The 69,571-nt window shown below is 41.6% G+C and overlaps 5 protein-coding genes and 1 non-coding gene across 12 annotated transcripts; 4 read left to right on the top strand and 2 right to left on the bottom strand.

The window, feature by feature from the left end:
* Positions 1-8,114: 8,114 nt before the first annotated feature.
* Positions 8,115-33,806, top strand: zhx2a (zinc fingers and homeoboxes 2a). 3 transcript variants are annotated; one of them, XM_040012843.1, is made up of 14 exons: positions 8,116-8,534; positions 10,124-10,176; positions 22,412-22,894; positions 23,106-23,822; positions 24,415-24,627; positions 24,790-25,053; positions 25,189-25,404; positions 25,796-25,880; positions 26,740-26,925; positions 29,501-29,904; positions 31,464-31,710; positions 31,844-32,009; positions 32,363-32,482; positions 33,079-33,806. In XM_040012843.1, the coding sequence occupies exons 3-13, from the start codon at positions 22,796-22,798 to the stop codon at positions 32,478-32,480; spliced, it is 2,715 nt and encodes a 904-aa protein (XP_039868777.1). In that variant the 5' UTR covers positions 8,116-8,534; positions 10,124-10,176; positions 22,412-22,795; the 3' UTR covers positions 32,481-32,482; positions 33,079-33,806. The 3 variants fall into 3 exon arrangements, with proteins under 3 accessions (XP_039868778.1, XP_039868777.1, XP_039868776.1); XM_040012842.1 differs by lacking the exon at positions 10,124-10,176; XM_040012844.1 differs by lacking the exons at positions 10,124-10,176; positions 26,740-26,925 and having other exon boundaries at positions 8,115-8,534.
* Positions 33,807-36,050: 2,244 nt separating this feature from the next.
* derl1 (derlin 1) lies at positions 36,051-41,983 on the bottom strand. Its single transcript, XM_040012845.1, has 8 exons — positions 41,645-41,983; positions 40,096-40,207; positions 39,919-39,983; positions 39,251-39,277; positions 38,623-38,718; positions 38,392-38,444; positions 38,164-38,274; positions 36,051-37,047 (listed from the first exon to the last, which is right to left on the bottom strand). Exons 1-8 carry the CDS (start codon positions 41,795-41,797, stop codon positions 36,906-36,908), a joined length of 759 nt encoding a protein of 252 aa, XP_039868779.1. The 5' UTR covers positions 41,798-41,983; the 3' UTR covers positions 36,051-36,905.
* Positions 41,984-43,132: 1,149 nt separating this feature from the next.
* tbc1d31 (TBC1 domain family, member 31) lies at positions 43,133-53,672 on the top strand. 3 transcript variants are annotated; one of them, XM_040013128.1, is made up of 23 exons: positions 43,133-43,544; positions 45,475-45,615; positions 45,840-45,955; positions 46,273-46,451; positions 46,631-46,782; positions 46,865-47,024; positions 47,263-47,463; positions 47,580-47,753; positions 47,826-47,920; positions 47,999-48,145; positions 48,620-48,753; positions 49,002-49,135; positions 49,254-49,433; positions 49,527-49,759; positions 49,876-49,948; positions 50,089-50,168; positions 50,260-50,395; positions 50,987-51,079; positions 51,453-51,563; positions 51,675-51,830; positions 52,493-52,562; positions 52,646-52,816; positions 53,072-53,672. In XM_040013128.1, exons 1-23 carry the CDS (start codon positions 43,474-43,476, stop codon positions 53,224-53,226), a joined length of 3,162 nt encoding a protein of 1,053 aa, XP_039869062.1. In that variant the 5' UTR covers positions 43,133-43,473; the 3' UTR covers positions 53,227-53,672. The 3 variants fall into 3 exon arrangements, with proteins under 3 accessions (XP_039869062.1, XP_039869059.1, XP_039869060.1); XM_040013125.1 differs by having other exon boundaries at positions 43,135-43,544; positions 51,435-51,563; XM_040013126.1 differs by having other exon boundaries at positions 43,136-43,544; positions 47,841-47,920; positions 51,435-51,563.
* A 119-nt stretch (positions 53,673-53,791) lies between these two features.
* LOC120722228 (protein FAM83A-like) lies at positions 53,792-58,002 on the top strand. Of its 2 annotated transcripts, none has more exons than XM_040013130.1 (6): positions 53,792-54,906; positions 54,998-55,117; positions 55,335-55,393; positions 55,587-55,754; positions 56,367-56,491; positions 56,650-58,002. In XM_040013130.1, exons 1-6 carry the CDS (start codon positions 54,615-54,617, stop codon positions 57,980-57,982), a joined length of 2,097 nt encoding a protein of 698 aa, XP_039869064.1. In that variant the 5' UTR covers positions 53,792-54,614; the 3' UTR covers positions 57,983-58,002. The 2 variants fall into 2 exon arrangements, with proteins under 2 accessions (XP_039869064.1, XP_039869063.1); XM_040013129.1 differs by having other exon boundaries at positions 55,275-55,393.
* A 2,376-nt stretch (positions 58,003-60,378) lies between these two features.
* On the bottom strand, positions 60,379-63,578 carry LOC120722229 (fucolectin-1-like). 2 transcript variants are annotated; one of them, XM_040013132.1, is made up of 5 exons: positions 63,237-63,578; positions 63,100-63,123; positions 61,842-62,136; positions 60,977-61,125; positions 60,382-60,799 (listed from the first exon to the last, which is right to left on the bottom strand). In XM_040013132.1, exons 1-5 carry the CDS (start codon positions 63,268-63,270, stop codon positions 60,453-60,455), a joined length of 849 nt encoding a protein of 282 aa, XP_039869066.1. In that variant the 5' UTR covers positions 63,271-63,578; the 3' UTR covers positions 60,382-60,452. The 2 variants fall into 2 exon arrangements, with proteins under 2 accessions (XP_039869065.1, XP_039869066.1); XM_040013131.1 differs by lacking the exons at positions 63,100-63,123; positions 63,237-63,578 and having other exon boundaries at positions 60,379-60,799; positions 61,842-62,449.
* A 5,501-nt stretch (positions 63,579-69,079) lies between these two features.
* Positions 69,080-69,190, top strand: LOC120722389. The gene has a single exon (XR_005693415.1). It is a non-coding gene; the product is annotated as a U6 spliceosomal RNA (small nuclear RNA).
* Positions 69,191-69,571: the final 381 nt, after the last annotated feature.

Genomic DNA, 69,571 nt, shown 5'->3' with positions numbered 1-69,571 from the left:
GACAGTTTGTTGCTCACACCCTAAAATAAATAAGTGGATTTAAGTTTCTTGGAGCCACTCTTTCATTGTGTGCTCCCTTGCTTTGTTTTTTGCTTTCTAAAAAAATAATTTTTCTCATTATTGTCTCCACTGTCTTCATCTTTTGCCCATCATCTTCTCTTGTTTCCCTGCGTCACGCTTTCTGCTTACCTATCCCTGTGATTTCAGCTAATCGGCTTTGCCTCTGCTATCTCTCCCTCTGCTCCCACCCCCAACCCCAACCCCTCCCCTTCGGATACTCAAAGCCATATCTAATTGTAACCATCTGTGTGTTTGATGATTACAGTGGTAGCTCTGTCAGACTCTGAGAAACGCAAGTATAGCACATAGAGGCGGCACCTACACATGCACGTGTGTGCAGATAAACACACACATACAGACACACACACACATCTGTGCCATTGATGACTCCAGAGAAGAAGGGAAAAAAACGCATAGGAAGCAATTTCAAAGTGTCTCCTCCCAATTCATGTCACTGTGGTAAATATTTTCATATCATGGTTTTGTGAAGTGACAGTGGTCCAAACCGCAAGGATAAGGATTTCACAGAAATGGAAATGGGGGTGACAAATCGTTGGATAAATGGTCCTCTTCCTCTTTTCTGTATGCCCTGGGAAAATATAATAGTGCCAGGCTTTGTGCATTGTGCTGCTGATTTTCTCAATTAGAAAGAATGCTGTTTTTGTCCTCCAAAACAAAAGAATTACATGGATTTGAAATTAAAGAAAGCTGGGGCAAAGAGGGAAGAGAGGCAGGAGCAGAGGGCATGAGAGAAGAGGAAGAGCGGCGATCTGGTTTCCTGCTTGTTAAGAGGAGAAGAGTAAGGGTTTGGGCTTTTTTCCTCATCAAGTTAGTAGAAGCAGATGGGAATCTCAAAAACACATTTGAGAAAATGCCGTTGTATATTCTCACTTATAATCACTTATTGAAACCCAAAGAAATCTGAGACTCTCTGTTCCTCTGAAAGATGTAGTAGAAAGAAGGATCCAGGTTTCTCGCATTTTCTTTCTACTGCCATTTAAAAGTAAATCCACTTAAGTTTATTACTCTGGTATAAATGCCCTGTCCTCCAAAGCACATTGTTATAAACACATTAAGTAGTTCCTTTAAAAAAATTAAAAATGCTTGATAAATATTTTGACCTACGAAGGCCAAGTTATAGGTTGTATGTGCAGTCCGTTCTGGGTCACTCCAGTGGCACTCCAGCACGACCATTAGAAAGCTGGATTTTCTTACAGCGCTGTGCTACTTTGGATTGTGCTCTCAAGTCGAGCGAAATGAGCAAGTAGTCGTTACGGTTTTGCTGTCAATAAGAATTCAATTCAATTCAATTTTATTTATATAGTGCCAAATCATAACAACAGTCACCTCAAGGCACTTTATATTGTAAGATAAAGCCCGTACAATAATAAAAAAAACCCGACAATCATATGACTCTGTATGAGGAATCACTTTTGCGACAGTGGTAAGGAAAAACTCCCTTTTAAAAGGAAGAAACCCATGGTAGACCCCGGCTCAGGGAGGGGCAGCCATCTGCTGGGACCATTAAGAGGTGAGGGGAGGAAGACAGGACAAAGACACGCTGTGGAAAAGAGCTAGAGATTAATAATAACTAAGAACATGTGAAAGGAGTAAGGAAAACATTTGTGGAGGAAGACAACTTTCAAAAGACCTGTAGCTAAGAGTATATTAATGGCTCTGCTTATAAGCTATGACTAAAAGTGAATGCAGTATGTACAATTTTCTCCAATAAGGAGTCTAAATTCTTTCAGCTTGTTACTGAAAATTGGTGTAAAAAACATGAAAGACAGGAAATATTAGTCGCTCTCCCGCCAGGCAGTGAGCCCTCTGCTACTGCCAGTTTGGTCCGCTCACCAGTTTATAAGCGTTTAGTGTTCTCCAGTTAAGAACTATGCAGCCACTCTTAAAAATGCAGACACACAGATGCTAAGGTAGTAAGCAGATGTGCACGAGCTGGTAATTCTGGACCATGATCAGCATGTGAACAAGCACTTGTAGTGGATGCAGTGGATTCTAGTTTATGAAAATGCTTTCTGTTGAATATGTTGCATCATTAAGATGACAGAAAGTGAAGCTCTTTACAAGAAAGAACTAGATCTTGGCAGTAGGCTAAACAAGGGGATCCTAAGATTCTCCGGAGACTGAGACAGGACCATCTGATACTACAATCCAGGATGCATTCCTACCTAAAACAAGCTTACACAATCTAAGACATCTGCAGTTTTGTTTAGTTGGTTTTTTTTTATATCAAATTCAAATTATTGATGTTAATGTTAATAAAATAAGCTATGCATGAGGCCCTGATCCCTGTAAACCTAGCCCTCAGTATTTCTGTGTATTTATTCAATCTAATAAAATCACCATAAACAAAATTGACCTCCTGATCCTTCTGAATTAACTAAGCATTTCTCTCCTGACACCGACAGAGGATTTATGCATAGCTCTTATTCCAAAAATGTTATCTGTTCCACTTTTTAGCTGCTCAACTCTGCATCCTGTTTCTCATTTCTTCTTGTGATATTTTACCAAGCTGCTTTGCCAGAACGCGCTGTGGGAGCGCAGCTGTAAGAACATGTTCTCTTTAGCCACCTGGCCATCCCTTCCTCTTCCTTGTATCTTTCTGCCATTCCTTCTCATCTCCCTCTCCCTCTTCATAGTATCCCCACTCTTCATTTGCTGTATCATGGTTGTATCGGGATGTGTGTGTGTAATGTGGGAAGAGCCTTGACAGGATTTATAAACTCCCAATGGGTCAGCTGTCTGTGAATGTATTGTTACCAAAGCAGCTTCTTGATAATATTCCAGCTGTCTAATGTGTGAATGGGCCAAAACTTCTCACAGGGGAAGAACATGCACAACTTGGAGACAACATCTAAACACATTCACATCATTCACTAACTACATCCTCCACAGAGCTCATTACAAATGAAGGCTCTCCAGTCTCACCTTTTGAGACTTTTAAACAAGTCAGCATGCTTTTGAATGTTTTCTGTCATATTTATGTACACTGTTATGGTCATGCTCATACTCCAGGCCTAAATTTGAAATAATGGGGTTAGTGTCTGTGCAAGTCCCTGAGAGCCAAAAGCTCCTCTAAACACTTTAAGATTTTCTTTTTCCCTTTTCTTGGCTCTGTATGATGTCACTGTGAGCCAGTATCCCAAGCACACAGCTCAAGCTGCGATCATAGAACAGCCACCCAGCTGCTGTTTATACCTTGTGTTTATAAGAGACAGCCAATCAGAAGAAGGTTTGCTTAAAGGGAGGAGCAGAGTTGTTTAGGACAGCTGATGAACTCTGGGGCAGCACTGCAGTCTAAGATAAGATAAATAAGGGTTATTTTGAGCCGTGGATCATGTAAAGCTTCTCTTGTAGTCAAGAATAAAAAAAGTTGAGAAAGAACTTAGCATAACGGGTCCAAAAGGCCAAGCTTATATTATTTCTGGAAGCCAAAAGAACCCAAGCACTTATTGGTAATAACAAATTAATTAATAATAAAGATAAAAACATTAGTGAGGTGGCACTGGTGGTGCTGTTGTGAATGGATCGCATATTTGAGGGGATAACAGAGTGGGAAAACTGAGACTTACCACGTGTGTTAGAAGTGGTCAAAATTGTATGTGTCCTGGCATGAGGATGGTAAAATGGTATGCCATATGACAATCTGCAGCCTTCTATATTACGTTTCACTTGGACCGGAGGCAAACTCAGAGAAAATAACCATTTTTAAACTTAATTGTTGTTTCAGCACAGTTTTTCCAACATGCTAAGCTGGAGAATCCACCAAAGCAAGTTCAATCTGTGTCAATTTTAAGGTCTTAAGACCTATGTGATATAGATTTTTAATGCTTAGGCGTCTGGGTCTGAACACGTCATCTTGTCACTCCATGCACTAGCCCTAGGCTGTGTAAGAGGAAGCTACCAATAGCTGGTCAGGAAACATTTGTGTGTTTTTTTAGCAAAGCCTGAAGACTGACAAATGTTTCTGTTCTGATGATGTGTTCTTTTTAGTAAGCCTGTTGGTTACAAAGGAAAAATTAACTTGGAAAACTCACACAGGCGGCTTTATTATTATTTGTATTAGTCAAAAATCAAATGTCTAACAAATTAAAATCCAATAGATAAACACTGTTTGAAACTTAAGCATCACTCTACATATATGAATCTACACAAGAGAGATTTTTCCATGTTACATAATCACTATGAGCAAGCTTCCGTGCACATACCACATGCTGACACTTTCATTTCAACAAACCACCCTGTCAGAATACTATATCATTATTAAATCACCTTTCCTTGAATGCATCTCCCTCTTTCTTTCTCAGTCTTTTAACCTCTCCCAGCTCTTTTCAACTCTATAGTTCCTGCAGTGATATTAATCTTGTCAGAATCAGGAATAAGTAAAGGAATAAGTAATAAGTTAAAAATGTTCGTCATATTTGGAGTTGTCTTTGAGGCCGCAAATATACTGGCTGACTAACATGTTAAAGACATCTTTATTTAAAAATATAAATGACAGTTAACGTCACTGTTTAGCTGGCAGCACCTCCAGTCTTCACAGTGTGCACATCCAAACACAACAGTCAGGCGTGATGATACAGTTATTTGGCACCATCTAGTGACCATTTTTATCTATCACGATTATCTTGGGAAGAGTAATGATTTTCTGATCTGCACACAAGTCCTGATGCACATCTGTTTCTGCCATTAAAAACACTGAAAAAATGAAGATGAAAATATTTCTAACAAGTTTCTTGTAGTAAAGTTTGTCATACCTGATTCCCTTTCATACAGCTGCCAGTGTGCATTAGCATAAAAAAAGATCTTTTGGATGAAATAATAAAAATAATAATATATATGCCTAAAATTTTGATTTTAAGCAGTCTGATCACTTGAAATATTTCCATGTAAATTTGTTCCCTAAGCACAATGTAAAACATTAAATCTCATCAAATCTGGTCAAATGAAATTTACTCAGCTGGTATACAGTGCCAAGCATATTTTCCTTAATGATCAATTATTTTAATAAATAAACCTCTATTTTATATACTTAAAATGCATTTAACTTGCACAGAATTATAACTGTTCTGCTTGACAGATATCATGCTGGAAGGCTTAAAATGTAATCACAAATATGCATCTCAGCTAGCATTTTACAGCAAAGAAGGAAGTGAGGTCTTCAAATGAAAGTGCAGCAAACTCAGTGTAGTTAGAGACGCACATTTTACCCACACTTTTAAAGGGAACTTATCTAAAGTGTTGAATACACAAAGGTTTCTAGGAAAACTTTGCCACTGGCTCAGCATGCAAGAGAACTTCATGTAATTGCGTTTTTTTTTTTTGTTTTTTTTTGTTACACAACACATCTTGTGAGTTAACTCTCATTTTATGTGCATGAGCTTTCTTCTTAGCAAAGAAACAGATGTCTTCTAATTCAATTACTTATCCTTTGTGCTAAGTCATTTATCAAAAAGAGTTTAAGGCCCACTCAAGCCTTGGCGAGTGTTTCAGCAGACATTATCTACAATAAAAACGCACAAGACTTCACCCTCCTCAAAGTAAGTAGCTCTTATCTCTGTATTTCTTAACAATGAGCGTAGATGGTTGTGTACAACTGAAGCTTTAATGAACTTGTGGGCTTGTCCTAGTCAATGGCTGTTCTGTTCTTGTTTAATTTTATAAAGAAAAACGTCCGTGATGAACTAAAACTAAAACCTTAAGACTGCACTGCATATATTTGACCCCAAAACACTTGTTTGCTAAATGAAACATTTTTAAATATTCAAAGAGTGTGTGAAATGCCCCCAACAGAAATGCGACTGGTTGAAGATCTGACTGACCTGTTCTAAGAAAATGCTGACAGGTAGGCAAGAAAACCTCTCCCTGTTATATTTTGATAACATGGTGCTTTACAGTATTTCTCCAAGGGCCACATGAGATCAAGACATATTGTGACAGGTCAATTAATTTCATCTATTTCAGCAGAAAATCCTTAATGATATCAAGGCTCAACTAAACCGCTGTAGGTACGGATTAGGCAGGAAAGACACCGGTGGGGCTGTTTTGTGGCAAAGGATCTGTGCGGACAGTTTGATCACTAAACTCAAGTCTTTATTTTTTTAAGTTTTTTAGTCATATCTGAAACCTTGATATTAACGATTGTGAACTTCCTCTGGAGGTGTCAGTACCAGCGCTGTAATCTTGAATCAACACGACGGCCCTTCAGATTAAATATTTGCGTTCATTTAGCCAGATGAGTTTGTAGATTATCTGCTCTAAATGCAAATAACAAGCTGCTGATCAAGTTTTTCCTCTTTATGACTTGACTAATCAGGAAATCAGGGACTGAAAAAAATTATATCGGACATATACTGGCCTAAATTATATAATCCAATGCATGCCATTTCTGCATAAACAACAATTTATCTATTTTTCAGTGATGACTGTATCACTCTTTATATTTAGCTGGTATTTCTGACCTTAATATTTAAGATGATTTGTGGCTGAAATCTGAATAGGAGCCATTAGCTTATCAGCATACCACACCATCAATCAAATAAGTAGCCACAGACAAGTAGCTCTCCTGCGACAAGTTAATTAATATGCCCAATGTGCACAGAGCTAAGGAAACCAGATCAAACATCACTGGATTAACCAAGACAACAAAAAAGAGGTAGCATTGTATGCAACACACTGATACTTTTAGTGACCTTTTGCAGTTGTCTTCTAAATTGCTAACTGTTTTTCTACACTGTTATTAATTTTTTTTTTTAAATATTTGTATTTAGTGTGGGGCAGCATGGTGGCACAACAAAAATGTCCTGGGTTCAAATCCACCCTGGGGTCGGGGTCTTTAAGTGTAGAGTTTGGACGTTCTCCGGGTTCCTCCCACAGTCCAAACACATGCATTCAGTGGGGTTACGTTAACTGGTGATTCTAAATTGGGCCATAGGTATGAATCTAAGTATGAATGGTTGTCTGTCTCTATGTGTTAGCTCTGCCACAGACTGGCGACCTGTCCAGGGTGTACCCTGCCTCTCGTCCTATGGCAGCTGGGATTAATGAATTGATGACTGATGGATGGGATGAATTCAGTGTCCTCCTGCATTTACAGATCCCAAATCTATAAATATTTTTGTTACTTTTTTAAAATCCCAGACACTTTCCTATTCAGACCAAGTCTTTATCTTTGCACTACTTCCAAGCACTTTGCAACTTGTTCTCTAATGTGTGCATTTCTATTGTTTTTGTATATATTTCTCTTGTTTTGTATATATTTGTATTGTTTGCTATTAATTCCTGCTGTCTACTACTATTTATATTTTATTCCGGCACAGTTGGTGTGAAGCAACCACAATTTTGTTGTACATGTACAATGACAATAAAGGCCTATTCTATTCTATTCTATTCTATTCTTCATCAATCTCTTCAGTGTCTCCACATCAACAACAAGCTTCGCAGTGGCTTAATCCTGCTCATGTGTCTAAGCCAAACAATGAAAACTCCAGGGTCATTGCTCTGTAACCACCAACCCTGGCCTATCTAACCTCCACTGATCTCTGATTGTCGAACATTTCTTGACACTGACTTTTGTGAATACCAGAGAGAATCAGAGCTTCTTAATATTTCTCCTGAATCCATCAGTATGCAGTTAGAAAACATGAATGACACATGCATGGATAATCCAAGGTCAATATCAGTTCTAAAGTGAATCCAGTGGAGGTCACTGTTGTGTGGGAGCTGGTCCTCATGTGTCACCTCAGGGCAGAATTTTACCAACACAAACTCCTGAGTATGAGCTGACCTCAGAGTAACCTTCTTGGATCCAGATGTAAGCGTGTTGCAGAGGCAGAGGTGAATACAGGATTCCCGTCTGCATAATGCAGGACAGCCTCCAGCTGAGAAGGCACTGCAGCAGCCCCACACCTCACATCACATGCACGTTGCATACAGGGAGATACTGGAGTGGGCGTGGTAACAGGCGGGGGGCGGGACTTTAAGGGCCGCAAAAGCCCACCCCCTGAGCTTCTTAAATATTCAATTAGCTCCGAGCAGAGAGGCAGGCATCAGCACGGGGGGCAACTTGACGGGAAGAAGACGCGGTTCATTCATTTTTGGAGCAGCGGGACTGCTTCATGGAGACACTAGCACTCCTGTTGTGTTCCCGGAGAGTAGTTTCACTTTCTCCGGCCTGCCGTTAAACTTTTCACGGCCGTAACACCATGGACCCGCTGTGGACGGGCACCGGCGCTTCGGTACGGCATGCAAATACGTACTCTGACGTCGGCGATCATGTGGCTTTTGGCGTAGATCCTCCTTGTGATCGCCAATTTTTTCTTTCCTGTCGCCTGTTGTCTGCTCGGTTATCGAGCCGCCGAGAGAGTGTTTGAAACAGATTCGGCGTGTTTGTCGGCTCTCCAGCGGCTCTGGGATTGTACCGCACTACCTGAGCGTCGCGCCAAAACGGTGGGCAGGTAAGAAATGGAGAAACTCTTCTTCGTGTTTTTTTTTCTCCCTCATCTCCCTCCTTCTCCCCACGGCTCCCCCCTCGAAAAGTCTCTCAAGTTAAAACTGCGTGTAGTTGTTTGTTTGCGCCCCTCTCACGGCTCGTTCGGGCTTAGCGTGGTTCCCAAAACACCCACGCGCCTCTGGATAAATATTTTAACTTGTCTGGCCGCGTGAACTTTGTCTGCCCCTGCCGTTTCCACCTGCGTGCTCTCGTAACGTTTCCCGACAACTTCTTAATTGGACGTTTTCGCCTCCTCCGCGTTTCAAGTTGTGTGTTCGGTGTGTTGTGTGACCGTGGCGGGGGAAGGCAGACGGGAGGAACATCGTGCCTACTTTTCCTCCTCCCCGTGTCGACATAACCAGCAAAACATGGCCGTCCTTTGCCGACATGTTGTTACGTCGATGGCGAGAGGGGGAACATTTGGGGAGAGTATTTTTTTTCCCTCCCTGCGCCCCTCTGTCACGTTTTCGGGCTGGCCAGGGGAAACAACCGTTGGGACTCCTTACCAGCGGCGTGCACCAGCTCGCATTCAGGCGTGCTGAGGTTTGAGTGTAACTTTTGGAGTCCGACGTTGTTTATAGACTTTGATTCGTGCGTCTCTGCGATGTAGGCGTAACGTTACCCCTGGTGATGCCTCCTCCCCTCCCGAGACCGCGGTTCTTACTGCAGGCAGGCAGTGCTGTTGCAGTGGGTCTGAAACTGCTGTAAAAGCCAGGCGTGGTTCTCTTTTATTAATAATATGAAGTTTGGTCATGAGGCCCGTGGCCCAAACTGTGAGCAGCCTCTGTAGCACTCAGCTGGGGTCAGTGCTCTCCGTCCACCAGTACGTTTTTGGAAGTAACCTGCGTGTACACACTGTGACACAATGCCCAAACACAAATGTTAACACATTGCCCAGTTATACATTCAGGATGTTTCCTTTAATAATTGTTTATTTATTTTTACACATAACAGTGCATACAGATCTGGCTCTGTCATCTTTATTACTGGATAAATGCTCATTATGAACATTTGAGGTGCTTCAGGAGAGCTATACTCAGTCTAAAGACAGTTGGGTGATACCTCAGTCTGGCACTAAGTTTCTTTACCAGCTATGCAGTAAAATGCAGCACCGTTGGTTCTGTTAGTGCTTCATTCATGTGGGCAGTCATCATTATTATTTTCCATGCAGCACATGGGAAAAATCATTAATGTGGGTGACTGTTAAATGTTCTTATTTACCAAATAACAGACAGAGGTGTTTGTGTGAGTAATAAGGAAAATTAATGGTGACATTCAGTTACAGCAGTCTGCAGCAACTGCCAGTGGCACTTGTGGTTTGATTATCAGTGCGCAGATTAAATATAAAGCCACACTGCAAATACTGTCTATAATAATTAAAAGTGCACGTACAGTACTGTACAGTCGGCATGGTCACTCCCTACAAGTGAAAAAAACTAGTTGGTTAAAAAAGAAAACATTCCCGCAATTGTCTGTCTGGTGTAAATTTTTAAAATGTGTTCATTTCACGCTGTTCCCTCAGCTCTACGATGACCTGATGTTTTGTGTTTCTAGGCTTTCTCTGATCAACAGCGATTCCTCCCCTCCCACCCTCTTCTGTTAAAGATGTAAGTGATTTTGATCACAGTGCAGTTAACCCTCCTGTCAGCCGCGTTACCAGCAATTCCTCTGGGTATAAACTTGGGCTCCGCTCACTAAGCCACGCACCCTTGCTCTTTCTGTGTGAAGAGACATTTGGCTCGTGTTTTTGTTCTTCGCGTGGTTTTCCACTTGTGATCTGCCAAAATCAGAGAAGATGTTATATAATTTGGAATGACAGCCGGATCGTTTTCATTGGTAGCTGAACAATCAGAGCGGATACCTTCTTTTCTGGATTAGAAGTACACAATCACATTTCGTTTTTTCTCTTTTCTTTTTTTTTTTAATCGTAATTGCTGTGCTTTATTGCAGAATGGTGTAGGGAGCATTGCTGCCAAAATTAATAAGAAACCAGAAAATTTGCTCAACAAACAGACTGTTACAAGCCAGTAAAATCCCTATTGCCATCTGAAGTCAGGTATATGGGACAACATTACTGATTTGTTTTTACAGTTTGGCAGATGTGTTTAATCCCATGAGAAACACAGTTTAATTTATTTATTTATTTATTTTTAAGGGATGTATTCTCGGTATAGCTCTAGGGATTAGCGAAATGCACAGATGTCTGTGTCCTACCTTGTCCGATGCATCAGCCATCGGTCCACCATCACAACACTGTGGAGAATTTTAGCAAACAGACAATCATTAGGTTTATTTATTAAAGCGTTATGCTGCTATAGTTTTTAAAGAACTGGCATAAAAACAAATCTGCTCTTGTTTAAAAGCTGATTTTATTTATTCTCTCCTTCCTAGCTTCCTCAACAGTCTTTCTCAATGTACTGTGACCCCTTCGAATGTCATAGCCAAAACATCCAGCTGGGAAGTGAGCCGCTCTATTTGTTCCTAGAGGCGTTTTATTCGTTTGCTCTAGTCAGATGGTGGAAAATGAACAAGACTCAGTCTGTCACAGTTATTCAAATAACGAGGGGGAAAAAAATCAGAGCATCAAGAATTGGTGTCAAATTATAACCGAGGAACTGAATGAAAACAAAAAGATCTTTCTGTTTGATTCACTCCCGACAGCCTGTACACAAGCTGTTCCAAATCAAAGCAAAGCCAAAAGGTGCGTTAACAGCGGGAAAAGTCAAGGTGTTAAAGCCTGATGTTTTGTTTATTTAAAATTAAAAAAAAAAATTACACACACGCTGCAACCAAACTAGCTTTTAATCTTTCAACATTGCTTTTGTATTCTGACAATGAATTGAGCGCAGTCTAGTCAAATGTGACTTGTAGAGAGGACGTGTGATATCTCATTGTTGACAGTCATCAGGATTGGCACAGATGTTGTACGTGCCAATCATGCTAGCAATCTTGTGAGATTGTCAGAGTGCAAATAAGCTAATATGGAGCAGAAGACTAGCAGTTCAGGGTTTTTTTGTTGTTGTTTTTGTAATAGAGAAATTCTGTTTGTTTTGGGTTTTTTTCGATAAATGAAAGTGGACAGGCAGCTTGAGGGTTTTTTTTTTTTGTTTTGTTTTTTTTAGGGGTCTAAGCTTCCTTGAAGGCAGAGAATGACATTAGGATTAGATAACATATTTGATCAGATTGAACTGTTCTTGGTTTTCGGATTGCTTTTCTCTTCCCAGTCCAGCTCTTGTGTAATTTGTCATACCTTCCCTTCCTCAAGTATGGTTTCTTGACAGCCACCCTTTCACTAAGACCATTCCTGATGAGACTTTAGTAAACAGTAGATTGCTCAACTGAAGCGTCAGATGCATCTGTGCATTTCATTACGTATTACATTTGCTGGCCTGGATGTTAGGCCTGCCATTTCTTTTATCCTCCAACAGAACACTACACGCCATGGAGAGACATGCAGGTTTTTGGCTAATAGCTCTTTGGGAATCACCTTGTTGGTGGAAAAATGTTATTTTACACCTCTCAGACTTCTATCTTTGGCATATTTTAAAAAAAAAAGAAAAAAGAAAAAAAGTTGTAAATTCAACTAAAGAAAGGACAGAATGATGTTTTTGTGACAGGCTGCTAGTAACAAAAGAAACCTATTAAAATTGGTTATTTGATAAGTCGTCTGTTATGTTTGCACACAATAGTTCATATCTTGAGTTGGATGCCTACTGGAATTCATAGATCAGTGTTAAATCTCTTAACAAACAAAATATCCTCTGAAGCAAATGTGGTGAATCAAGACTTTTACACAGTACTATATATAATGTGTACTTTTAAAATATACTTTCTTTTCTGCTGTTGTTAGCATTTGAAGTAAGCAACAGGTTTCCACATTAACCCCGGGCAGATTGTTGTAGTTTGTTTAACTCAAACAATAATCTGAAGCACGATAACATCAGAGCCTGTTCAATTTACAGTGACAGTTTGGAGGGTGTAATGATGGGAAATTTGTGTTAAAAGGGGTCATTGCCATAATGTACGCTTAGTAGCTCGATGGGCGTCTGCTTGATTTTTTTATTTTTATTTTTTTACAGCCGTATGTTAACAGTGAACCATCAACCCACGTTGCTTGTTTTTGTTTTTTCCCCTCCAGGTTTATGCATCCGGATAGAAATAATATAAACTGCATGTGAGTGCACAAGCATCAATTTATGGTCACACATTTTTGTGTTTGTCTTTAGCTCACGCTTGTATTCCACAATATATGGCTGCTGTTTTTTTAGAGACTAGCAGACCTGTCGTGGGTTTTTAACACAGACTTTTTTTTCTTTTATACTAATTGGGAATGCATTTCCTGACCACACATCACATTTCCACATCAAACTGAGTCCTATAATGGCTGTCCATTCTCTTGGTGAAACACTGGAATGAGTCATCACGGGTTGGAGGATGGAGGTTGTTGCTGTCATCACGGCCTGTCGTGCTCAGCTTGGCACAGTACTGACATCACCAGCATCTACGCTGTGCTTTGTTCCAGTGTTTTCTCAGTTCAGGTCCTCCTCTCCGCTGTGCTTCCGCCGGCTTCTCAGACGTGTTGTTAGGTGACTAAGGCAACCACAGAGATGAGCTCATCACCTGTAGGTGGGGCTGAGAGGGAGGATGTGAGGAGACAACTTAGGGAAAACAAGAACTCAACACTTGTATTAGAGACTACTTGTGATGTCTGAGCTTGGTACACAAGAAGACGTTGGTTAGCACTTACCGTACTGAAAGTGATGCAGATGGACAACTGGAGCCAATGGAGACTTGAGCCTCACACGCATTTTAACCTGTAAAAGTAATTCTCCATGTTAGCATCAGGTCGATATTTCAGCTTAAAAGAGTTGCCATTCGTCAGCTCAGGGCCTAGCTGAATTCCTTGAAATATTCCCCCACAGCAGAAACATTTCCAGGTAAAGCACACAAAAGGTCGCAGCGTTCTTAACCGCTGACAGTTTTACGTTTCCACTAAGGCAATCCCCATCTCTTAATGGATCACTTGATATGGTGTCGCCCGCTAGTTCTCTTGAAAATCTTATCGCCGAATAGGGGGCGTGTCACGGATAAGGAACTGAATGTACGTTTACAATGCTGGAAATTCAAACTGAATGAAGGGTGTCGAGGAGAAAACTGGTGACACGGAGAGAAAGAAGGGGTGACAAAGAAAAGAAAGGAGACACTAGAGTCAGAATGTCTAAGCAGTGTGAGAGAGAGAGAGAGAAACAAGAGACAGTCTAGCATTGAGACTGCAAGATAGGTGGGTGTGTGTGGGAGAAAACTGTGTACACTGGAACCCACCATTAATATCTGCAGTCAGTCATTTTATAAGCAGTGGATCATTGTATTTTATTAAAGTGCTCACTGCTTAATTGCCACATTGCTATTCACCAATAGGCTTAAATAATTCTTTTTTTACCCTTGTGTAAGGATTTTACCCTCCTGTGTACATCATCCATCAGCCAGTGGTCTTGTTTCTCACAGCTTCTGCAGCAGGGTCAAACTTAAAATAAGTTGTGCTGAACAAATCCACTGGTGAAATCTGAACTTAACAACCACCACATGGAAGTTAAAAAAAAAAAAAAAAAAAGTTGGGTTTTATCTTCCTGCACACAGTCATGTAGACCATTTGTGCCTGAGGATGTGTACACACTGGCTTCCCTGCTACCATCAGGCTGTGTCCTCAAGAATTTCAAGTTTAAGGGAAAGGGAGAGGGTGCTTGGAGAAGAGGGAGCTTGCTAAAAGGCTTTCTGCACTGCACCACGTCAACCAGTGGAAACGCTCAGACACACCCCTTCTGCACAGCCGAGTCCAATGGGGAAAGGCTGGAGATCGTTCACAACATAAGCCACACCCACTGCAGGGAAGGCAGAGATTGACAGGTGGGAAATCCATCCGCACAGAGCATTGACTGCTCACCGAGGCTCGTGGCAAACACGAAACACTCCATTGCAAGGTAGTTTAGAGAAATGTGGAGGCAGTGTGTCCTCTGCATATTGAGGACATACTATATGCAAACATCACACCGCATTACGCTACAGTGCAATTTAACTTGGGGCAAACTTTGGACTAAAGCTTTAAAAATCCCTCTCATGTTCTGTTGTTGGCCTGATTTGACCTTTGCCCTACTTAATTTGTGCCCTAAATATAACCGAATAATCACATTTTGCCCTTCCCAGAGGGATCGAAAAAAGCCTAATATAGTAAGGTTTGGCAAGTCATTTAAGCTTTTAAGTGTGTGGAGTACAAGAGTTTTATCTGACAGGAGAGTGAAAAAAGAGTGCACAGCTGGGGTGGGTGAGGTTGCAGTGGATGAGTAGTGTGCAAAGAGGAACACAGAACCAATTCGCCTAAACAAAAAAAAATGTTAATGAGAGATATATTTTTAAACTTTTTTTTTTCCATTTGTGGTTACCCAACACCACATGTGCTATCAATTCCTTACTTCTTGTAGTTGCTGTATCAAATGAGTGCTCAATGACATTTTGGCCCTCATCATTTGGGTCGCCAGGGGAACCTCATCGAGTGTTCATCACAATTGTTATAACATATGTTATAATAACAACAGTCCTATAAAATGACAGGTAAAAGGTTACTCTAGAAATGGCAGAGACCAAGTTTGTTTGTGTAACAATGCCCAAGACTGAGCTGATGGTTATGAAGTATAAATACTGTAACTAGCTTCTACACTCTTTCAGCCTGCAGTTAACTGCTGGTATCCCAAGTCTGACTCGCAGCTGTACGCACACGTCTCGGTCATGTCAGCAAAGCTTAAGCACCAGGCTGCTCTGCTAGTAAAGTTAGCTAATGGCAAATATGATGCTAGTGGAATTTACATTATTCAAGTGTTTCCTTGCCACACTTTACACTAGCTTAGCAGGCCTCAGGGACTGTCCCCTGGACTAGGGTCCCAAGTAGATCCTAGTGGCAATAGCTGCCCACATGTAAGTTGTGACTGTGGACGTGTTGCACAATAGTGTTGGCTACAAGTCAGTTTCTGTCACACTTCAGGCAACACAAAATCTAAGATAGCCCACCATAGTGTGACTCATATGTTTAAGATGCATCCCATAAGAGTCCAGTAATGTGGGATCCAATGCCATACAAATATATTTATTTTTTTAGGATCTAGCCCCCCCCCCCCTTTTTTTTTTTTTTTTTTTTTTCAAAGACTAAACTCTTCTTTAAAAAAATATATATATATATCAATGTTGAGTTGGATTATTCACATCGCAGCTGTCGTGACACTGATTGACCTCTGCAGCATCTCTGCTCTTGGATGCAAGCACACACTCGCGCACATTTTCTGTTGGTTACAGTGTTACCATAGTAACACAACCATCGGGTGCAGAGTGGGTGACACTTGGATATTTTTATAGCCTGCCCTTTTGTGTGTGTGAGAGACGGTGCTCTTGTGTGTGTTCAATGAAGAGACAGGTGTGTGTGCCCGCGCAGTTTTAATGTGTGAACAAGATTAAATGGAGGACTGGATTCATGATCAAATGCAGTGTAGCCTGCTGGACGGCGTTTCCTGTGTACTGCATGGGGAACTTGTAATGAGGTCACCACAGGGATGATGAGCCTAGTTTCCTGGAGGTGTCATATCAGGATTTGGTGAATTGATCTAGTAAAGAAAACTCCTGCTCAGTCCCATCAACTTTAGTAGCTTAGAGAGTACAGTAGGGCAGGTAGATTTGGAAAAAAGTAGTCCTTGTTCCACTATTTTAATCACGACTCCAAGATGGCACATGTAACAATAAAATGCCATTTAAGAAGCATAGGATGGGCCACATTCCCTTTTGGCAGAATCACCATTTTCATCATTAGTCTTCATACCAGCCCAGCAAAAGTAGCACTGCTCTGTTGCTATGCAGAACATACCAAGCCCTCAAACACAGTGCAGTACTTCGCTTTGCTCTAGAGGAGCCGCGTGATGAGATTTAAATTAATTCTGCGACGGTCCGAAATTCTGCTCTTCTCCCCTCCCCACATGTACACGCGCACACACCCCCCCCAACTGGGACACGTTGTATTAATGGCGACGGTGCTTCTCCTCAACCACACAAGTGAGACGTACGCATTGTCCTCCTCACTGCAGTGGCTGACTCTTGGAACAAGCAGTCAGGAGGGAAAACTCTCAAAACAAGACGGGGAGAGAGGAGCACGCCCCATACAGCAAAGCCAAAAGAGCAGTGCGTGCAATACGTTTTAGTGATAGAAGATGTGTGACTGAGCCCTGGAGTCTTTTTTTTTTTTTTTTTTTTTTCCCTTTGTTAAAGTATCAGTAAAGTCGTGTCACTCTTATAGTCGGTGCAGTTGCAGTTTTTTGGTTTCTCTGCCGCCTTCTTGTCCTCTGCTTGTTATTTTAGAGCTTCAGTGTGCCCAGTTGGATTGTACTTCATGCATGGCTTCAAGTGCGGTAACCGCAGAGGTTGCCATTCATGTGCCTTTGTGACTGGATGCCTGAAAACTCTGGTACTATGTATGTGTTACAACATCAATTTCCTCAGTCTTATTTGCTCCTCTGCTAACAATGAAATCCACCAGCTGTTTAGCTCAATCTTAGTTCAGGTTGTATAGAGCAATGAGTCAACGCTAACCATTTCACATTTCAGACCCAGTGTGGTCTTGCAAAAGACACCTGATCAGTTTTTGCTTTATAACTTTGATTCATTGCAGTTTTTTTAAGTTATCCATTAAAAAATGCTAACTTCTAGAAAAATAAAGCATTGCTATGAATTATTAGCAGTTTAATAGGTAGTGACAAGCTGGCACGTGGGCTTTATACTCCTGATAGGTGTTTTTGTGCGACAGAAGGTTGCCCTGCTTGACCAAAAGTCCAGCCTTTGAGACACTTTTATCCTTTACCCCACTTTGAGATTATGTTAATGACGTCCAGAAATAGGAGTTGAGTTGAGAGAGCTGCTGTGACTCATCTGCTCACTGTCGTTTCCTTCTCGCTACCGCTTGGATAGATGTCCCGCCTTATACCACTGTTATGTTTCTGTCATATTAAATCATGATGTCTGTCTTCATACATTAGACAGGCGCAGTGGTATGCAGGGTTTGTATTGATTTCCCCTGTGTCCTCCTCAGTATGTATGCCAGTGTGTATCTTACGCTGATTACTGCCTGGGATGATAAATGTATTCGCTGCCTGGCAGCATTAAAATGTTGCTTCTTCAGAAAGACTGCTCCACTAATATAATGCACCAAGCAGACAGACAGCTAGACAACGGGAAAGTACAGACAGACAGACGGCAGCCAGGCAGGCAGGCAAGGGGGCTGCCAGGCTGAGTATTCATACAAGTTTAATGAGCATCCAGACAGTCGGGAGTTTGACTCCAGCTCGGAGCTCACTCTGCACACAGACGCTGACTGGCTGATGAGGTTAGACACACTAACAAACAGGTGGGAGACTGAAGGTTTCACCTGGGTTGTGGCCGTAGCCAAGTTTGAGTACGGAGTGATTAACATTTTTGGTATTTGGTATGAAGTGAAAGTTGCCATGGCGAAAGCTCAGACAGCCAACTAGTTCACATTTCGTTCAGCTCTGCAGCTGAGGTGTTTAGAGCCAAGTAATCATTCTGGAAAGGCCTCATATTCTTTTCAAGGACACCTGATAATATATACATATACTTTTTTTTTTTTTTTTTTTTTTTTTTTTTACGCGTGAGACTTTAGAGTATCCATTAAAAAGTTTATTAAGGTATCTAGATAAACCTAGACAGTTTTTCAGCACTGTGGCTGTTAATCGTACTTCTCTTTTCCATCATTGGATTTGGGGCTCCCAAGCAGCCAGCGGGAGTGCAACCCCTCCCTCCTCTGCTGAAAATGACAGAGTAGAGAAAGGAAGAGGCTGTCTGTGCCAGTGTTTCCTCAGTGTTCACCAGTATTTACACAGGCTTTTCTCTTTGTTTGAGACAGTCCACGCACATGTTTAACTTGACTGCAACAAATCAGACTGCAGTGCGCTCTGTGTTTATGTTGTGTAATATGATGGACTTCTATCAGATTCTGAGCAGTGTCTGAGTCAAACTTGTTCTCGGCGTGTTTTTTGTTTTTGTTTTTTTTAATAAAAACGGTGACTCAGTAGTACTGACTTATGAAGCAAACTCCTCTTGATGTCATTCAGTGACTTGGAGAACATTTTTGAGAAGCTTGGAGCAGCGAGTTGAAAGCACTGAGTCATTGTTGAGGCGCGTAGAAATTGCTATAGCATACAAATACAGATGTTGCGTAAAGGAAAGCGTTTAACTTGCCTCCACCCTGCTTGTGTGGGTTAAGCTCAGTGCTCCCTCTGCCCTGTTGTGCCTCAATCACCTAACTGCAGAAATCCAAAAAATGCATTCAAGGCCGGTGAGGCGGCACTGGTTCAGTGGGTCATATGAAGTGGCTCTTCAGATGCAGCTGACAGATGCATCTCCCATTCTGCCCTACCAGATGTGTGCTACAGTGCTGGATTTTGGGCAAGGCCAGTGAGAGACACTGATGGTAAGTGGTGCTCTTGAGGGCTCAAATGTTTTTTTTTTTCCACATAAAAAGCATCCCAAGGAGGTTGTAAACTGAGCCAAAAACAGCACTGCAGTACCATTTTTATATCCGTTTTGTTAAATGAGCTCAGCCATAGTATTTCTCTTTGTTAAATGGCCAGAAATAACATGGCATACAATAGCTCCATATTTACATAGTAGTGTAAAGACCGTCTGCCATACTGTAAGTTTGCTCACTTTGCTTTTGGATGTTGAAAAGACTGAGAACTCTCTTCAAAGTGCTGCTCATGCCTTGAAGTCAATATTCTGGAAAGTGGGTTTTCTTTTTTCTTTTTTTTTTCCTTCCCACTGACTGTACCTTGACCTTCCACAATGGCTCAGAAAAATACAAGAAATGTGCCAGTGTATGGATCCAGCAGGATTGCAAATTCCCAGACTGTCAAAACACTGAGCCTGAAATTTATTTTAGTTTTTGTCTCTAAAAGCACCAAACACAGGTGTGTGTGTGTGTGTGTGTGTGTGTGTGTGTGTGTGTGTGTGTGTGTGTGTGTGTGTGTGTGTGTGTGTATACAGCCTCCGTCAGGATGTAGCAGCCACTTGACTACAGCTCCACAGTTGCTATAGCGACACCATGGTAATGAGTCTGCATTTTAATGATGCCTCAGTGGGTCGTTTTAGGGGATGAGATATCTCGGGACAATGAGTGGACTTGCGAATGATGGCGTGTTGAAGGGGAATCGCGCCTTTTGATTAATGTGTAGCTGATGGAGAGATCCAGGAAAAGTATGTGAGACTCTCGCATGATCGAAGTTCAGGCCTAATATTTGCAGCTGATGGATTACCCTGAAGTCACATTGTTGCTCTTGCTCTGCCTTGCATCGTACAATCATATTACTTATCGTTCTTCTGTCCAGATTAAATTGCCATGTGATGCTTCTGAGTAAATAGAAGTATGAAATATTTAAATGGTGTTGTATACGTGGGATTCATATTTGGAAGAGGTTTTCTCGTCCTCTGTGCTTACGCGGGTTGATAGAAGAGCACCGCTGCTGCATCGACTCATTTGATTTTTACTCATGTGGATATGAGTATGAAGCTTCAGCGTGAGGCCTCCAGAATATCAATAGACTTTTTCAGTCAGATAAGCTTTTCTTTTTCCTCTCTCTTCCTACTCAGTACAATATTACCCAAGAAAAGTTTCCTATTCTCTCAGTCCTTCAGCTTTTTGTAACTGCTGCTACTTTATGAAGTTCTCATTTCCACTAAAACTCAAATAAAGAAGCTCGCAGCTTTAAAAGATTTGGATCAGAAGCTGCTTTATCTCTGGTTTCTCACTCTGTTCACGCTTGGCAGCACAATCTGATTTATGAATGATTAGTCAATATTTCTCGGGACAACTTGTCTTACAGCAGCAGACCTGTCAGCTGCATATATTTGCATACCGGCCGTGTTGCCGAGTCACAGTGATGAAAGTGTGATGATTAAAAGTTTTACTCTACATAAATAGACAACACTGGAGCACTGTTGTGGAACTTAAAATAAAAATCATCTCATCTAGTTGAATATATCTGCCACTTATGAAGGCCAAGTGAAACTGACAGACTGGAACAATAGCAGGTTTGTGTGATTTAAATAAATGTTGCTTGAGTGACAGATTGGAGAACTGGACTCGTGAGCTCCTTTAGTGAGGGGATCCAGTCATACTGTTATGGGTGGCATTATACTGGCGTTGTTTGGGTCCACTGGTCTCAAACTGTCCAGAGTCTTGAGGCAGAATCGATGCTGGGACAACACCTGACAAGACCAGGTTTGTGCTCTGTTGTAGACTAAACACAGGGAGCTACAAACCCCATGGACAGAGAGCCCTCATATGACAAAATTTACTTCCCTTGAACCAAATGAGACCGTTGCAGGGAATAAAACACAGGTGTAATGTATAATATCTCGGATTTTCTTTTAATTTGTCACATATTTGTATTTATTCAGTTGCCATTTCAGAGAATTGCTGTTTGATCCAATATTCATTTTTCATTAGCCACACACAGGAAGATGTGTCTGATCAGTGAATAATTAATCCAAATTGCAGTATAGACAACTCACCCACAGGAGGTCACGAGCCAGTGTACTGCTGGTAAATTAGAGGGTTGCATCAGGTACAAAACATTTGCCAAATCAAATATGCAGATCAGAAATAATAAGATTTTCATCCTCTGTGGCAACTTTAAAAGGAAGCAGTTGAAAGAAGAAAAAATGATTATGCTGCTCAAAAAATTATAAGTAAAGGATTTCAACTTGAATATTTCATTCATCAAGACTTAATGTGGGATTTAAATATCCCTTGATCCCTTAACCCCCATACCGGTTGCAGCTGCGCCCCTCTGAATGGTATCTTCCTGATAAATAGACGTCCTCTTTCTCTCCACCATTGCCATGTTTGCTCATAGGTGATCATCTGATTCTTTGTTTGAGGTTTTTTTTAATTTTTATTATTTTTTTTTATGTAACATGCATGTCGAGTTCCCAGCGGCTGTTGAACTTGGCAGTATATGAATTAAAATGAAGAAGTACAGAGTTATGCATCAGTCTTCCCGTGTATAGTGTTGTTTGCTCCTCTAGTTTACTTCACCTAGCTTCTAAAAGGTAGTTGGCCAGAAAAGTCCAAAGCACTGTTGGACTTTTTCTGTTTCCCAGTCTTTTGAGGGCCAGCTTTGTACTGCTCTGACCACCTGTAAGCTTTCTGCTGTGCTTATGTATCAGCCACCTTTTTTACTTTGAGCCATTTTTGCTCACTGCCCAGCAGTTGGCTTTACCTCCTTTGGACAGTGGTGTGCTGCACCTCTACATGGGACTCCCTTAAATGGGTCAGTTTGGTGCCAACTCAAGAATATTCATGTTTCTTCTTTCCCATGTTGTTTTTTTGTGTGTGTGTCTGTTAAAAGGGAAGTGATGTTGTGAGAATGTTTATGGTTCTTACTTTGTGGTGCATTGCGTATATTGTACATTATAGAAAAAACATTTTTTTAATTTTATTTTAGAGCCCAACATTTTATTTATTGGTGTAATTCTTTAAAATCATTCCTGTGAAAAGCTGGTATGACTCATGTTATTCATATATTCCTGCGTCTTATGTAGACACATTAGGCCACACATGCCTTGCTGATATAACTGTAACATGCTGCTATCTGCATACAAATATGTCATTCTAGCTCAGCTTTGATTTTCATAGATGTGTTTTAGGAAGTAGAGTACATGCAAAGAAAAGGGAAATATATGTTTTTAAACATATATAAAAATTACACTGCTTTTTCTCTACTTTCTGCCATCTAGGTAGCGTCCTATCATGCAGTCCGAGGAGATCAGCCAGCACTGGAGCTGACACTGTCAGTGAGCCCAGCCTACATGACACTACAGGAGTCCCATCTCTGCCAGACTTTCACCGCCTACTGTCCTCCTCCTGCCTCCAGCCAATAATTTTACTCTGGGGGGGGGGGTGAGTGTTCCTCAGACTCTGATCCCAGTCTCACAAGTTGTCCGGTGCTTGCTACCTCGGGATCTATATCTGTATTCCTCTAGTAGGCAGTCCTCCTGACTGCACTTCAGCACCTTAAGAAGGTCTTTGCATACAAGTCCTGCATCCTGGAACTTCAGCCATAGCCTCCTTTATAGCATCCCTGGCCAAACACGAGCACCGGGACAAACCCATCCACCAACATGTCCAGTCGACGTAAGGCCTCCACTCCCTGTATGATCCGACCAGAGCAGACAATGGTGGAGCTGGATGATGAAGCGGAGGACTCTCAGAACATGGAGGTAGGCTCTGCCAACAGCATGTGGGTTTTCAGTATTGTTTTATTTATTTTTTTTAATGGTGTGCTTAGTTGAATTACTTTTAGTAATCCATATTTGAATAATTGTTGGGAGGAAGAATTGTATTTGTTTGGAGTTCAGTGGGCATGATTCAGATGATAAATTGATATATCCAGATTTAAAAATGTAATTCTGTTGTACCTTCTCCTGCCAGACAACAACAGAGAACCATACCCAAGGGGTGCCTATGGATAGCAGTTCAACACAACCCGAGCAATCCATGGACTTGGATGTAATGGAAAAGGCCTCTGACCCTCCTTTGGCTCCTGACAAACCAGCAGCTGAGCCACCAGACGTTTCTAAGCCTCAGCGCAGACAGCAGGGGGGATATGAGTGCAAATACTGCCCCTTTTCTACCCAGAATTTGAATACTTTCAAAGAACACGTAGACGCAAACCACCCAAATGTCATCCTTAACCCCCTGTACCTGTGTGCTGTCTGTAACTTCAACACAAAAAAGTTTGACACTCTGACAGAACACAACGAGAGGTGCCACCCAGGGGAGAGCAACTTTAAATTTAAACGCATAAAAATGAACAACCAGACAATCTTAGAACAGACGATAGAGGGGTGCAGCAACAACGCTGTCATTTACAACACTTCTGGTGCCATTTCCGGCAAAGGGGACGAACTCGGCACTGTGCCACTGAGCAAACCCACCACAGTCAAAATCGGTAAACCAAAAATAATGACATCGGATAACAAACGGACAGACTCCCAGTTGGGAAAAATAACTGCAGATCTCACCAAGAAACCAATCACAGCTGTCAATGTGAATGGTACGGTCATCATCCCGGAGTCGACTCTCCTTAAAGCAGACGGCCTTTCTCACATCATGCCTTCCCTGCAGCGGCCTCTAAACTATACCCAGGTAGGAAAAAGTGGAGGAACAGTAAGCAGGAATTAGCTTAGCTTAGCTGGACATGAGTGGAAACAACTAACTTCATTCTGTTCACATTTAAAACCTTTATTTTGAAGCAATTTTTTTTTTTAAATAAAGTCATTGTTTTAAATTATACAAGATGTAACATAATTATTAGTTAGCTTAGTAGCCTGGCTAGCTTTTTCTCCTGAAGAATTTGTGCTAACTATGCTAACTCTAATTCTTGGGCTTAGCTCCATATTTAGTAGATAGTAGTTAGAGTGATATCGCTAGAACCATACAAAAGTTGGAAGATTTTGCTGTTAATGCTTTGTTACAACCATGCACTCAATAACCCAGTTAGTTTTGTGATATTTGGATAAGTGTTTATTTTGTGCAGTTTATCATTGCATGCAAAAAAAACACGATCTTCATCTGCAGTCCATAAAAGTAGAATAGCTTACATGGCGAATTAAGTTTTCTGCAGGTTTCTTCCTGTTAAAATAGAGTTTTTTTTCCTTCCCACTGTCACAAAGTGCTTACTCTTAGGAGGGCATCTCATTGTTGCATTGCACTTTTTTTTTCTTTCTTTTTTTTTTAGGTGCCGAAGATTGCAGTGCCCCTCAACACAACCAAATACAACCCCACATTGGACGACAACCTGACGCTGATCTCGTCCTTCAACAAGTTCCCCTACCCAACACAGGCTGAGCTCTCGTGGCTCACCGCAGCATCAAAACATCCAGAGGAGCAGATCAAAGTCTGGTTCACCACACAGCGGCTCAAACAGGGTATCAGCTGGTCACCTGAGGAGGTAGGAGAATTGTGTTTATTTTTTTAACTGTGGCCTGGTTTTTCACAATAAACATAAAAACAAAACATAGTAATATAAATGATAACTGTATTTAATTTACAGTCACTAAATGTACCAATCAGGTTGTGGGACATGTATAACATGTCTGTTTTTCAATGACAGGTGGAAGAAGCGAGGAAGAAAATGTTCAATGGTACAATATCCTCCGTGCCTCAGACTTTCACCGTGGTTACTCCTCAGCTCAACTCCCAATCATCTACCAACCAGTCCACCTCAAGCACGCCCTCCAAACCCATGCAGCCAGCAGCCTCTGTCCTGCAGTCCCTGCCCTGTCAGCTCCTGGGACAGACCAGCCTTGTGCTGACTCCTGTAGCCAATGGCTCTACTGTTACTTGTGCACCACTGGCACTCACAGTGGCTAACCAGGTACAAAACTCTAGGTGGAAAATGGCAGTCTTTAAGGCAGCAGAAGCAGGGGAGGGGTAAAGTTTGCCTTTGACCAAACTGTTTTAACTTGCCTTAGCTTTGAGCATGGAAAATGTTCTTTCATGATTACTGCAGGTGGCGCAGTCGCTCAAACGACCCTTAGCCTCTCCTTCGGTTGCTACAGAGAGTAAACGGCCCTCCATCATTCAGACCATCTCTGCCCCGATGGCCACATCCAAGCTGGCATCATCTAAAGTGCTGAGTTTCACCGTTGACCCCAATAAAACATCAGAGCAGCTGTCTGTGCTGAGGTCCAGCTACACACAGTGCCCTTTCCCTGAGGAAGATGAGGTAAGAATAAGCGAGTGAGAAAAGTTTTTTGTGCTACCATGATAGGTATCACTGCTTGTATTTTCTAGTTGTTGATTTTTCCCAAACACCCAGGTGGTTCTTTTGTTTTTTGTTTTTTTTTCTTCTTCTTTTGGCTGCTCCTTTTAGTTGTTGCCACAGTGGATCTATCTGACTTATCCATAGCATCCTGATCAGTCACACCAACCCTCCATGTCCTCCTTCACTACAACCATGAATCTTTTCTGGGAAGATTCATGGATGTGGGGAAGAGGTAGTCCTCTTTGGTCTTTCCATATTCTATATCCCTGCTGTGTACATGTCCATTTCCAAACACGCAGTTGAGGGGAAAATTACTGTAGTTATTACTTTGATGTATCTTGTCATGTGGTAGATTTACAGGCTCATAGAGACCACCGGGTTATCCAGAGGAGAGATAAAGAAGTGGTTCAGTGAGCAAAGACTCCTCAATCTCAAAGGTACGTGACGTATTTAATGCTGCAATAAGGAAACATGTGAAAAACAAGAGCACTGAAGGGCAAGTGCTATACTAAAACTTGTGTTTTATGATGTTTTTATTACAACATACTGACGTCAGTCTGTTTTTTGGGAATCCCTAATATTGACCTCTGTATTGTTTCCATAGATTATTTGTGCTCATGTCAACATTTAAATTTAGTGTAATATTTTAATCTTTTTCATTCATTGTGAAGTCAGAATATTGTACAGGGGGGATGTTTTAAAGAGCTCAAACAGAGTGCTTATGTCCTCCAGTGACTAATACATTGCTTTAAAGTTTGGAGATGATCCAGTGGAAACTAATTCTTTTTCCTAATTCATATGACCCGTCATGAGCTTGAAGCATTGCCTACTCAAATAGTGTATTTTATTATCTTTATAAGCAATAAAAAATACAAGATTATATCTTTATTTTGCAGTGTCTGATTTCATTTTTCGCATTTGGTGTGACTGTGACCTGATTTTCACCTAAACTAAATTAGCTTGAGTTTCTGTTATTATCTAATATTCTACAGAATTTGAAAATGATATCTTTGAAGACTGGATACTAATCTGCTAACGGACAAGTCATTACAAACTGCCTCTTTTTGGCAAGAGAACTACATTTTTCTCTATGTGCAACAAGTACATTTAGTACTAAAAGGTGGATTTCAATGGCTACATCACCATAATTAGAAAATTATACTCTAAAGCTGGCCTTTAAGGATAGTTTCTAGGCATTGTGCTGTATCATCCAGAAATAATACTCACATGTGTTGTGTTAGAAGAATATCCTAGCATGTTTTGGTCTGTAAATATTTCTTTCTGTCGTACTTGAAGGTGTTCCTCCTCCACCTGTGCTGGTCAAAGCAGAGGTAACACCACTTCCTAAAGATGCCCCAGTAAAGAAAGCGGTCCCCAGCCAGTTTCCACTGTTAGAGAGGGTGAAGGGGAAGTCGTCGGAGCAGCTGAAGGCGCTGGAGGAGAGTTTCCAGAAAAGTAGCTCTCCAACAGAGGCAGAGCTAGGTAAAGCCTGCAGCAAAGTCTCTCTCACAGGGGGGAATAGTTGTGTGCATGATAGGGAAAAGTATTTAAAAAATAAAAAACAAGGCTGTGGGTCAAGTTGGAGTGTTTTACATTAGCCTTGTCGTTTAAATTTTGCCGGGCAGTACTGCACAAACATCAATGGCGTATATCACAATAAGCCCAAACCCAGAAAGCCCACTGCCTTGCAACACCCCTAGTTTGTGATGATGAACTCCAGTGGTTGCACAGAAAAGCTGGATGTAGCAGAAATGATACAAATGTGTTTCTTCAGGAAAGTGTTGGCAAGTGTCCTGCTCATGTATATGAAACAGGAAGCAAACTGTCATGTTATACGTAACACCAGCTACAGGTGGAGACATCTGTCATAGGGCTGTGCGATATGACCAAAATCTCATATCCCGATATAAGAATTCTGTCGTCCGATAACGATATAAATCACAAAAATGTAACATTTTCTGTAAATTCTGTGAATCTCGGGCAGCTCGACTTGCGGGAAGTGTTTCCAGCTGGCCGTCGCATACCTGGAGTCGAGTGTTTTAACCGATGCATGAAACGATACATTTTTAGACATAAGTTGTAACGGCCGCCGTTTTCTTTGTGAGTATTTATTACACAGCGTGCTGCGGGGAAAAGCCTGTTCTACCATTTGAGTCTAAGGTTTATTTTTTAGCACCTGACGGCTCTTTTTTGCTTCTCATTCGTAAATAATCTGCTCTTTCACGTGATTCAGTTTATTTTGAAAAGTCTCAACAGGATCTTGAGCTTTATTGTGAAAGGTTTATGTGGTACATAAACAAGCGGACACGTGATTGTGTTACCGTCGTTGTTGCTAACCACAACGCATAAAAACAGGCGCTTGTCCGTCCGTAGTGTGGTTATATTAAATATAAGAGAAAGAGAGAACCTTAAGAAATTAATATAGCCACTACAGTGACATCAAAACGATGAAAAAATATTGCCGTAAACAGTTTATTTTGCGACACCACGAAACAAACGATAGCGTAAAATGAAACGATTGACGTTTTTATATCGTCATCCGCTATATATCATTATATCGAACAGCCCTAACCTGTCACCTTGTGTTCTTCTGATACCTCATTAGGCCTTTTTGAGCTTCACCAGGCTTTGTTGAAAGATTAACCTACATTTTAGTTAGCTAGCATCTTTTATGACAAATCAGTGAAACCCAGGAACAAAACTTTCAAGCAGAGATGAAGAAACAAGAAGAAACATTAATGGGTGGAGTAGGGATTTATGTTATGAAGATCAAGGTCACCAGAGTTTAAATGTTTCAACTGAAAGTGGTAATGAGGACCTGACCAAGTGGTCAAAATCAACAGTGAAAATTAGTCCATAGTTGATATTGGCATGTTGGTGTGGTGAGCTAGAAACATGCAGGAAGCTCTCCACCACTGTTTGGTGCTCCTGTTGAGCGCAGCAAAGGCCAGATAACATGCCCCATTTCCACCCAGGAAAAGGGTCGCATGAGCCAAGGGAAAGTGAACAGACACAGAGCCCAGTAAAGGAAGGACACCAGCCAGCACAACCAGGGTGCTGGGACATAACCGCGGTGGCACAATATGACCCAGCCCCACAAGGTACCCACCTGATCTCCACCACCCCCATGACTGAGGGGGGCAGACCAGTGGAAAGAAAAAGGAGAGGCCCCTATAGATCCACGTCCCACAACAACCCATACCACCCAAGGTAGAGAGGGAGAGCCGCAGCTCTTAGATAGGGCCTGAAAAGAAAAATGCTTTTCCATACGTCTACCTGCTGCAGGTCACCCAGTCCAAAGCCAACCTGGCAGAACCCATTGGATGCCATCCTTGGGGTGGATCCATCCCCCATCCAGCACCAAACCCGCTCTGGCCAGTGCCAGGAGATGACCTTCAACCTTCCCACCACAGCAAGACACCAGGCCAGCCCCAGCACATCACAGATCTTGCAGTGGACAGAGACATTTGAGCACTGAAGGCTTCAGCCGAAGAAGTTATCTGCAAACTTTCTAAATTTGCTGAGAAACTGATGTCATGTAATGAATGTAATTTTTCTTTTATTTCTTGGTGGTTAAACCAGCTGACTCCACATTTTTGATGTGTGCAGATCAAAGACATAGGACAGTCGCCTTGGAGATCAGGAGTTAATTATGCACAGAGCGCTGTGTGTGAGTCAGTCAGAAAATGTTGTGAATTACAGAACTTTTAATGTACTCGTTAAAAAGTGAAGTGGTATTAGCCCTAGTTAGTTATGTTCTATATCATGGTCCTAAATTTAGGATGTAAATGTTAAAATTTCTTTAAGAAAAAAGTAATATTTTCTTCAGTCTTTACTAGTTCACAGCATACGACTTAATTCCCTTCCGCCCCAGAGGAGCTACGGGCTCGTCCCTGGTGGGTGCCTGGTTGGCAGGAATAGCAGGAATATTTTTAATGAGGCCATTTTTTAAGACCCCCAGAGACAGACCAAATTCCAAGGTTTTTTTTAAAAAAAAAAAAAGAACTTAAATAAATAAAACTGTGTGAGCTATTGAACTCCTATTGTTCTCCTGCAGATCAGCTGGCCCAGGAGACCAGGCTGTCCAAGACAGAGGTTGACTGCTGGTTTTCGGAGCGCAGGGCACTGAGGGACAACATGGAGAAGACTTTACTCACGATGGCTTCTAAGAACACGGAGGACAGAATAGAGCGGCCGGGTGCGCTGCTTAATGGGGCTTCTCATCGAGAGCAGGACGGGAAGCCTCTCCGCTCCTCTCCGCATCCGCCTGTCCTTTCCTCCTCCTCGTCTTCCTCCCCCCCTGTGCTTGCCGCTTCCTCCCCTCGGCCTCCGACCCAACCCTCATCTGCATCGCCTCCCATCCTCACGTCATCCTGCTCCTCTTCTCCACATCCTCCCATCCTGTCAGCCTCCACGAGCCCAGCTCCCATCAGCAGCCGCTCCCTCGCCCTCCTCAGGGAGGTAAGAGTTGATAAAGACACGTTTCCATTTATGCTGATTACATAGCAGAGTGTTAGAATATGCAACAGAGTATAAACATGAACTAATGTAAACCTAATTTTAGGAAAAGGTATTTTAAGTTAGTTGGTGAGATGTTAAAGAAGTGAAACATTGTGGACGGTTATCATATAGAAAAAATCTACATGATTGACTCTGTAACACACAGCAAGATAATAGATGAGTTTCACGTACTCTGCAAATTTGGAACAGAAAGATTTTCACACATAACATGCGTATATTTTTAGCACTTTGTTCACATATAATCTTCCACATGAAAACACCTAATAACATGTTGCATAACCATTAACACACACTGCACATGCCTGCTGTAAATGCTGGCAGTTGCAATAATAAAAATAAATGATAATAAATTTTATTTGTGGGCACCTTTCGAAACACTCGGTCAACTTACAACACAAAGCAACGAGAACAGTATTGAAAGGTCAGGATAACAAAAATATTAAACGTAGAACATCTAAAACAGGATCATATGTAAATGAACCAAATGGGATTTCAGCTGATATTTGAACTCTGTCAAGGAGTCAAGCTGACGAAGGTGCTATCGTAACAAGTTCCAAGAAATGGGGAGCGAGTGAGCTGGGTGGACGTAATATGGTCCGTAGACTTGTTGCAGAGATCTCTACCATCCGGAGCCAATTGGTGTCCCAGAAAAGAACTCCTCAGAAAGAATGCAGTTAGAATAATCCAAATGAGGTGACTGGACTATGAACCAAGGCTGGTATGCTGTGTTGAGAAAGAAAGAAAAGGGCGAAGTCTAGAAATGTTACAAAGGTGGAAGTAAGCTGAGCACGAGACGTTACTCATGTGGGATTAGAGTGACAATCATCCACTAGAGATAACAAAAGGTTTTATTCTGGAAAGTGAGGCTTTTTGATCTTTTGATAAGAATAACTTTACTTTTATTGCCACTGATGCTGAGATGATTGACTGTCATCCAAGTGGTGATGTCCTGTAGAGGAGGTGAGGAGTACAAAAGAGCTCCTTGCACATGTAACCCACTGATTTCACCGCTGCTTGTCAAGGCTGCTGTCTTTTTCTGCTGGAAAAGGTCATGTGACTAATCGGCAAAGGACATACTGTGATTGATATTGACATCATTTCCTGTGTGCCAGCACTGCATGTGTTATCCAGGGTGGAACAAATACATTGTCATTTTGAACGCTTTATTTTGGATAATGTTATAAAATACATAAAATATATTTATGTGTTCCTTTCAGTTGAGCATTTTTAAGTTGGCTTTTGTAGTTAGTTTTGGTTGGTTATTGGTACTCTTTACAAATTTTTACATGTCATTTGTCTGTCATTTAATGTATAACACTGCATTCCAGATTTTAATAATCCATGAGCCAATTGTTAATATTTGTATGACAATTTTTTTTAAAGTTATTTAGTTGCTAATTGTTTAACTTGAAGCAAGAGCACAGAGGCCCAACAAAACATGTTGTTTTTGCTTTGTAATTTTTGAATTCCACGTATATCTTTGTTGCTTGCCATGACAGACGTTTTGCCGGACCCAGTGGCCATCTCCTGAGGAGTACAGTCAGCTGGAGGTGCAAACAAGTCTTGGACGCACTGACATTGTACGCTGGTTCAAGGACCACCGCTCTGCACTGAAGAACGGCGAAACTCTCAACTGGATGGAAGGTTTCCAAGGCGTTGCAGAGAAGCAGAAAGCAAGCCAGGAACAGAACGGTCAGAGTTCTGAGAAGAACAAGTGCATTTCCTTGGAAATCAAGGCTGTAAAAGGTAAGTTTTGGAGGAGAACATAGAGTAGTGTCATTTTTTTTCTTTTCTTTACTTTTTTGTAGAGTCTGAAACTCTTTGGCTTGTTTTGGTGCTTCTTTTGCTCATTTTCCAAATTCTACATCTCGGTGTTCAGTGGACGAGGCTGTTGAGAAAGTATCTACTCCAGAACAGTCCAAACAGCCAGAGCAGGACAAAGTCCAGCGGTTGACAGACAGACTGGCAGATGGTGTGACCGACCTGAGCCGGACCAGGCCGGACCAGAACAGCTCGAACAGCTCAAACGCCACTGAAAAAGGAAGGTGAGTGAAGAAGAGGCAAAGAAAGTCTTTTATCTTCTATTGTCAGAGTCATGTTAGGCAGAACAAAAAAAAAAAGAAGAAACTTGCTGCCAATATTTGATTTTTATTTATGTATTTATTTTAAACTCCTATCTGAGGAGTTATTTTAAGATACCTTTCCAAGAGCAGTCCAGAAGTACCGCATCATATGGACACTCTAAGCTGTGGGTGCTGAGCTACTGATTTTCATGAAGGGTTTATGCTGCATTTCTTAGAAACATCAGTGCAAAGCTCAAAGAGAAAGTCTTTTCTTTATTTCCAGTTCCCAGAAGCAGTCTGTTTGTGTTCAAACTTTCAGTCTGCTTTCTTGCCAGGTGGGTAAAGGTGACCTTGGCTGTGGGGGAGGATGGTGAAGGAGGAGCGGAAAGACAAAGGTTGGCAACTGACACGGACATTCTGACCTTGGAGCAACCGGGGAGGGTCACTGGTTGATGGTGAGTTGAACTGGGTGAAACGGCCCTTTTTATTTGTTAGCAGTGTGAGCTTAAATCTGTTGCAGTAAAAACAGAAGACTGATGTGTGAAAGCATTGCACCTTCAAAGTCTGCCACAAAGGTTTCATGGTGTCTCGCTGCCTCTCACTCATGCTGGGATATGTTCCAGTCCTCTGAAACCATCCTATAGGAAACATGGATCGTGCTAAGAGATTTATTCATGCCAAGTGAAGCTTGGCTTAAATAAATGGTGAACTGCTCCTTTTTTAAGATGCCACAGCTGCAGCCTCCGGCTATCCAGGAAGTTATTAGTGTGCAATTACCTCTGATTGGTCCTTCACAAAGATAGCAGACACCATCAATTAGCATGGAGATGGACTACATGTTCACACACAAATCATTACAGTCACAAGAAGGCAGAGCAAAGGGAGCAGATGACAATAGATTTCTGTTTCTACTGTATGTCCACAACAGCAAACTGTCATAAAAATATTGAATTCTAATCTGGGGAAGCAGATGAAACAGATTTAATTTGAACACGAAAGGAAGAACTGTAACACAAGTATTGATTCAGGCTTTGTCTCTGGTTCTGTACAGTACATCACTGACTGCTGAGTCACCGACGACCTGAGATGACCAAACATGGAAGCAGTGATGTCATTGTCTGCCTGTGATGTCATCCCAACATCCTGGGGGACTGTGGAGTTGCACCATTAAAGCACTTGATGGAAGCGTAGACCCTGACATTTAGAGGAGTGCCAAAGCTGGACTTGATGCATTGCTCTTACTACAGTGCTCGCTCTCTTTGTTTTTTGTTTGTTTTGTTTTTTAAGAAAAAAAAGAGCCCTGTAAATATTTTCTGTATTACTAGAGTTTGTACAGTTTTCCTGAGAAAACTTTTTTTTTTTTTTTTTTTTTTAAAGAAAAAGGCTGACTGTTGTCCCAAAAACCTGGAATGTTCGGTTTGGTTTTGTTCTTTGAGATCAAACTGTATGATATAGTCTGTCATTTGCTGAAGATCAGACGTATTTTTTGAAAATCACTACTCATTATGAGTAGACTTTGATGGCACTTGCATATTTCCCTGTGGTAGTGATAGATATTGTCATGACCGCCTGAATGAAAACTGTTAGGAACTTTTGTAACTTTTTGCTTGTCTTCTGCACCTTAACCCGCCCTCTGTAGAATTACAGTAGAGAAGATGGGAATCACTCAGAAGTGTCAGAGCAAAGGAAGTAGAAGGAGTGATGGTATTTTTTTGTTTTTTCTTTTGGGCAAACTGAACACAGCTACAGCTTCACCGCTGAGAGACCAGAGAATGAACACAAACAGCCACAGACCAAGACTAACCGCATTAGGGTGGATGCATGAACGCTCCGTACATCCTAAACTCTGTTATCTTTCCTCATCGGCTCGCTCCTGCGTCAGAACCCGAGGCATGTCCAAGACACTGAAACAGTACAGAATGTTCACGTTCCTGATTAACTCCACCGAGCGGAGGGCGGAGTGTCTGTTCGATCGCACCGTGCTGCCTTTTCAGCTCTCTTATCAGACGTTTCCCGTCGGCCTCAGAAGTGGGCAGAGCACAGCCGGGCTGAGGATTTCAGCTTAGCGGTCCAGTGTTTTTAAAAACTTGCCTGAAAACGCCAAAAGCATATTTTTGAAAAACCTTTTAATGCATGGCACACAATAATCAAAGCTCCTTTACTTGAGCCGCGTCAGGTATCCACTTTGCTCAGCTGTGATCTGTGAGCACACCGCTGGTGATTACGTAGGTTCTTCTGATCAAAGCCAGATCGGGTTCAGCTGATTTCTGTACAGACAGACATTTGGAATGTCACAGCACCCAAAGCTGTCATGAAATACTTGCATGTACTTCAACTTTTTTTTTCATACTCATTTTCAAGAATGATTAAAAGAAATAAATATTTAATAATAAATATTAAATATTTGTGCAGTCAAAGAAAGTTCAGTTAACCCTCGGTTTAACAGCAGGTGTATGGCTGTGCGCTGGCTGAATGTCTGTTGCTGCTGCTACTGCTTTAGTTTCACTTTCAGTTATGTATCTGGGATACTGTAATTTTGTTTTGTTTTTTTCTTTTTTGCTAGTATGAAATACAGCTTGTATTTTCATTTTCTACTTACAGTCTGCTGTAACTCAATAAAAACACAACCAACTGTAAAGCCTTCCCTTGGTCTTCCGGTGTAAATGACACACACCAAATTTAAAAGCCTTTTGTGAAGGTTTGGCATTAACAGAATTTCTGCATTCAGTGCTCATAAAATGTGGTCTAATCTTCATCTAAGTCACAATTGCAAACACAGCCTGACTGTAGGGGGTTTGCATTGAAATGAACTGGGCTATCACTGTGTGGGCTGGGGAAAAAGGATATCTGTAGCTGTAGTTTGTGTACAAAGATGCGAAGGAATTTAGAAGAACCCCACCCCACCCACACCTGTTTCACTTCAATATTTCTGGAGTGTTTTGACTGAAGAACCCTCATCAAGTCATACCACAGAATTTAAATCAAGATCAGGTTTTTTCCCCCTCTTTAACCATTCTGTTGTACCTTCAGTTGACTGACTGCTGCTCTGATAGTCTTCTGTAACATTTCCTGGCAAAATTTAGAATTGTTTCACTTGGCGATCGCAAATGTTCCAGGCCAGCAGCCACAAAATGTACTCTCTCCACCATGCTACAGAGTTGGGATGAGGTTTTGGTGCTGGTCCTAGCACCACGTATTCACCATGCTTCAGTTGATCGATCTACTGTTCACTGAAACCTCATCAGAAATGTTCTCCGTGGAAGGATGGCTGTCAAAAAGCCATTTATAGGGAAGGGAAACAAACGAGGTAGAGACATGCAGAATTACGCAAAAAATGAACTGAAAATCTGGCGACGGTTCCTATGGAGAGATGAATCCAAATTTGAAATGAATTGCTGGTTCAAACTGTTCATTGCCATGATGGAGAGAGGTAAAACAGTGAGTGTGTACAGCCATCTGTAAAGGACGGTGGAGGCTCTGTCACGGGGTGCAGCTGCACATCAGCCAGTGGTTTTGGAGAGATTGTCAGAATTGATGGACACAGAAACGTACGTTGATCCTCATGTAACAGAATATGGAAAGCATCTGATTGGCAATCACTCCATTTTCAGCATAATGATCACAAAAACACTTACAATTGCAGTAAAATCATACCTGGATAAAAAAAACCACACAATGGAACACCATCAGTTATGGACTGGCCTCCCCAGAGCCCGCACCTCAACATCCTTTCAAGAAGTCTGGAGAACCATCCCTGAAGTCTATTCTGTACAACTACTCTCTTTTTTTTGGCCTTAAATACAGCATGTCCATGTATGTTTGCACATTGTAATAAATCACTGCACCCACTTTCCTAGCAAAATATAAAGAAATCAGGAATTCAAGACTTTTGCACAAAGAGTTTTGACTTTACTACTTGTGGCTGTTGTAAACGTTACTTTGCTTTCCCCCGACTATTTCCTGATATTTAGGGAACAAATGATTTCCAAGTTAATATCCATATGGATAAATATTGACAATGAGTGCTAAATGTGTGTTTTATTATATTAAGGTGATTTCCAATATGTCTTGTTGGCACCTGATTGGCTGAATGGTTGTCTCCTGTATAAGTAAGACAATGACACACTGACTCACTCAACCTTTCAATAAACAATTGTTATATTTACAAAAAAAGAGCAGGATCCTATCTTTACCTCATTTTTTTTTTCCAGATGAAATCAGTAAAAGATCCAGGTCTGTGCCACAGAGGCTCACAAACATTTCACACCAATGTAGAATCAGACCTGGAGACAGTGCTCTCTAAATAGCTTTGCCCATGTTCTGCTGAGGGGACTGCTGGGAGCACGCTCCCAGTGCATTGGTAATTACAATGTAATCTGATATGGCATCACAGAGAGTGAGAGGAGGAGGGGGAGGAACACAACAGTTGAAATCCACAGCGTGCTGGTGTGCAGCTGCAACATCTCTCATCTTGACAGTCCAATGGCAGGGTGGGTTAGAAAGGCGGAAGAGGGATGGTAAGAAGAAGATGAGAAAGAAAGAAGAAAATAGACGTGGCAGTCAAGAATAAATCACAAAAACAAAAAAAAAAGAGAACAATTTAATTTTCTATCTTCCTAACATGGACACATTTCCAGTAGTAAAAGTAGAGCCGACTTTACTTAGTGAACAGAGCCTACAGCCAGAGTCCGGATCCTGCTGTGCAGGGCAGTGAAATGCGTGCTTTCTCAAATTTGATCCTGTTGCATCTTCTAAAGTTAACCATGAATTAAATTTAAAGTCTCAAGATTCAACAAGAACAAATTCAATGGAAAAAAGCATTTAAATCTGAGAACAGCTGCCCAGCTCTTCTGGCAGCTGAGAGAGTGCAGTTCTCTCTCATTCGCCCCCAAGTCGGAAACCTTGCCCCCAGTTGTGACGTCCTCCGAGTCCCCCTGCATTGTCCTGGGGAGCTTGCCTCCTGGTCGGAGGGACTCCAAATCCGGACACCCCTCCCCTCCTGTTAGGAAAGAACCGGTACCTGCAGAGAGATGTTAAAATGTGATCTCTGAACTCAATCAAGCAACAAAATCTGTTTGGTTTTGGTTTTTGTGAGAAGAATTAGCATTATAAATTTTAAATGTGACAAAAGCACCCATAGCTACACCACACAAACATATCTGTGTTATCGTTTTTTTGATAATTTGTTGTCTGCCTTGACTTTGTTGTTACATGATTCTGTGGCAGACCCTCAGCCCCTCCACTGGGAAATTAATTTTCAAATATTTGACTCAAATAAGTGATTGGACAGGAAATCAGAGGTAAAAATCAACACCTTTAAAAGACACTTTAGATATCAGTTTGTGTTTGAAATTTTAACCGAGCAACAGAGGGCTTCATAATTGTGGAAATACAACCCTATCATTAAAAATAAACAGTACCCAATTTAAACAGGACCACTCTCCCCTTCGTGGTAACTCCTCAGGCAGTGCAGCAATGTTTCCAACACCACTGCTGCATTTGAATCATTCTGTGACAGTCTGGCCATTTCCATGTGTGCATGACTGAATCTCCTTCAGCGTCTCTGAGTCATGCTCACTTGCACATGGTCCGATTAGGACCTTCAGAGAGTGATCTAAATATGGGAGCCTTGCTAGAAGCAGTGCAGCTCTTCTAAAGAGCCAAAACCACAGATGACTTCATGATTGCACCTTGCAAGGACGAGCAACAAACACTTTCAAACCCCATGTCATTACAGTTGTGGTTACCCCTTGTGCTGCTGGTTTGAAAAGACTATATAACTTTGCCTGCTAGTTATCAGTGTGGCCACCAGTGACAATTACAACATGACATTAACTGATAAAACAGTCTTAGAGTTGCAAAGAAGTAAACTGTAAAACTGAGTTATTAGGCAGGAATGCACATTTGCTGTAAGAGCCACAACAACTAAGTCTTCTCACAAAGTAAGGCTAAAGCAGCAGATTCTCCAAGTGTACTGAGATAAATGAGAGTTTAAACTCTGGATTGTGACAGGCGATGTGTTAATAAAAAGCTCCATAGTGTTGTTTTAAAGCTGAGTGCACTTAAGTAAATGCAGTGATAACACTTAAACACTAAAACGGCGCTTCTAAAATGCTGCGCGTGCACACAAACGTACAAGAACTCTGGCGTGGAGAGGAAGGCGCGTCCTCCCAGGTCCATGGGGTATTTGAACATGAGGAAGAAGTAGAGATGGCCCACCAGGTTTCCTGTCAGTTCATTCACAAATCTGCACAAGAACAAAGAGAGGAAGATTACTCACAGGAACACCATTACACAGTTAGTACAAGTTATTCCCCAGACTGGAATACAGATTTAAAGGCTTTGATCTAAATTTGTTACTTACGATCCTCCGATGATAAAGTTGAACGCCAGAATGACCCAAGGTAGATAATGAGCCTAGAACAAAGCAGCAGAAAATTGTGTTCATAAAAATCCTGGAATTATTTATGCTGAGTTAGCATAAACCGTCACAGTTACGTCATTGGTGGAACTATGTGTATTTTATCCTTTCTGATATTTCTGTGAAACGTGAACCTGACAACAAGATAGAGCATTCAACATTTGATGGGCGTACCTTAAACTGCGTTCCAAACCAGAAGGAAACCACGGTGTCTTTGTTGAACTGAGCCCAGATGTACAACACCGACATAATCAGCGGGATCATCAGCAGCTGAAAAGATGAACAAAACCAGCAAGTCACAATCAACAAGCCAGGAGTATTTTTACAGTAAGTTAGCAAAACATCTAGTTTATGTAAGTCTGATTCATTTTTCTGCACATTGTCATCCCACGACCACCACAAGTTCATTGTCACATACCATCAAACAACACAACAGCCTGGCTCTGTCCAAAGAGAGTCAAATCCACTTGCTAGCACACCTAATAGTTAATGCGCTGCTCTTTAATCTGTGCAATTTTATTTTTTTCCTAAAGCAACTTCTTGGCCAGGAGCAGAAAGAAATGGTCTGGATACGCTTTGTGAAATGCCGCATAAATTAGTAAGCTTTAGAGGAGCAGGTGGCAGCGTCTCTGCAGTGTTTATTTTTTTTTCTCCAAAATGTAAACCTTTCCTTTTTAAAGTGGGTGTCTTGTGTTATGAAACACTCCTAAGATTTCAAAGGACGGTTGTAAACAAATGCTTTATATAGACGCTACAGGAGTCTACATGCAGAGAGAGAGAGACAGACGAGGAAGATGCTCACCTGCATGTTTATCAGCAGCCCGGTTATCTGCAGGTTGAGTCAAGGACGACAACAATAGAATCACAGCTGGAGCTGTACAATTAGAACAGCTGGGGACCGGGAGGTTGCCAGTTCAAATCCCCTACACCAGTTTTTGGAAGCTGGCAGTCACCTCTGCCGTTTCCACTTGAGCAAGGCATCTGACCTTGGCAGGTTACGCCTCCCACACTTTTTTTTTTTTTAAGCCGTTCTCACCATTTAGCTGAACTGACAAAGACTGAACATGTTGTTTGGATGAGGTAGAGTTTTGCTGCTTTTCCCATATAAAAGAGAAATGTCTGAGCAGCAAGCACCCAATCTGAGCTGAACTCTCACAAGAAGACAGAGAGCTGAGATGTGGGCCTGAGTGTACTGCTGGTGCTGCATGTGACCTAGATTAGGTTTCTCTGCTCTGCAGGGGCAGACTGACACTGGGCTGCTGGCACAGAGCCACCCTGACATGGCACACTGCTGCAGCGAACGAGAGAGAGGCAGAGAGAAGATGAAAAGAAATGCAGGAGGGGTCAGAATGAATGGTAGAGTGGGAAACAGGCTAACAGGGAGGTAGCTGGATGATGAAAGAATGATTTCCTGTTAGGAAGATTAAAATGTGAGATTTTAAAACAGGAATTGCCAGTCTGAAAGGATACAACTATGCAGATCCAGTTGAAGAGAAGCATGAAGATATAGTCTGCAGGCCTGCCATCAAATGACCCTGGTATAAGAAAAAGAAAATCAGGATGAAGATGATGATGATGACACAACTGAAAACAAGATGCTAGAAAGAGCACTGTATGTTTATAAACCGCCTAGGCCGGTGAGCTTACCTGTCTCTAGCCGAGTGGAGTAATGGTAGAGGAAATAAAGGTTGACCAGGTACAGGAAGCCGGTATTAGGGGTTATTGGGAAATAAAGAGTGGCTGTCACTGGTCTCCAGATCTGAAATAAGCAGAAGAGTTATTAACCCAACAGAAAAATCAGTAAGACATCAACGGCGCTGTGCCTGTTTGCACATCCAGATGTTCACCACCAAGTCTGTAACACATTAAGTCTCATGTGGGTTGCAAATTATTACTTCCTGTGTGGTATTCCTCTGCAGAGTGTGTGTTTCCTCACAGTAATATTTGAAAATTGGTAAAAGAAGTTGAATCAATACCACATTTAAAAAATTAATGGGAATTAATGGTTAAATTCCTATTAATCCGGAGGCAAAAGACAAGATGCAGTTACAATTTAAAGGAGTGTCTGATCATACCATTATCCAGTTTTTGTGCCGTCAAACAAAAAAAAAAAAAATCTTATTTTGTTGTTTGGGACTTGACAAAAGGTTAATAACTTTTCAATCAACAGAGTCTCATTCAATGCTTTCACACAGCTTGCGTGACCATCTTAACTATAACTTGACATTTTATAGGCTCATAAAGATCAGGGGGTTATATATAGTATACTGACTCTGCACTACTGCACTTTTATTTCAGTTTATTTTGCTTTCTTTTATTAGCCATACAATAGGCTGCCTACATAATGAAATTAACTGTGGTTTTAATCAACATGTCCTAAGATTAATAATCGACAGCAAGAAAGTCCAATAATTCCAGAAGGTGCATGGATTGTTCAGTGAAAAGAAGCTTATTCATTCACTTAAGAAAACACAGTAATACCACTGCAAACAAAGTACATAGCAAAGTACTGTATTAATGCTGTAATTATTTATATTTAATATTCTTCAGATTATCCCTTAACTATAGCTGAGAGATACATTTCGAATTACTGAAGGTGGAAATCATGACATGTCCTTCTAAGTTAAGTACTAGAACTGATATGAAGTGAATTACTTGGTAGCTACTTTTCAGCACTTAAAAGTGACCACACTGACCGATTCCCTTTGCCCTGAGCTGTGTTTGATTACTGATTTACACCCATGCCCTAAGCTTGCACGAACCCACTGTTAACCTGATTTAGAGGCCTTCACAGTGCCCGAGGGCCTAATTTCATAACATCCCCTGCAATACTTGTCTCCACCTTGTGGACGAGAGCGCACTAAAACTAACATATATATCCGCAACAAATGCTTTAAAATAAAACATGTCTCTACTTCTCTGGTAATTAAATTATTTAAAAAAAAAAAAAAGTATTTGTTTTCATATTTGGTTTACATTTCAGCGTCACTACATATCCAAGCATTTTGACAACATCCGGAAGTCCCACCCTCCTGCGTCTCGCCCTCTCATTGGTTGCCCCACACTCAGGCCTCCTGAGTTAGCAGTGCTAGCCACCTGCTAACTAACTCCTAGTTTCCAAAAGACAGTAACTCAGCATTTATCCGCTATCTAATCCAACAGACAGACAAGTTACCAAAAACCAAGAAACACTCACATGAAATCTGCTGAAGACCATCTCCGGAAATAGCAAGAGATTCCTGAAATCAACCAATCCCAGTTTGCCTATAAGGGGAACAGCAATGGAGGCAGCGAACCAGTACCGGGTGATGAAAGGGATGCTTCTGAACCAGTCCCCGATATCTGACATCTTTCCATAGGATTACTGCCAACTTTGAGACCTGAAATAAAATTTCCTCTTTAACAATTCCCTAAAGTCCTTCCCAAATCAGCGACTGCTTCCTGTCTTTATATCACAACTGCTCCACTGTTAAGTTTACATGACGTGGCTAATCACGGTGAGCTAGCTTCAAAATACGATGAAGCCACTGACATCAGAAAGGAAACATCCGGTTTAGCTTTCCAAAGTAAAACCCAATTCGACAACTGTTACCACAGACTGGATAAAACAAAATTTTTTTTTACTTACTATATGATTCTTACTGAACTAGAGACAAATAAAATCAAAAATATAATTTAAATTATTATTACCAATTAACAAACTACGTTTAACCGACGCAAATAATGGCAAATTACGCATTTTTGAGCGTACTGGAATGCTTTCATTTTAAAGTTAAACGCTTGTTGCAGAAAACAGCACTTATGATTGGATACACACATAAAATGAAGAATTTTAGAGAAACCATTCCTGTTCGCGCTGTGTAAAAGTGTTACAAAGGTCCTTAGGCAGTATGATCAGTTCGTGCGGTCATTTATAATATTAAGGATGTGCACAGTTGACGATAAAGTGTAAATACATGCCAACCCGTGTGTGCTTGCACATATATTGACCAAATTCGTTTATAAAAAGCTCTTAATTTAACAATTTAAACCGGATGTGTTTTCAGTATCTAACAATATCTTGTTTGCCTTACATTTTATTGCACTTCCTGTGAAATTTGCAAACACGCTCACTTGACCATCCAGAGGCAGCCAGCAACACAAAGAGGCGTGCCGAACGACGCCGTTCTCGCAGCCCCCTGTGGAGATCTAAAAACAGACCACAAGAAGAGAACTGGGCACGAAATAATGCTTTTTAAAAAAGTGGTGGCGATCAGTTAATCGTAATTAATTATCAGTTCAGTTCAGGGTTCAGTTGCTGGAGTTTACCTTTTATATTTCAGTCTGCCTTTAAAGAAGTGGGTGAAGGATTTGGATCTTTTACTTACATACTTAAGTATTAGAATGGCTTTTGGAGGTCTGACATATGAGATAAGAAAACTTATGATAATAAAAAGAATAACTGAAAAACTCGGAGCTTTATTGTGTGGATGTAGATGAATGTATTAATAAATATATAAAATAAACAAATATACACTAATACATAAATAAACGTCACGTATTTATTTTTTCAATTTTATTTTTAAATAAAAATTTACTCAATATTCACTTTTTTCTGGGTCTTGTGGAAAAAGAAATTTACAGGGGTGGAAAAAAAAAACCTCGCGTTCATGTTCCTTGGCCACGCCTTCTGCCGTATTTCGTCAATTTTGGGCGACAAAATAACTGTTCTTAAACCCAACCAATAAAATAAACAAAACAATAACAAGTGAATACAACCTATTCGTAGGGGGTCAGCTAAACCTTTAGGGCACTACTTAAATCTGAATTACATTGCTAAGCCTTAATCGAGGGCATTAACGGTTTCTCTCATTACCGCACTTCGTCAATGTTACTCTTTTAAATTTGCCGCTGTTTACCCCGCCTGTAAAAAGATTAGCCGGCTAACCTGCTAGCGGGGAAGTCATGCTATATCATAGTGACATTAAGTTAACTCAAGCGGTGTTTTGTAAATTTACCTCCTGAACTGTGTGGACCTTTTTGAAAATGGAGGTGACGGACATTGGGAACAAAGAGGAGGGTAAAATCTGGCATCGAAAACCAACACCGGGGAAGAGGTAGGTTTAATTTTCACAAAAGTCTTATTTAGTTTCTCAGACTGTCAGCAGCTGATGCTGCACGGACTCATTTACATGCGGGGCATCTTTATTACACACAGCGCTCTAAGTTGTCAGTCTGTATTCCCGTGATTGCTGTATTTTGGCACTCTTACTTTAAGTATTTTTGCTGTCTGTTGGTATTTACATAACGAATATTGATTCGTTACTACTGTTGTGATGAGTTATTTTATTTACTAATTGCAATCAAAGAATTAGTTATGTTTTACTAGTTCATTAAGGCAGCAGTAATCCTAGAAAACTATGAAACTTTAACTGTAGTTCTAGCAAATCGCAGATTTACAAATGATTTATGTTTGAATGTGAATCAAATTAAAGGAAATTTTGAATAAATAAATGAAAATCTTCTTCACAAGTCTCTGACTGGCTTCATGAATATAAAAATGTTGCGACTAGTGCACTGTGACCTCACCCCAAATTTCACCCCAATCAAACATCCATGGATGAGACATGGATGAACTTGTCTATGGCAATTATTTATTATTAGTCCTTTATTTATCCAGGTAAAAAATCTCATTGAGATTAAAAATCTCATTTCCAAGAGAGACCTGGCATTTATTTGCTTGCTGTTTAGTTCAGTTTCTTTTGAACATGGAAGCAGTACACAGAAAGTCATGCAAAATACACTGCTTCACTTTGGCTGACTTAGTTTACATATCCAAAAGAGTGGGAAGAAGTGCACACTTATTTAACCCCACTCTTTGCCAGTAAATCCATTATTGTTTATCCCGCCTCTTTATTGATATTAACCTCAATAACAACAATATACATATTTATAATTTCACTTTTACTTGCATTTACATACACTGTGTGAAATACAAAATCCAAATACCTCCAATTTTGGTGTGTTGATTGCAAAATCTGAATAAACCTGGAGTACCAACTAATTAACCAGAGGCATTCATTGACATTCAAACATCTCTCTCTTTCTTATACCTAACGAAAACCTTATCTTTATACCTGTTTCTGAACTGCTTTATCTTTGCACATTGCTTCAGTTCTAGTTTCACTCCACACACACAAACACAAAAATATTTTCTTGTAGTACGCACAGTGACTGTTTTCATGTTGCAAAAACCTTTAACTCTTTACTCCTTGAAACCCTACTAGGAGTAAAACCTTGGAGGTCTTTTGTTGCTTCCTGTCATATTTGGTTGTAGAACAGAACGAGTGAGTGTGCATCAGAAGTTAAAGAGGGTGGTCTCTGCCTCTGCAGCTGCCCTTGAAAAAAACTGGAAACATCACATGGTCGTCACACCACATCTTTGATGTATACTAACGTGTCATAACTCGTCATTAAGGGTTCATGGGAGGTCGTCAGATGTCATCTTGGGGTTGTTAAATTATGTAGTTAAATTCTTTCTCTTACAGAAAACATGCTTTGAATGTCTCGTGCTAGTTGATCATATTTTGCTGTGAATGAAATTTATGCAAAATTTGTATAATACAACAAGCAACAACAAGCAAATAACAAGCAAATTTTGTTCTTTTCATTTAGGTCAAATCCTTGTTGCTAATCATTCATTTTTAGGTTATTGTTTTTAGAAAATATTAAATAATGCAAGAATGATCTATTCACTCATTTGCTTTCTAACATTCTCTCACACCACCATCAAGGAGCCCAGAGATGAAATTTGATTTTGATTTCAGTTCTTTTATAAAGAATCTGTGCCAGTGAGAAATTGTTCTATTCCTAAGGTAATGTTAACATAGCTCATATCCCACACCTGTGTAAGTAAGACCTCAGGTGGTTAATGCACAGTGCAGAGAGATCGTAGTAGATCTTTTTCTAGGTGACCACTAGGGAGCAGCGATGATTCACTCAGACACTATTTTGTCTCTGATGAGGTGCCTTGTTTGCCTTTTTCAGTGTGTTAGTGACTGTGGTCCGCACTGCTCAGCAGGCCAAGACGGTGCGTTTCCTCCACGTGGCCTTCGACACCACTGGTGATTCCTTCCTGGCTGGGGATCACCATGGCAACATTTATGTTTTTGACATCAGTAGAAACAGGTGTGTGGCTATGAGGGACACTTGGTTATTTAGTATATAAATGTACAGAATTCTGTATTGTTTAGGATTTACTTTTATCAACCAGGATTGTTTGATTCATAAATGTTCTTCCTTTGAATTAGAATATTAAATATATTCAGAATGGAGTCTTAAAACCTTTGATGCTTTTGAAATTTATTTGATTTTCTTTCTTTCTTTTTTTCTTCTCCTTCTTCTTGGGATAGATTTCGGCTGGTGCAGAAAACAGGACAGGCGTGCACTTCTTTGGCATTTAGCCTCCGCAGGACTACAGAGTTCCTCGTGGCTTTGGCTGACTACACTATTAAATGCTTCGACAAAGGTACGTCCTCACACATAAAGTGCTGCTTAGTTTTTCATTTGTAGTTCATTGTACGGAATTATAGTAGGATCTACCGTACAATATAAAGCGCCTTGAGGTGACTGTTGTTGTGATTTGGTGCTATATAAATAAAATTGAATTGTAATTTTATTCTTAACAACATTTTTTTAAAGGATTTTCTTTATTGTAACCACAGCCAGCCAGCACTCTGTGGGTTTTTTCATTTCTCCCAGTAGCAGCTGGTCATTTTAATCCAAAATGTGTAATTTGCTTCTTATTTTGAACTACAAATTAACTTGTTCTGGTTAATTACATAGACACTAAGCAGCTGGTGAGTTGGATGCGAGGTCACGAGGGAGCAGTCTCATCCATCTCCGTCCACAGCTCAGGCCGCTATGCAATCACCACATCCTCAGACACAGCGCAGCTCTGGGACCTGGACACGTTCCAAAGGAAGAGAAAGCTCAACATCAGGCAGTCTGTAGGCATACAGAGGGTGAGCATGCAGACATGCTCTGCAAACTATCCATCCATTTTCTTCTGCTTAGGCAATTAATGGTTGCAGGTGAGCTGGAGTTTGTTCTAGGTGCTATAGGTCGAGACGCACTAATTTGATATAAATGAATGGACATCCACACTGTAGACTGACCACGTCAGGTGTTGTTTGGATTGCAGGTGTTTTTCTTGCCTCTCAGCAACACCATCCTCAGCTGTTTCAGTGATGATTCCATCTTTGCGTGGGAGAGTGACACACTTTTCTGCAAATACCAGCTCCCTGTTCCTGATTGTGGACCCAGAATCTTCTACAAGGCCTTTGCTGTCACACGGTGGGTCTCTCATCTCACAGCCACTCATTAACGGCCCCTTACAAAAGTCTCTAACTAATGCATACTTGTGCTGTGTTGGCAGTGACGGTAAGAGCCTTGCAGCAGGTGGGCGCTCCAACCTGCTGCACCTGTGGTGTCTGGACACCAAACAGCTGCTCAGGGTGATTCAGATGCCCACGCAGGTTCGAACTGTCAGACAGCTGGAATTCCTGCCCGACAGCTTCGACGGAGGAGCCAGCCAGGTACAAACAGCACTACCAGAAGGGTTTAGGTTTTTTCCAGTTTGCTTGTTTTCATGTTAAAAATAACATTCTCAAAAATTATTCCTCAAGTAGATTTTTTTTTTAAGATAATCTCATATCTTGTACATTGAAGAGAAAATTAACTGGCATGTAACTAATATGGCTATATGCTGTTAATTTGTACATTTCCTCTGAATTTCTCAGTTTCCTTTTTGGTTATAACTTTGATGTCTTATAGACACTGGGTGTGTTGAGCCAGGATGGTGTGATGCGGTTCATCCACATTCACACATGCAAGCTTCTCTTTCACGTGGGTTCCCATGATGAATCCATCACTACAGTGGCAGTAAGCCCTAACGGCCGACACATTGTGGCGATCATGGATAATGGAAGCGTCAATATCTACAGCGTCCAGAGTCTCACGCAGGAATTAAACAAGGTGACAAGCAAGAATGTGATGAATAGGGTTCATACCAAAAGTTACCACATGTCTTGATTTGAAATTTTGTGTGTGTGTGTATGTGATTGTTTGTTTTACCCTGGCACTCTCCACAGCCTCCTCCCTCTCAGGTGGCAGTAGTCTCTGGTGGTGAAGCTGATCAGGACTTTTCAAACCTAAAGGTCAAGGTAAGGTCAGAGGCTGTTCAAAGACCAACCAAGAGTTCAGGCAGACGCACACAAGTGAAGACCCTTAGACCTCCTGCTGGGACTACAGCTGAGGATAAAGAGGTAAACTGCTAGAACACACATCATTTTGTGGATGTAATGACTGTGTAAGCCTAAGGGTTGTTTTGAATTTAGTTTCTTTGTGAACAGAATGAACTTCCAGCTGGTCTAAATAAGAAGAGACTGGTGGCTCTGCTAAAGGCATTTGGAGAATACCCAGCTAAATACAGGTAAACACGACTTTCACCAGGAAGATTTAGGCATGCATGTAGGAAAATAATAAGTAATTTTCTATATTTGCATTGCAGAATGTTTGTGTGGCGGTCCTTGCTGTGCCTGCCAGAGAATCATGCAGCATACAGCAGTCTGACAGACAAAGGCCTACATTCAGCCTTCCTCACTCTGCATGAGAAATACCCCATCAAAAGTCACAAACTGCTGAGAGGACTGCAGAGGTGCTCACACTCACGCATATAATCCAATTCAATGCAGTGTTAATTATTTAGAACCAGGTCACAACAACAGTCACCTCGAGGCGCTTTATTTTGGAGGGTAAAGATGGAGTACCTATTTGAAAGAAACCTTAACAATCACGCAAACACTTGGCGACAATGGGAAGGAAAAACTCCCATCCTCCGCAACCTGTTGGGGGTGAGGGGAAAGAAAAGAGAGTGCGAGACAGGACAAAAAGGCAAATCAAAAACATACACAAGTGTTGGTGTCTCTCAGTCCATCTTGACCCAGTTTTACTGTCAAGAAAACTATAGAAGACTCGATGTTGAAACCTTAACAGGAACTTTTCCTCCATGTGTAAAAGGGCACTAATGGGTTAACTCAAGAACCACCACCGCCAGATTTGTATGTTTAATGAGCATACAGCATAGTTGGACCCAAAAACATTGTGACTGCTTGTTTTGTCTTCTTCACAGGGTGTTGTCTGCTTTAGCTCACTGGGCAGCCATCTTTGGAGAGGTGGAATACCTTCCTCTGGTAGCTTTTCCTTTTGTCAAGCTCTTCCAGAACAATCCGATGCTCTGCTTCGAAGTGGTGGCCACTGTCATAGGTATTTTCTTACAGAGCTCCATCATCGCTGTGTGTTTTTGTAATATTACATCTGCAAACATTTGAAAACTTGATCAGTCTGAGAATGGCACTGCTACAAGCATGAGGTCAAAATACACTGCTGCTCAGAGTGTACAGACACTTCTGATTGCTATATAAATTTGATCCAGATGCAAAAGTCCTCTTTTCTTTTAGTCAACCTGAACCTTTCACAGGAATCTCTGCTGATTCAGTTGTTTGGTTGTGCAGTGAACTGGTGCCAGCACTGGTTTGAGTATTTCCCCAACCCTCCACTGAATATCCTGAACATGGCAGAGAATGTCCTGGCTCATCATGACAAGGAGCTGCTGCAGCACCTGGTGGACTGTGGCGTTACTTCGCAGGTAACAGAAGCTGCAGAACCACAGAGAGGCTGTCAGATAATGTGCCATACAATTGCACGCGCTCAGTGGGATCACACGTTCTCTGCACTTTTATGACACTTCTCCCTGCTTGCTCTAGCTCTTCGTGTGGCCCCTGCTGGAGACCTTCTTCTCAGAAGTTCTGACTCGGGATGAGTGGCTGAAACTGTTTGACAACATTTTCTCCAACCATCCATCATTTCTGCTGATGGCCTGTGTGGCTTACATCATCTGTTGCCGTGAGCCTCTCCTCCTCTGCTCACAGAAGCAAGACTTTGAGGTACTTTTCCCATCATTTTTTCTCATCTAATCTAATCCAGGAAAACACAAATTTTGACACATAATGAACTTTTCTGTCTCTCCTCTTCTGTAGTATTTCTTCCACCATCGTAACAACCTGGATGTTGGAGCAATGGTAAAGGAGGCCTACCGACTCATGAGCAGCACACCAGCTGACATCCATCCCAGGGCCATGCTCTCTGACTTTACACCACTGACCAAAGGCCAGTACCCTGTGTTCAATCATTACCCAGAATTCATAGTGGAATACCAAAGCAGGGAGAAGGAGAAGATACGACTGCAGGAGATGGAGTATCTCAGAGAGAGGTGAGATTAAAACAAAACAATAATAAATAAAGAAAAAAAATTTTTTTGTAATAGTAAATATTAAAACTTAATATAAGGAGGGAGGAAGAAGGCATAACATGTAAGTGTGTGTTCAGGCAGGAGGTGTCAGCAATGCGTGCAGATTTTTTACGTCGCCAGGCTGAAGAGGAGGCCTTTTATGCACAACAGGTAGATTCATTTTTCCGAATTCTGAAAGGAGTATATTACTGTAATCCTCAGACTGTGCGGCGTTCAACACAAACAAACACTTAAAATAAAGTGGAAATAAAGGGAACCAGTTTTTACTGTTTTAATTGAATCGGTTTTAGGAGCTGCTGCAGAAAGCAGAAGAACAGCGCAGAAACATTCTGTCACAGGAAGAGGAGAAACTGACACAGCAGAGGGCAAAGTACACGTTGCACCTTTGAAAATGAAGTATGACTTAAATGAATGACGGGAGTTCAGAGAATGGGTTGGTGACACTGTGCTGTGTTGTTCAGGTTGGCCGCCATGAAGAGAGAGCTCAAGGTGAAGGAGTTAGAGCTGCTGGACACAACCAGAAGACGCTTTCTCAAACACCAGCAGGACCTGAGAGCCTCACAGATACAAAGACTAGACCAGGAGATCAGCAGGAAGGTAAATGCAGCAAGTTACACATAAAACATATATACTGGTAGATTTCAAGTTTCAATGATTTATCTCTTCTGTGTAATGTGGGTGGTAATGTTTAGCACGCGGCAGCACGGTGGCACAGTGGTTAGCACTGTTGCCGCACAGCGAGAAGGTCCTGAGTTCAATTCCACCATCAGGCCAGCAGGGTCTTTCTGTGTGGAGTTTGCATGTTCTCCTCGTGTTTGCGTGGGTTCTCCCCAGGGTACTCCGGCTTCCTCCCACAGTCCAAGGTCCATGTTAATTGATAAATCCAAATTGCCCATAGGTGTGTTAGCCCTGTGACAGACTGGTGACCTGTCCAGGGTGTACCCCGCCTCTTGCTCTATAACAGCTGGAATAGGCTCCAGCACCCCCCGCGACCCTGAAAAGGATAAGCAGAAGGGAATGGATGGATGGTAATGTTTAGATGTGTATGTGTACACTTCACTATGTTAGTAATCTGGTTCATATAGTGGAAGTTTAGCACATTATAAATCCTGTAATGGACTGGAACACCAAAGTGACTCAGTGTATTGTCACAGAGATTTATGTGCTTGTTGATATTTTGTGCTGCAGATGACTCTTTATGACCAGGAGACAGCTGCAGCTGTCCAGGATCTCGAGGTCAGACAGATGGAGATGGAGGTTCAAAGGAAACAACTTGAACAGGTGACAAACACCCTCCTGACTCCCTACCAGCCTCACCTCCTTCACTCTGCACTTCTTCCCTTTGTGTTAGTACATTTCTTTCCAATAGTGACTCTCATTAACCTGGAAAACAATTTCTAAGTAAAATGTGTTTCACGAACCAAGTTTTGGTTATAGCCAAAACAGTTACAGCTTCCAGTTAAATGCTCAATTAAGATCACTCAAGCATGAGACCTGTTACGCTTTGGGTAAAGTCTTGTGAAATGTGGTTTCACAGATGTTTATATAATTCCCAGCACTGTGACTGTTATTAAAAGTTCCACTGTCTAATCAGTTTTGCTGCTTTTCTTTCATGGTTTTTCCATCACTGTCCCAGCGTTTGTTGAAAGAGCAGGAGCATGCAGGACGAGAGGACGAGGAGCAAGTGGAGAGGAGAACGAGGCCGGCGGAAAGAGAGGGAGAGAGTTACACAGAGCTGCTGCGTAACGCTGAGGAAGACATGCAGGCTAGTTACAAATTCCAGTGTAATTGTCAAACATGAAGTCGTGTGTCCATCTGGCTTTTCAACAGGAGCAGTAGAGTCACCTAAATCATATTTCTCCACAAACACACACAGAGCCGGGAGGAGTCCCTCGGAGGGGCACGTCAGCTGGGCCTGGAGTCAGACTGGAGGGAGGTGGGGGAACGCCTGCAGCAGGCGGACTCTGGGCAGGACAGGACGAGAGAGGGACTGACAGAGACGGACACTGTGGGAGATGTGGCGGGAAGGAAGGTGAGAACAACATGCAGAGCTGGCAAAAATACAGACATTCTGTATTTAAGAAGTACATACACTTGTGTTACAAACTTGAGTAAAACTTGAAGTACTGATTAATGGGGGGGGCATGGGGTGTACTAGACCATATTTATTTCAAGGCTTTTGTTTTTCAGATTTACAGAGAAATAAAATATTTTATTTTAGATTATAATTCTATAAAGTAAAATTAGGCTGCACACTGAATTATTATTAAAAACATCATAACAACAACTTGGTATCACAGCACAGGGCACACGAGCACACACCAAATCTATCCAGTCTCTTTTTGCCTCCTACTAATGTCAGAAAGTCCCCCCTTCAAGAAAATAGAGTAATGGGAATTTTATTTTATGCCTTAGTTTAGATTGCATGTATGCTTTATTTGACATTACTGTACTTGAGAGTGCTTATTTATTATTTATAACCAGTGGAATTCTTGATTACTAAAATAACTGTTTGCTGCAGCCCTAATTTTTATTATGTGTCAGCTTGAAAAGTGACAGAATATATGAGTTTTTACTGGGCTTTTATGTGAGACCTTAAGACAAATCTTTGTGATCCCAGTTGATTGTTATCATCATCATCTGATGTAATGTGAGCATTGTTCATTTAAAGAATGACTGCTTGTTAATTTGCAGTGGGATGAGGTGATGACTCTCAGAGCTCTGTTACAGGATCATCACCAACCATGCCCTTCAGCATTTACAGGTATTACCGCCTCACTACCACACACAGACACACACACAGAGTCTATTATTCAGACTCATCTCAGTGTATTTATTGTGTATCAGATGGTGAGAGGCAGACGAGGATAAGGTCACCGTGTTTGAGTAGAGACCCTCTACACAGACACGGTGCCGCCACTCCTGTCAGGACTAACTCCTTCACCACTGCGAGACCAGCAGGAAGTCAGGTGTTGTGTCTGAACAGCAGCTCACCCTCAGAGAGCACCTCCACCAACTGTAAGTCCTTGTTATCACCATGTTTTTTAAAAATTAAGTGGCAAAATGTATTTCCCCATCGGTTTACCAAAGCTGGGTAGTATTTCAAGTAATGATCTATTGTAACCACCGCACGATTATAATCTGATTATAATAATCTGTTACTAATCTGTCAAGTGTTGGAGCACAACTACAAACTGTGAAGCTGCCTTCCTTCTGTCCTCCTTTGTCAAATGTGTTTTTGTATCAGTAATCCTTTCTTTCTTTTCCTGTCAGTCTCACTGGACCGAGGTCGGGCCCAGCTGGACAGCAGTGAGAGAGAACTGCTGAAGGAAATCAGAGAACTGAGACAGAAGCTGGCAGCAAGAGCCAAAGAGGGCAGCTCTGCCTCCTCACAGTCTGTCCACACACTGTCCTCTATCTCCCAGTGACCACAAACTCCCTCAAACTCTGGCTTCACAGAGTCACAGAAACATATTCTTATCTCGAGACCTCTGGAACAGACGGACAGTGAATCAGACCGATGAGCTAACTGCTTCCAAAGAATGTTTTTGCCATCCATCCCTCCACCTTAAAGTACAAATGCAGTCAAACAGCTTCCACTCTTCATCCTCATGAAAACTCATGTTTTAGCAAAACACCAGTCGAGAACAGAAACAGTTTATTTCAGTTTCTGGCTTTGTTTGTGCTTCATGTCATGTGCACATTGTTGCTCACATCAACCTGTAATGTTTGGGTGGTTCTCTCAAAAACCAGCTTTGACTATTTTTCTTTAAGCAGTGTGTAAGACCATCTGACATACTCTTGGTACTGTGTGTAACGGACTCACACACTTCTTCTGCAGAGTCCATAGTGAAGAATAAACTGTTTAAATTTGCTGTCATGTTTTTAACAGATGTGCAGTTCTTACATAAGTCCTTTTTTACTTTAATGTATTTTGTATTTGCTTTATTTAAAATCTATTTGCATAAAAACATTTAAAAATCTGCATTGATCTTTGTGTCATTATGACTTTCTTTATCAGAGTCATGTATTTTTAAAAAACAAACAAACTTTAAATATCTGCAGTCACACTTTTCTGTATTCAGAATGCATTTAGGTTGGGTTACAATTTAGATGAGAGGATTTATGATTTGATTAGAGTTAGAGATTAGACTCTACCAAAGCAGAAGTGAAAAGAAACCCTGACCTGTGGGCCTCTTCTCACTGTCTGGGTGTGGCATTAACTGTCATCACTTTTGGTCTTGTGAGCATCCAGGTGTTATTTGACATGAGCTGAACTGGCAGCGATCTCCATTCCTGTCACTCACTGCTTTCTATCTCTCCACCCATGTTTTATCTGTGCTCACCTGCTCTGCATCACTCTGTCACAGGCCATGGGAAGGAAACTGCAAAGCATGCACTGCCCTGTTGTCACTGCCAAAGTTAATTAACAAACAAAAGCACAAACAGGGAGGTATTGGAGCCACAGAATCACATCTAAAGGCAGAATTTCTTTGAATGATGTCTCAAATTTTACAGGCTAATATTTTTATTCTATCTTTGCATCATTTCCTGTAAATTTCTTTATCTTTACCTTCACAGTTACACACTTGAAGGTCACTGTCTTACACCCACAGTCTGACTGACTCACTTTTCACCTGTCACTTCTCATTATGTTTTAGGAAACCATCTTGCCCTCAGCAGGGGTGGATCTACCTTTCTCTCTTTACCTGTCTGCATGTCTGAATCAGTTGATCTCTCTTAGAGAAACTGATTTCCAGAGCTGTAACGTCAGCATGCTAACTTTTCTCTAACCTGAAAATAAGGCTTTGTATCCATGGATGCCTCCAACAGTGTGTCTGCGCTGTGGTACAGGACGTCCAAGCCGCTGGGGAAGGTAAGGCGACGTCTCCAAGACCTCCGCATCCCTTCCTCCTCCTATGATTTCATATCTAGCAGCTCCACAGTGGACCTGAGCCACAACGAGAGCGCTCGTCTTGCAGCGGACTGTCTGCTCAGCCGGGGCTTGGAGGATTACCACGAGGTGTTGAGAGCAGAGGGAGAAGTGGACTTTCTGTCAGAGCCAGAGAAGAATTACATCCTGAAGAATGGGAGGGATAGTCACACAGGCTAGAAATATTTCCGTACATCTTTAATGTTCCCATTATCCCAGGTTGTTGCCAGGTTGAGTTGCTTTAAATGGTTTTCTGTCTCATGCAGATGATCCTAGTGAGCAGCACGATGATGGCAAAGAGTTGGAGAGTTTATCTGCTGGCTCAAACTCTCCCACACAGTGCTCTGAAGTGTCAGCAGACAGTGACTGTACTCTGGCAGAGTCAGGTCAGTGTCAGCTGAAAGGTACTAATGGAGTACTAAATATTTTGTAAAAGTGTTTAAATCCTCTGTAGGTCAGTGCACATTTTGGGGGCAATGTATTTTTGAGCTTTCTGTTGCAATTCACTGCTGTTTACAGTTTTCTTTTGCTCCTTTTTATTAGACGTGAAATCGAGCGGTCCTGTGTTGGTTAAACAGATGATTCAAGTTTTCTTCCCCTCAGACTGCAGGGCAGCTGGCATGAAAGACCTGGTTAGGCAGTTCATCAGAAAGGCTAAACTGGTATGCCTGGAAGTGTCTGTGTGTTTCTTTGTGTATGTTTGTACATGTAAAAAGGAATATACCATGCATACCCGCGCATGTGAAATAAAAACCCAGTGCTGGATCTTGTGAGCTGAGGCAGTGTGAGTGATCTCTGTCACTGCAGGTGTTTGGTAAAGTGATTCCTCAATAACTCATAACCACGTGTCTATAGGCCCTGGCTATAGTGGTGGACAGCTTCAGTGACGTGGAGCTGCTTTGCGATCTTCTGGAGGCGAGCAAGAAGAGAAACGTGTCTGTACATCTGCTGTTGGACCAGCTGAACCTGAACCTGTTTGTTAGCATGTGGCAGGACCTCAAACTCGACAGTAAAAACTTTCCTGTGAGTCCACTCGTCATTCTCTTTCTCACTACCTTCAAATTGCAGCACTCTTCTGAAGAAATCAAGAGTAAAAACGTTAAGTATCCATATACATGCTTTATATCTTGTTCTTTTTTATCTTGTAACCATGCAACCTTAAATCAAGCCTGCCAGAGAACCACAGTATCTCTGATGCAACAGTACAGCACAAGCAAACACTGTACATGGAAAGCACCTTCACCGGGCTCTATATGATGACCATGCTGTTTTCTTTTTTGTCTGATGTGATGTTTTTTTCTTTCATGAGCCAGCATTTGATCTTTAAGGGACTTTTCCTAAAACACGCTGCTGCCACTGGATCATGTAACAAAAATGGCTGATGCCCATCCCTGTTGTTCTGGGATGGGCATTTTAACTCAGTAATCTGTAGTCTAGGCAGGTACCACAATTATCACTTCCAAATTAGGATTTGTTTTCTTAGCCCTGGAGGTTGCTGCTTAAAAGACTGCTGCTTATGACAATCAGTAAACAAATGACATGTTTGTCAAGATAAATATCTACATCCATCAATGATACAGCAATAAAAATACAAATGCTACAGTTTGTGTTAAATAATTGTGTGTGTGTGCACAGAAACTGTCAGTACACAGCGTCTATGGACAGACCTACTGTGCAAAGACAGGCAGGAAGCTGAAAGGTCAGATTGCAGAGAGTTTTATCATCAGTGACTGGACTGAAGTGCTGACTGGTTCATATAGGTATAAACATGCAGGAACATCATCATTATCAACAATTTGTGTATGTATTCTCTTTAATTTTCTGTTGTACAATTAGTAACCGTGTGTGTGTGTGTGTGTGTGTGTGTGTGTGTGTGTGTGTGTGTGTGTGTGTGTGTGTGTGTGTGTGATCCCTTCAGCTTCTCCTGGTTGTCCTGGCAGGTCCATCGGAGTCTTGCTGTTCTGTTAAAGGGCAGCGCAGTCACATGTTTCCTGCAGGAATTTCACAGGCTGCACTCCAGCTCCAAACCCGTCACCGGCTTTGTCACCTTTATCACTGTGCCCCACACTCTTTGCCGACACGCCACATCACATGCGGCTCTTCATAGCAATACTAGTATCAGTAAGCAGACATCAAACCAGACAGGTCTTCAGTGGGACTGGAATAAAGATGCTGAAAACACTCAGACAAAAGCAGCTGGGACAGTTCTACATAAACCCCAGAGCCCAGCACTGGTGAGCAGCCGGGGGGATAACCAACCTCAGCACAGAGCAGACACTGGTACACAAATCCAAAGAAAACCTCTGCAGCTGTACCCGAAGCCTTTGATTCAACCAGAAATGGAGCGTAAGGTGCAGAGTAAATCTGTGGAAAAGCCCAAATATACAATGGAATCTGGACACACAAGGCATAATGAAAAAGAGAAGAGCGAATACCAGATTCAGAGTCACCTAAACCTGCCTGATCATACCCACTACATCAGCACTACAGCTGAAAAGAATGCAGCGATTCAAGAGTCAGACCCTCTGCACACTGTGTCCCCGACACACAGACAGCACAGGACTGTACCCTGTGAAACACCTTTGAAGAATTCAAATCTTGATCCTGCAGACGTGTCTACCGAAGGGCTCTTCTTTCAGCAGAGGAACAGAAACACAAACCCTCTGAGGACTGCTGCAGACCTGAACACACAGAGAGGACAGTGGAGCTCCTCACACAGTTTCAAACCCAAACCGGAACTTCAACATGATAATCCCAAACTCCACCCTCCTCCTACAACACAACACAAACAAGCCAACACCACTCATCAGTTTCTTTTTACACCTCTAAGAGGACACACACCTGGTGTGCAAACCAAATTCTCCTTTCTAGAAACCAGGAGGCAGGCTCAGCCACAGAGGTACTACCAGCCCCAGCTCCAACCACAAACTATCAAAGAGCTTCCAGCTTCAACAGGAGCTCATCTCAGGCCTCAGCTTCAGAAAGACCCAAAGCTCTTTCTTCCAGGTACAGCAGCCCAGATTAATCTTCAGTCCCACGCTTCCCAGCAGCCTAATCCCCTTTGGAGGCTAAACTGGAGCCCCCAGAATCATCCTATGGAGCGTCACAGCTCCTTCAGGACCCCCCACAGGATGGGACAGATGGCTGGCTGGGGGCCTTTACAGAGCAGCATGAATACACCACTGAGAAGAAGCAAGAGTATGAACGAGAGACAGACAGCAGGGTTCAGTCTAAACAGAACGTTTAGCTAACTCTATATTGGTCACATTTATCCACCCACAGACACACAGGAGCTGCAGCTATAAAAACAACACAATATCCCCATAAGTTTCACTGAGCTTGTGTGATATTTTAATGTAAACCTCTTGAAATTATACTAGACCAAGAGATGAGCTTATTATTGCTACAAGTCCAGCAGCTGTATCTGCGTATTTTTGTTAAAATAAAATATAACTTCATGACAACGTGTAATCTGTTACATGTCTTTAATCCTGAAAGGTGTGTTAAAGTAGAACATTTAGGGTAATTTTACAGCCGCTACACACACTCACGAAAGTGCTTTCTGTTATTAAACATCTGCTAAGGTTGATGTTGAGTGGAGCGATGTGAGGAGTTAATCTGTTGCCACTAACGTGAAGAGAACAAACAACAAGCCTACACTGTCCTGAGAGATTTTATTATCTGCATAATGCTCAGAACAGCTTGTCTGATACAAACAGCATCTGAAACATTAGACTTTTTTATCAGAAATATAGAAATAGAAATGTTTAAACTAACAACCATAAGCAACATGTGAAGCAGAACATGAAGCAGTTAAAATAATTCACTTTGTTTCATCGTTTAATGCAAAAAAGAGTCACTGCTGTATAGTTATTGAAATAGTGATGGTTTAGTTACTATGCTCTTTGTCTGAACCATCTTCAGCTGGTTCTTCACTTCCTTCCTGTCTGTGTGCGCCTTTGTAAACAGTCAACACTGCAGCATGAGGATATTGTGTTTCATGCTGCTGCCCGTCAGTCTCTAACACGCCTGTCAGTAAGATCTTGTTCCACCAGCGCTGTCTGAAGCTGTGCAAAGAGACACTGGTCAGGCTCTCTCCATCCTGGTAGTCCTCCCTCATCTTCTCTGGGATCAGGTCCTCTGACATCACCAAGATCAAAGAGAGAAAAACTGTTGGTTTATAAAAACGAGCCAATTTAATCCAAACTGTCTGGAATTTAAGCCTTGTGACAAGAGCAACTTTAAATACAAAAAAAACTGAAAAATTACATTTTGTAGGTCTTAAAGGCAAATTAAATGACAAAATAAAGGCGACAAAATTTGTCAAGTTGTTTTTAACTGTCAATAAATACACAATGTAACACAGTGCTTACTACATCTGTGCACTTTTGGCTGCGTGAAATGGAACCACAGAAATTCCCTTTTTAATGAGATGACTTGTTGGGTAGGAAACATGGAAATAAGAAAACTAGGTTCAAGCCTTGTGGAAATATTCAAATACTGATGCTGCTGATAAAAATGTAAATTGATGGTCATGAATGGACACTTGTTTGTCAGCTAAAAAAATACCAGTTAACTAAGCTGGATGTTTTTTCATGAAGTGTTTGATGTAAGAGAGCACAGACTAAATTGAATGAGTGACAGTACCTGATAGTTTCCTTGTCTCACAGCCAGGTCACCTCTGAACTTGTAAACTTTCTGCTTCAGTATCCAGAGCAGCACTGTGACAAAACCACTGCAGAGAGGAACAACTTTACTACACAAAGCTGTTAGAGGATGCTGCTCAGTCAGTCACTACCAGTGAAGTGCATGTCCTTACTTTTGCCCTGATGCAGCAGCTACTCAGCTTCCTTAATGAAGGAGTTGCTGTGTTCACAAAGTTGGGTCTCCAGATCACCCATCCACCAGGTGGCGTGATGATGTGGTGAGATGAAAAAAAATGAATTGACAAACATTTGTGCTCCATTTGCAGTTTTATTTTTACAACAGGTTCACACATGACAGACATTAATAAATCATGTTTTAAATTAAGGGAAAAGATAACTAATTATTGTTTCACATAACCATCATATCAAAATACATGCAGCAGAAGCTTGTCCTAAATGTAAGTTCAGACACACAAAGGTGGCAATGACAACAGTTAAGTAGGCTGTAGAAGATTGTTAAAAATAAACAATAACATGTTTCTGAGTGTTAATAGAGAAGTTTTGGTTAATTTCTCCACTGTTTATCTTCCTGCTACACTGAGCTTGAACCCATCACCTTTGATTTATTAGAGGAAAGTTTGCTACAACCCAACAAGCCACTACCGCCCCAGGAGATCTTTGAGGTCAGCAAACCTGATGCTTTTAGATGTTCCCAGGTACAGATTAAAGACTAGGGGAGAGAGGGCTTTTGCTGTGGCTGCACCCAGACTGTGGAACAGTTTACCTCCTCACATCAGATTCTCCACACGCCTAGGAACTTTTAAAACTGCTCTTAAAACTCACCTCTTCTCATTGGCTTTTAGCAAGGTTTAACTTACTGTATTAACTTATTGTTTTATCAGTGAGGTGTTTTATGTACTTGTGTTTTATTGTATTTTATATTTGTATTTTATTGTACAGCACTTTGGTCAGTCTTGGTTGTTTTTAAATGTGCTTTATAAATAAACTTGACTTGACTTGACTTGACTACTGACACCTGTCTAACTGAATAAACAAAACCAACCCATGGATCTTCTTACACTGCACAGATGAAATTATATTTATCATAAACAGACTTCTTGTACCACAAATGGTTCCCACCTTTATTCATGGCAGCGTTCATGCCGCAGACTGCTGTTCTTGTCTCATCTGGAGCCCACTGATCAAAAAATACACACTGATCGTTGACCCAGATCCAGAAGTCGAAGCCACAGATGTATTGAAGACCCAGCCAGACAAAGGGAGTGTCAGCCTTCTGAGCCTCCAACCCAACCCAGACCTGGGTCTCGTTATCAAGGATGGAAACCAGATGCATGTGTTCCTCTCTGCAGTGGTACAGGGCGTCTGCCCATGTCTTCTTCTCTTTAATCAGTTTAAAGGGCTCTAAAAGGAAAAACATCAAAAACATGAAACTTAGAAGCATCAAACCAAACAGTGTTTCTGAGTGTCTAACATGCTGCGTTGATTCAAGCACATAATTCTTACTGTCAACATTTACACATTTATATTGACTCTACTGACTGACCAGTTAACTTAGTGGGTAAGAATGTTTTATTGTACCTCTTTTTCTGCCTTTCATCGTCACCTCACACAGAATTAAAAACCCAGATGTGTTTTTGTACACAGTTACATAACGCCCCCACTTTGTTCCATTTTCACAGTTAAATATATTATTTCCTCCACTAGTAGTTGTGCTTATTGTTGCACACCTGTAAACAAAGACAAAAGGTTGGACAGATGTACAGAAAGAGTTTCTGGCTCTGTTTGATTAAATCATGCTGTAAACAGTGGAGACAGTCGAACAGCTGGATAATAAATGTGAGCTGCTGTCTGAGAACATTTTAGAAAGAAGGAAAACACCTACAAATAAACAACAAAGGAAAATGAGAATAAATAAAGATTTTTATATTCTTCACATATACTTGATTATTACTACAAACCACATCACACCATATTAGACCTCCTATTTCATCTGATAGAACTGATACAGGGTTATCTGTGTTACTGTATTTAAAGACATTTAAGTGTTTGGTTGAATTTTATGTTTGACAACATTTTTCTCTATTGAGTTCTTGTTTTCTCACTTTAATGTGATAGAAAATGTTGAAAACATTTTCCTCATTTGCTTTTGTTTTGCTTGTTTGCAGGTGTTTTCTAACTTGTACATCATCAGCCTCTCAGTATACCAGCTGTGACATCTATCATTTACATTCAATCAGCAAAATCAAACCACAGAGGTTTCTCTACAGTCACTGTGACATACAAATTTCACTACAAGCATAATAATGAAAGTGTTTTAGAACCAGAAAAAAACTCCAATATTTTGTTCTTGGTTATTAAAATCCTTGAAATTATTCATGGACACCATCTAAAAATATTGGACTGACTGAGAACAGAATGATTCAAAGTAAGATGAAGGTATTACTCAGTGGTGTCAGCAGGATTTCTCTCAGATGAGTTCCCAATGAGGATGTGAGCGCCTCTTAGATCAACATTGTATTGATTTATGTTGTAAATTGTGATGCAGGAAATTTCACATAGACCCAATAAGTCAACTGTCCACCAGGAGTTGGTCTCTTGTGCAGTGTGAGCAGATATCAAGATATTCCCATCAAAAGCTCTGTCAGCACTGAATTCGACACCATTCTTATCTGTGTAGACTGAAGACTGAAATGCCACTTTGTCATCCAGTTTGATAGTTTCCCAGCCTGGACTACATCCTGATGATGTAACAGAAAGTAAAGTTAAAAAATAAAAAAGCAATGTCAGTGGTAATAATACTTCAGAAATGGGCAATAGAAAACGGTCAGTGACTATGCAATCCCCAAAATTTGCTAGCATGATGTCAAGGCAGAATGGGTACGAGCAACTTCTTTTTTTGCCGATGCCATGATGCCGCCTTGACCATATCAAAAACCGCTACTGCACACACACACACACACACACACACACACACACACACACGCATGCAGATTATTCCCAAGCAGCATCACTACATTATATTCCAGTTAATGTTGAATAGTTATGCCGTTAGCCAGTGTTGGGGAGTAACGGAATACATGTACCACCGTTACGTATTTAAAATACAAAATATTATCTACTGTACACTGTGTTCGTGTTTTCCTCCGAAACAATAAGTTCCGTTGGAGCAGCCTTTTAACACCTCTCTCTGTCTCAAACTTGACCCAGACAACAAAGTAAAGCTATTTTTCGGCTACAAGCCCGACACGGAACCCGACTTATTAGCCAGAGGTCCCTTTACTACGGTTCGGAACCTTCCCAACACTGCCTTTAGCGAATAAAAATTCATCAGAATTAATGAAATTTTATAATTTGACTCTTAAAAACATCCCAAAGGATGACCCAGTTTAATATAATTCACTCACACCCACACACCAATGACTGCATGTTTATAATCACAGGGATCATGTATCCTAATAAAAGAATTCAATATAAATTTACATTTATAACATATTTATACAGATATTTGTAATCTTGCTTTGGTCCAACAGAAAATCCCCACATGAAACATTTTCCCACAGATGTGACGTCTACTGTGATGCATAAATAAATGAATTGAAAAATAGAATATTATTTCCTTTACAAATAAGTATATTCACACCAGAAGCACCATCATACTTTTTGATATAACCTGAAGAAACTGATTAGAAATGCACTCTTACCTGGATCCTGTTGAGTTGATCTTTCTGTGAAGTTTCAGAGAACGATGTAAGAATGAGTGAATTACTACTTTTCCATTCTTTATAACGATCATTGAAACATCACTGTGCCAGGCAGGAACATCAAATGATCCACTTACCAATCAAAGTGATGAACAACAGACTCCACAGCATCTTTACTTTAGACTCTTTGCACAAATGTGTCCTCTAATAAGAGAAAGAAAAGACTTCTACCCTCACTCTGGAGTTTTCTGTAGACACACTGATGTTGATATGATCCCCTCTCTGAGTCAGAGCTGGATTTGTATTTCTGTCACTCCCCTCATAGCTGCCAACATGAAAATATTCATTTCTCCTGTTTACACTCAGAGTGAGGCTGTTATGTTCAGTAGGCAAAGCATTCCCAGACTTTTACATCTGATTTGCAGATGTGAACATAGCGTGATTGTTATGATCACCATGTTCAACCTACATTGTGCGTGCATCCAAGTAGCAGCACAAATGTAACATGTAACTTTCTAAATACAGAAAGTCACATGTTTTTGAAACTAGACGCTAAGTGGGAGATGAAGAACAAGAAAATGTTTATTGCTAAAGCAAAACTTGTCACAGACCACCAGGGGGCTCCACTTACACCCAGCAACAAGGGTAATGTTTTTGGGTTTTTGCCACCTTGTGAGTTGAGTTGTGTGAAGCCCAGATTAAAGTTGGAGTAACATATTAAACCCGATTCTTTTATCCCCTGAACTGAACAGAGAAAACCCGACTCAGTGTGGTCAAAAATAATTATTATTTTTATTCAAGAATTATTTCCGGAAAGGGATGCGCTCAGGCAAAATTCTGAGCAAATCTAAAGCATTACAAGCCAAATGCATATAGTATAGTTCTGTCATACGTCACACACAGTTTCGATCAAAACAACTCTGCAGTACTCTCTGCCTAGTTTCACTTCCTGTCTACCTGTTCTTTTGCAACGGTGCACAAAGCGTGCAGAGTTTCCTGTCTTACACAGTACTCTGTGACCTTTAGCTCACATTATAACTCAGTGACGTTTTTCTACACTGGCCTCTATAAAACAATATAAACAAAAAATAAGCACTAAGAATATATATTTATTCTGTAACAAACACTATGGCATAATTTTTGTGCCTCTATTCTGAGCGCACTTAAAAATAATAAAAAAAAAACCACTAATTAAAAATTGCAAGTGCAAATGTTGCATTTTGAGGAGAAAATTATTTTGAGCAAAGAGAAGTTTAATTTGAGCGAACAAAATTTCCTTCAACAAAATTCAATTCATTAATGAATGCTGTTGGTCCTCTTTCAATATTTGTGAAATCGTCTATCAGGAACCTTGGGGTAACCTTTGATTCTGCTCTTACCCTGGATGTCAATGTTAAATCTCTGGTTCGGTCCTGCTTCTATCATTTAAGAAACATTTCTAAATTGAGCCCTATAGTATCTCATACTGAACTGGAGATTGTTATTCATGCATTCATTTCATCACAATTGAACTACTGTAATTCACTGTTTACATGTCTAAACAAAAACTCCCTGGAGCGTCTGCAGATTGTCCATAATGCTGCAGCAAGGCTTCTGACAAAAACATCTAAGTACTCTCATGTAACACTGTTGCTTATACAGTTGCACTGCCTCCCCGTTGAATTCAGAGTCCACTGCCAAAGCCTGTCTTAGGGGTAGTATTGTATCATACACCACAGCGCAAAAAAAAAGGCATCAATGAAAGAACAACTCGATCTAGAACACACAATACAAAAACTGGAAGTACAGTTTATTTTATTTTATTTTTTATTTTTTATTTTTTTGTGTCCCATTTGGATCTTTAGCCATCAGAATTGTTGTCTTAAGGCCAAGAAAGATGCCAAGCGGATTTATTTTACCAAGTGGATCATCATGGCCTTGCCATATTGGTCCATTTGATTGACCTTTATTATAATTATGAATTTATTTTATTTTCGGTTGCTACAAACGGGACAGACATGACTGGGGGATAGGACAGGGAGAAAGAATGAAAGAAAGAGAGGGAGAGAAAGAAAACCAAAGGGGAGAAGAGACGGTGAGAAAGGGGGTGTCACGGCTGCCGAGGCGAGCCGTGTGGATTTAGAAGGAGGACCCGAGATGCAGGCAGTGGATGAGATACCGGTGGTTTTATTTACAGAGGTGTAGTGGCAAACAAACAGTGGGGCATAACAAACAACTAAAGACACCTAAACTGGGAGAACTAAAAATAACAGACCTGGGAGCATATGACAACGGATGATGAATAGCAGAGAGACGCAGACGAGGAACAGGACACCGTGGAACACAGGGTAACAGACTGACACGGAGTTACACAGACTGACACAGAGTTACACAGACGAACCGGCAACAGGCAGGAGAACACACAGGGCTTAAATACACACACCAGTAATCAGGGGATGAGAGACAGGAGGGCAACACAGCTGGGAGGAATCTGAGCTGACGGGACAGGGGAAACGTAAACTGAGCACACTCACATATGACACAGACCTTCACAATAAAACAGGAAACTCAGACACATGGAACCAGACAAGACATTGAACTAAACAGACAGATTCACAAACAGATGGGGAGACACCATAGACAGACAGATACAGATGCGGACTCAGAGGCAGACTGAATATAACACATAGAACTTAAACAATCATCATCAAGAAAATGATAACGAACTAAAAGCGCTGGGTCACCGACCCAGGACCATGACAGGGGGGAAGAAAGAAAAAACAAACAAACAAAACACCTGGATCACCTGTATGGAGAAAAAAAAACAGAAGAGAAAGCAAACAACAAAGAGCAACATAATAAAAAAAAAAAAACGGCACCATCACAATAAACTAGCTAGCAGTAGATAACAGTAGATACTAAATATTAAACGGTATTGTGCAGCACGCAAGATAGACAGCGCACAATGTGCTTTGAGGCAGCAGCCAAGAAAGGTGTAGTCCGCGTCTGTGAATACCCGTGTGTACACCTGTGTGCATACCTGTGTGGATCAGCATGCTTGTATTCCAAAGGTTTCTCCATGTAATGATCTGCTAGGGAGTGTGGGGAGCCACAGCCCCGTCCACCAGGGTATGAAGCAGGTATGGAGGAGATCCAGGCCCCAGATATCCAGAGGCCCCAGAGTACAAGGACCCGAGGAGGACCACCAAAGGGGGGGGGGGACCGTGCCACCCTCCTGGGAAGAGCTGAGTAGAGCCCCAAACGAGAGGTCACCCCGCAGCTACGGAGCAGAGGCCAGAGGGGGTTGCAGTGGCGTGCCCGCGGGCTCTGCCAGCAGCCAGCTGTGCCAGAGAGGACCGAGCTTCAGGCCCAGAGGCCAGAGGCCTGAGGGCATCCCGCCCCCCGGAAGGAGCCCAGCCGGGCCACAGGTGCCCGGCCCCGCCAATCAGCCACCAGGAGTGAGCCGGTACATACATGAGCGCCCAGCCCCAGACGACAAGGACCACCAACACACCAACGTCTGAGGGCATCAGCCACCGGCAGGGAGTGTGGTGAGGGGAGATAGGCCTCCGTACTTTAGAAGGCCTGAGATGTACCCAGAGAGGTTGAGTCTAAGACCCAACCTGACATATAGACACAGACGAACAGGCACACACGGACACAGATGTGCATTCCCACCCCATATGCACAACCAAATACTCGGCACTCACCCAACGTGTAGACAGACACAAATAGACACTGCACAGACAGTCGCACTCCCCAAACATACTCTATATTAGGGGTGCAACGATATTCGTATCGATATTGAACCGTTCGATACAGTGCTTTCGGTTCGGTACGCATATGTATCGAACAATACAACATTTGTAATTTATTTTATCAATTTTCCTTCTGACGATGCTGTCTGTGTTGAGCGCTCAGTGAATCTGTGTTCGACTACTCCGCCTAGGCTGCACTGTCGAGCGCAGATCCACTGAGCGCTCAACACAGACAGCATAGTCAGAAGGAAGAGCGCAGGGCAAGCTAGCGAGACAGAAGTTAAGCTCTACTTGCAACATGGACCTCATTCAGATCTGGCGTTTGGAATTATTTTGGTTTTCATGTGACGTATGACCCTGAAGGTAAGCGAGTCATGGACTAAAGTAAAACAGTATGTTGGATGTGCCATGCAATGCTCAATTACATTGGTGTGAACTAGTGTGTTAGCGCAGTTAGCTCGTTAACGTGTTTGCCGTCTAGCCCCATGCACGGAGCGATCGGCGGTAGCTCGTTAACGGAGATTTGCCGTGTTGTGGCGTTAAGGTCATTTCAACGAGATTAACCTGAAAGCACTAGTGGGAACACAACGAATATGACTGCACATTTACGCCGACATCATCCTAGTGCAAAGACAAGTGGAAGCAGACAAAAAAAAGCAAGCATGCTACTAACTTTAGCCGAGTCATTTAGACAGCTGTTAGCACATGATTCTCCTTATGCTGCTGAGAATATAGCCCAGAAGAAGCGGATAGTATAGCTTTTATTTTGGAAAGAGCCATTTCTCTGTAATAAACTCTCTTTTCCAAAGATGAGTGATTCCTCAATCAGATACAGGGCTTGCAATATCGCTAGCCCGACGTCCCGGAGCTAGCGATTTTTTCAGTCGGGCTACCAAAATCTATCTCTTCCCTGCCCGTCGGGCTATTGTAGGAAAAATATATGTCAATGCTTTTGCATTCTTTCAGAAATGTAGCTGGGTAATTATGTCATTGGCATCGGTGAGCCACTGTCAATATGTGACATATTGAAATCGCGTTTGAATTTGCGCTTGTTTTTTTGCTTTCACTTTGCAATCGTGCGAACTGTGTATAGAGAGCGACAGCACTGATCTGTGAGTGATGATAATTTGTGCACCAATTCCTCTGACATCGTCTTATTAATCGTTAGCTTACTATGCAAACATGACAAGTGAAATCTCCCGCAGCAAGCTTAAACATGTGAGAGGTTGATCGCGCAGAGAATCGCTGAGCTTATGTGAGTGCGTGTGTAAAAGCATTTCAGTTCTGCTGAGCCAAATAAGACAGGTCAGGGTGAAGAAGTGATAGCCAAAGAAAAGCTTACCACAAAACGGAGAAGTTATGACAAATCAGACTATAAGGCAAAAAGAAAGTGCAGCTTTATGGTTTCATGGACAAAAGAATTTCTGTGGCTGCAATATGACGAGCTAAATAACCAGGGCTGCACATAAGTGGTCCGCAGGTGCGCATTCGCTGTCAAAATAAAAAACACGCACAAGGGTTAGGGTTAAATTTAAAAACTGTACTTTTGAGTTAAAATATATATTTATAATTTTAATAAATGACAAATTAAAAAGGCATGAACATTTTTTTTGTATCGAAAAAATATCGAACCGTGACACCAAAGTATCGAACCGAACCGAACCGTGAATTTTGTGTATCGTTGCACCCCTACTCTATATCTACTATAGTAGATAGCAGTATAGCTACTGCTACTACTGCACATTCACCCAATGTATATACTACATATATATATATAATGTTTTTCCTCTACACCGCCCCCCCCCCCCCCCCCCCCCAATTTTTTTGCACATGTCGAGGAGCGTGTCAGGCTACATTTCACTGTGTGTTATACTTGTATAACTATGCATGTGACAAATAAAGAACCTTGACCTTGACCTTGATATCCCAGGTCCAGGTACCCCCGCTCCCAGAGGGGCAAGCCGCACCTAGACCCAGGAGATGTAACCCTTCTCTCTGGGGTGGAGGCAAGCGGACCACCTTATCTGCAGTAGCAGGGAGGCCCCGCATTCCAGACCCCAGTCTGACGGCCAGCACCTCCTCCCAGCCCCCCAGCCCTGACGGCTAACAGAACCGGGGTGAGTGAAGACCTCAAACCTCCCTACGCCCGCTCATATGTAGTGTTGCTGTGTGCTGTTCTAAAGTGCATTTAAAACTCAGGAGAGCATGGTACTTGCTCTCCTGAGTGTACTTGCTCTCCTGTATCGTATCCAATTTAGCGTACGCGCTTGCTAAATTGGATACGATACAGAGAAGATTAGCATGGCCCCTGCGCAAGGATGACACGCAAATTCGTAGAGCGGGAATAGGGAGGCAGCTGAGGATGGGGAGGGAAGAAAGGGAGGGGCAAGCGGCCCCTCCCTGGGGACAGCTCCCCCGCTGGAAGTACAGTTTAAAATCACTAGGTCCAAAACTATATTGAACTTAGAAGCAGCCTGCTCAGTTTTAAACCAATTCTTGTCCTTTAGCGGGCGACGAGCGGCGGTGGTCGTCGGCCACGCAACCAGTACACTGCTGTAGGTGCCGCAGGTTCTCCTGCTTGACCAACGATTATCTTCCACGCTTTTCGATCTAAGGCGATGGTTCTTGCCTGCTCGAGGTCAAGTTGAAGGGCCTTGAAATCATCCTGGATTTGTTTCATCCATGTCTTTTTTGGTGCATTTCGATGCACCCTCCAATCGGTGGGGCAGGTCAAC

This window comes from Simochromis diagramma, unplaced genomic scaffold (assembly GCF_900408965.1).
Source record: "Simochromis diagramma unplaced genomic scaffold, fSimDia1.1 OVJJ01000618.1, whole genome shotgun sequence".
Lineage (NCBI taxonomy): Eukaryota > Metazoa > Chordata > Actinopteri > Cichliformes > Cichlidae > Simochromis > Simochromis diagramma.
This window is presented reverse-complemented; position numbering and strand designations above follow the sequence as displayed.

Excerpts from the sequence above, each read along its gene's own strand:
- zhx2a (XM_040012842.1), top strand. The coding sequence starts at position 22,796 with ATGTCCAGTCGACGTAAGGCCTCCACTCCCTGTATGATCCGACCAGAG. Across the intron at positions 25,881-26,739 it reads AAGACTCCTCAATCTCAAAG|GTGTTCCTCCTCCACCTGTG; the intron begins GTACGTGACGTA and ends TCGTACTTGAAG. Across the intron at positions 32,010-32,362 it reads AACGCCACTGAAAAAGGAAG|GTGGGTAAAGGTGACCTTGG; the intron begins GTGAGTGAAGAA and ends CTTTCTTGCCAG.
- derl1 (XM_040012845.1), bottom strand. The coding sequence starts at position 41,797 with ATGTCAGATATCGGGGACTGGTTCAGAAGCATCCCTTTCATCACCCGG. Across the intron at positions 40,208-41,644 it reads TGGTCTTCAGCAGATTTCAT|ATCTGGAGACCAGTGACAGC; the intron begins GTGAGTGTTTCT and ends TGCTTATTTCAG. Across the intron at positions 38,719-39,250 it reads GGCTGCTGATAAACATGCAG|CTGCTGATGATCCCGCTGAT; the intron begins GTGAGCATCTTC and ends TCATCTTTTCAG.
- tbc1d31 (XM_040013125.1), top strand. The coding sequence starts at position 43,474 with ATGGAGGTGACGGACATTGGGAACAAAGAGGAGGGTAAAATCTGGCAT. Across the intron at positions 50,169-50,259 it reads CTGACACAGCAGAGGGCAAA|GTTGGCCGCCATGAAGAGAG; the intron begins GTACACGTTGCA and ends TGTGTTGTTCAG. Across the intron at positions 51,831-52,492 it reads GAGATGTGGCGGGAAGGAAG|TGGGATGAGGTGATGACTCT; the intron begins GTGAGAACAACA and ends GTTAATTTGCAG.
- LOC120722228 (XM_040013129.1), top strand. The coding sequence starts at position 54,615 with ATGGATGCCTCCAACAGTGTGTCTGCGCTGTGGTACAGGACGTCCAAG. Across the intron at positions 55,394-55,586 it reads TCATCAGAAAGGCTAAACTG|GCCCTGGCTATAGTGGTGGA; the intron begins GTATGCCTGGAA and ends ACGTGTCTATAG. Across the intron at positions 55,755-56,366 it reads TCGACAGTAAAAACTTTCCT|AAACTGTCAGTACACAGCGT; the intron begins GTGAGTCCACTC and ends GTGTGTGCACAG.
- LOC120722229 (XM_040013131.1), bottom strand. The coding sequence starts at position 62,257 with ATGCTAGCAAATTTTGGGGATTGCATAGTCACTGACCGTTTTCTATTG. Across the intron at positions 61,126-61,841 it reads AATCCTGCTGACACCACTGA|GTGTGCAACAATAAGCACAA; the intron begins GTAATACCTTCA and ends CTTTGTTTACAG. Across the intron at positions 60,800-60,976 it reads GATGAAAGGCAGAAAAAGAG|AGCCCTTTAAACTGATTAAA; the intron begins GTACAATAAAAC and ends TTTTCCTTTTAG.